Source organism: Patella vulgata, chromosome 7 (assembly GCF_932274485.2).
Source record: "Patella vulgata chromosome 7, xgPatVulg1.2, whole genome shotgun sequence".
NCBI classification, from domain to species: domain Eukaryota; kingdom Metazoa; phylum Mollusca; class Gastropoda; family Patellidae; genus Patella; species Patella vulgata.
Window position 1 is genome coordinate 33,936,575 of NC_065885.2, and position 60,948 is coordinate 33,997,522.

The 60,948-nt window shown below is 34.4% G+C and overlaps 1 protein-coding gene and 1 long non-coding RNA gene across 3 annotated transcripts in view; both read right to left on the reverse strand.

Annotated features, from left to right (window-relative positions):
- LOC126826730 (uncharacterized) overlaps positions 1–10,220 on the reverse strand; it is a 16,440-nt gene extending 6,220 nt beyond the window's left edge. Inside the window, exon 1 of the long non-coding RNA XR_007682370.2 lies at positions 10,028–10,220. This is a non-coding gene — a long non-coding RNA (uncharacterized LOC126826730). The remainder of the gene's footprint in view (positions 1–10,027) is intronic.
- A 7,653-nt stretch (positions 10,221–17,873) lies between these two features.
- On the reverse strand, positions 17,874–56,185 carry LOC126826729 (uncharacterized). 2 transcript variants are annotated; one of them, XM_056102159.1, is made up of 38 exons: positions 56,052–56,185; positions 55,341–55,698; positions 54,114–54,200; positions 51,873–51,982; positions 50,980–51,099; positions 50,629–50,705; positions 50,073–50,210; positions 49,423–49,502; positions 48,807–48,972; positions 47,851–48,057; positions 47,329–47,505; positions 46,491–46,595; positions 45,864–46,035; positions 45,256–45,330; positions 44,459–44,611; positions 43,481–43,571; positions 42,777–42,894; positions 41,533–41,687; positions 41,223–41,273; positions 40,706–40,788; positions 39,314–39,394; positions 38,567–38,735; positions 38,280–38,369; positions 35,925–36,130; positions 35,110–35,194; positions 33,910–34,097; positions 32,438–32,569; positions 31,550–31,981; positions 30,589–30,622; positions 29,275–29,463; positions 26,423–26,605; positions 26,062–26,126; positions 23,786–23,838; positions 23,114–23,194; positions 22,854–22,987; positions 21,113–21,722; positions 20,437–20,577; positions 17,874–19,484 (listed from the first exon to the last, which is right to left on the reverse strand). In XM_056102159.1, exons 2-38 carry the CDS (start codon positions 55,657–55,659, stop codon positions 19,286–19,288), a joined length of 5,556 nt encoding a protein of 1,851 aa, XP_055958134.1. In that variant the 5' UTR covers positions 55,660–55,698; positions 56,052–56,185; the 3' UTR covers positions 17,874–19,285. The 2 variants fall into 2 exon arrangements, with proteins under 2 accessions (XP_055958134.1, XP_050411718.1); XM_050555761.2 differs by lacking the exons at positions 29,275–29,463; positions 30,589–30,622; positions 31,550–31,981; ... (25 more) ...; positions 55,341–55,698; positions 56,052–56,185 and adding exons at positions 25,707–25,742; positions 29,014–29,054.
- Positions 56,186–60,948: the final 4,763 nt, after the last annotated feature.

A 60,948-nucleotide genomic window follows, 5' to 3' on the forward strand; every position in this document is an offset into this window, starting at 1 on the left:
GCAACTGACAAAATTAAATGATAATCGCGTCTATCAGCTGCAAAGTGAAACCCTTTGTTTTCTTCGGCGAAACGATGTTTCTGGTATTTGAATCCATATTAATTTTATGTGACAGTGTTCAGTTACTACGGTGGCTGATTTAAGACATATCAGAAAAGAATTGTTCTCGAGAGCGAGATATAGCAAGTCGTGCACGCGAGATACTCGCAACGTCAGTCAGTCGAGCGCTCGAGATATTAAAGTCGTGCGTGCAAGATAATTAAGACAAGGCAATGGCGTTTCCAAGAGATCTTTTAGGTGCAAGCTTCTATGCATGCGATTTGTTTCACCTAAATTTCGTTTCGTCATATATGGCCGAGTTACGTAAATTTGTGCGTTACCCTATATTTAGATGTCAATGACCGTTGCCAAGCCGTTTAACAAAAGGGAGCGTATTTTTAACAGCATGTTATGTTGCACATACTGACTTTAGCGAGGTAAGCAAGGTCGTTTTTTCTCACTAAAACGTTCCTTTACATTGTTCAGGCTTTCACAGAGACAGATACAAGACCATTTAGCAGTAAAACGTTTCCCAGTAAAATTGACTGGGCCGATTCTTTTTCGACAAGGATTCAATAGGAAGGTTCCTGAACGTACTGGGCGAGTGTAATGAGACCTACGTTCAGAGCTGAACTATGGGACAGGGACCCCTAGGCGACAGAGAAGTCACGCGATGTAGTGAAACAACTTCCGGTCTAACTGGAAATTGATGTTTTGGGTCAAATTTGCCATATTTCGACCATTTTTTAACAAAATTTCAAAACGATCCTAACATTTTAATATTGGTCAGGTATGATGGGTCAAGTGGTCGACTTAATAAAATCCTGCAGTCGTTTGGTAATGAATGAATCGTGTGGAATGTTCTTAAAGTGGTCATTTTACATAATATGTTGAAAACTGTGTCTCCCAAAAACGTATGTAGCTACCTTTTGGCGGTTCTGACCTAGAATTGCTTAGTGTGGTTAGGAAGGGCATTCGTTCAAGTATATGCCAGAAGAAAAACATGACCGGCACTAAACCCTTTAGTGTGCTAGGAATATTCTGAATATGTGTAAAAAGCAATATTTTCCATGCGATTCTTCTTTTACTGATGATCAACGATTGTCTTCAAAAGTTCAAATGACCATCGATTATCAACATTAGTACTATATTTTGTTATTTGAGCGTCCCTCGTGCGAAATATGTTATTTTCGTTAAAGATCATAAAGTTTTTCTGACAAAATCCGACGATCTCGATCATCGTAGGGAAGGGACGTAACTGGCCTATAATTTTTCAGAATCGGGTGGCATGGCAAGCCTTTATATCAGCACAATCTAACCAAAGAAGCGGCTTTTTTCGTCAATGACCAACGATTATTTTCAAATGACCAGAGATCATCACCATTACTATTGTATGTTTCGTTATTAATTTGAACATGTCTGTCAAATAGGGTATTTTGGTCAAAAATCATAACATTTTCGTGACAAAATCGGACTTTCACGCTCACTGGATAGCCGAAGGGAAGGTAATAATTTTGCCGTTGTTAAGATCGGTATTTAGGAGCAGATCATCGTATAGATTTATGGGCTGCAATTACTATCATATATCTATTATCCACATTCTCGTGTAAGAAGAACCACAAGTAAAAATATTTATAAGTGTTCATGGAGAGGCATTTAATGAAATGAAATGAAATAGGGTTTAACGTCCTACTGTTCTGCTCCTAACCTGGGCTAATGAAGACGGGCATACGCCATACAGTGTGCTATGAGGGAAATTTTGCCCGGGCAGCGGCGATACGGCCTACTCTTATATCGAATTCCAACTGCCAAGAGATCTTTTACGTGCACGCGAATTTGTACACGGGATCTCGGTTTTTCGTCCCATCCGAACGACTAGACAGCTGTTCTTGTCAGGCCCTCCATCCTGCATCACTGACAAGGGAGAATCACGCCGAAAATCTGGATGAACTTTCTCGGCCAATGCAGGGATCGAACACCCGACTTCCAGGCTAGCGAGCCAGCGTCTAACCCACTTAGCCACCTGATCCCCGAGAGGCATTTAATATCTGACGGTGTCCTTGTTTAGCAGACCGTCATGCTTTCCATATTGAAATCCTGAAGGGGAAGATGGCATAGCTCACAAAAGGATGTATGGCACTCTAGACAATCCAGGATAATTCTGACTGCACATGCCAACCTCCTGCATATAGCTATGTTCGAGCAGAAGTGTTCACTTACTTAGATTCTGACCTGCATTCCTATGTTCTTAGTTTGGGGAGTCCATTTTTGTAATGCTGTTTTTGGACTATATATATATGTCATCTTCTCCTTCAGGAGATTTCAATATGGAATGCATGTTGTCTCCTGATTTTTAATAACTGTCCATTAAAACTTCCAAATGTTTCTATACACTGATCGGCTTCTAAATATTGATGGGAATAAGTGCGGTCTGATTCCTAAAATACTGGAGATGCGGCTGGTCATAAAAGTATCCGTGTATCAGAAATGACCAGTACGCTTTCCAGGAAGAGTACTGTTCATTTCCGACAAACGAACACTTTTATACAAGCATTGAAAATAAGCACGATGAAAACAAACGCCTAGAAAGTCATAAATTTTATTACAAATAAATTTAAACGGACCAACCATTCGCCGATGCACACTTCAACAGGATTGACCCACGTTTTGCAGTGTCCTTTACATTACGTTTAATATAATTGCAGTCCTCTACGCCAGGACAAGTGGTTTCGACGACGTGGTTGGCTCTATATTCACGTCATCTATCTGTGGAGTGCAGTCTAAAAAAGTGACTGTTTTACGCTCAGGGTAACGCAGCAAGACGCACGTGTAAATGCAATACTACTCAGGTCGTTTCTCCACTGCGAAATCATTCTACCATGAAATGTAAGTAGTAGTTATTAGCACACATTCCGAGGTGTATCGGTGAATATCAGGACAGTTTTGGTCGAGGGGCCCAGCCGAGGCGGAGCCGAGGCGGCTCCCGACCAAAACTGTCCTGATATTCACCGATACACCGAGGAAAGGTGCTAATAAGTTACTTACATCACATTTCTATCGAGTATTGTGAAGCAAAATGTGAAAAATAGTATTCATTATCGAGTCGTTTCAACCGAAAAGTGACAAATACTTTCTGTTCTTTCATTATTTATCCCTTTCTGAGCCTCACGTTACATTTCATGGTAGAATGATTTCGCAGTGGAGAGACGACCTGAGTAGTATTTACACGTGCGTCTTGCCATGATACTCTGAGCGTAAAACAATCACGTGTTTGTTTAGACCACATCGTCAAAACAATGTCTATGGCGTAGAGGACTGCGATATTATTAAATGTAGTGTAAAGGAAATGCGAAACGTGGGTCATTCCTGGTGAAAGTATGCATCGGCGAATGGTTCTTCCGTTGAAATTTATTTGTAATAAAGTTTATGACTTTCTAGGCGTTTTTTTTTCATCCTGCTTATTTTCAATGCCTGTGAAGTGTCCAGCAAGAGAACTGCGCCTTCTATCATCACAATTAATTAAAATAATTATTCAATATTCTAATTTATATATTTTGCATATTAATATAAATCAAACCAAATTATGAAATAGATGCCAATTGGTATGTATAATAATTGATTTTTTTAATATGTTGTTATGTTAATTTAATGTCATTGTATATGTTTTTGAACTGCCATGTAGTTCCCCCCATTTTGTTTTGTTACTATGATTTTGACTAGTTGTTTCATGTACATTGGTTAGAGCCTCGTTATCAATTGCGATCTGGGTCGGACTAAACGTCCGCTACTTATTGCTTGATAGATATCTAAAACGGTATAAAAGTATCCGTGTATCAGAAATGATCAGTACTCTTTCTGTACATTTCTGATACATGAACACTTTTAAGCTTGTATTGCAATTAAACAGGACAGTTTTATGAAAGGTTGCCAGTGGCAACGAGTAGAAGTGGGATGTAACGTGAGGCACAGAAAGGGATACAGAGCAGAAAGTATTTGTCACATTTCGCTTTACACGACTGGTTAATAAATGCTATTTTTAACATTTCGCTTCACAATACTCGATAGAAATGTGATGTAAGTGACTTACTAGCACGAGGGCTCACACTGGCTTTCATTTTTTTTTCCGCCAAAATGGATCACAATTTTTATATAAAAAATTGATGTTATTTTTATTCCGCCAACTTGAATATTTTATCCGCCAAAAATTTATGATAAAAAACAAATATTGTCAAAGTGTAAAACAATTTTATTTTGCATATATTAAAATATCATACACAATTTACAAAATGTTATTTCGGATCTATTATTTAATTTTCATACACAATTTACAAAATCCTCGTTTGCTTTACATTAGCCCAATTGATAAATGACTTTTGAAGATCTGGTTGATTTTTAGTTAGAGTGATGGACATTGAACTTGATAAAGTTCCTACTGGCCGTTTTAATTAAATTTTGTTTACTGAACCCCCTTTCACAATCAACAGTTGCAACTAGTAACAATAATCTACTTGCAATTTTATATACATCAACAAAATTTGTTGGTTTTTTTTTCTTTTAGAGTAAGTTTCAATACATAATCAATGCAGTCTATCCCATAATCAACATGTTTTAAATAATTCCTGAATGACACAATATCTGAAACAGTCATTAATGTTAAGATCAATTGTTTGAAAATAATTACCCAATGACTTAATATAAGACAAAATCTACCTCACAATTTACATCAAATAATTACACAATTTCTTTAGTACAACACTATCCCCCTTTTCCTCAAATCTGCATTCCCCAAATTATTTACAACATTTCTAACAAATGTCATCCCTATCACTCTAGCATCACCCTTTGTTTTTTTCCCATCCCTAATCTTTTGTTCTTTGTACCAGAAATGTGCCTTTCTTAATGAGTCGACATTAACTACTGTAGGGGCTGACTCTAATACATTTAAAACATTAATACCATAATTTCCTGCTTCAATGTCTTGTAGCTGAGAAATAGTTGTAGCCAATAATGGATTTCCTCGGTATATCGGTGAAGATCAGGAAACATTTGGTCGACCAAAACTGTCCTGATCTTCACCGATACACTCGGAAAGTGTGGTAATAACTATTACTTAAAGACTACGTAAGATGAAAAATCTAAATTTCATGTACGTATACCCAATGGTTACTATATCCACTTTACGGCAAGTTCACACCAATCTGATTAAAATTGAGTTGTTTTTGTTGTTTATTACAGATTTAACGTCCAATACAATGAATATGATATTATGGACAGGTTGATTTAATTAAATTATTTACACTTGAAATTTGTTCAAAAAACACAAAATAAAAAGATTCCAAAAGTTTCTTAAAGCACACTTATAAATTCGCTGTCGTGAGAAGAAAGGGCGGGTTATCTTCTCCCTTTGTTATAATAAAGTTAAAACAGGAGGTCCAGCTGATTGATGTTTGGCGTCATCAGGGCGTATAGAAAAAAAACCCGTGGGGAAAAGAATCCGCTGGCTTTATGTGGAAAAGCGAAGTGCCCGCAGTAAAAACCACATAGACTCGGGGCAGACCTAATGTAGCCGCCAACCCCGAACAGACAAACAGACAAACGACAGTCACAAATATTAGTATAGATTTTTTCGTATTTCAATTTTACGGTCTATTTCAGAGTAATGAAGTCAAATCCGCATGCAGAAAGAAAGGCGCCATACGATGATAACGGGTCGTCATTTACAAATCGAGTTTCAATCATGTTTGACTTTTATGATACACTTTGCATGACCACATCTTTTTATTCATGTACTCCTTTACTCAGGTAAATTAGAACCCTCAACGAAACGTCTCTTTAATTAAAATAGTAATTGTGTTCCATATTATGTTTTTATATCACAATACTCTTCTGACGAAAATGTACCTCGAATCGTTTGGACTGCACACGATGGTAGAGTGTATTAAAATCGCTGTCGTGAGAAAAGAGTTCTATTTTTACGACTTTGAGTGAAGATAGCTGAATTAATTTCAATCAGATTGGTGTGAACTTGCCGTAAAGTGGATATAATAACCATTGGCTACACGTATCGAAAAGTTTTCACGTCCATTCTATGTGCACTTCGACTTTGTCTCAATTAATAATGACGTGTATTACACGCTGTATAAAACCTCAGAAAAACTCTTAACGGATTATTTGTTGTTTATTATTGTTTACATTTTAAATTGTATAGATTTGGGAAAAAAGTCCCGATTTCCCGTGATTTGAGTATACGTTTACACCGAAGATGTTCAAATTGGATTGTAGGCGAAATTTGGGATAAATCTGTCGAACGGTCGCTGGGACATAAATGTTGTAACTGCTAATTGACGGACCTGGTCACGTGTGGTGAACTAGATTTATTTTATTTTCATTATTCCATAGCAACGATAATTTATTAAGTAATCGTATACGCGTACATATATAATTAGACCTAATAATTATCGTGTTATATTATTCATTTCAATTAATAACATTTTGTTAATGTTGGTGTACTACATGTCACGTATATCTCATTGCCATTATTTATAAGATCTATAAAGTGTAACACATGACACAATTATAGTAGCTTGTATTCCATATAATTGTGTCATGTGTTATTCTCATCCAGTTACTAAATGCCACTTAAACAATCTATAAAGTGTATTGTTATTCATCGTACGTTAATCAGATTGTAAGTATTTTCATTTAAGAGCGTGGTCGGGCAGACTTTTAAGTTTCACCAATGTAACTGATGACCATATTATTAGCCCCGTGAGGAGATATTGGGCATGGTCTGACTTGGGGAAAGCCCCGGAAATTTTGGTTAGATTTGTGAAATATTTACTTTGCTTCTAGAAAGTTTCAACCATGTAACTTACGGCCTAATTTTTGGCCCCATGAGGGGTACTTTAAGGTGCTGCTGTGGATATATGCCTCAGCAGGGCCCGACCAAATGATTTCTACTCATATGGACACCCACTTGCGGGGGGGGGGGGGGGTGTAGGTCAAGCCTTTTTTAACTGATGACCATATAATTTTGTCATTAGCTCCTGGACTAATAGTTGTTGTGGTCTAATTATAAACAGCAGTTTTATATTGTCTTCTGCACTGTCAATAGTCAATATGACAATGTAAAAGTGGTATGTATATGAAATCATACATTGTACCGATTTCATTCAAATCCATTCTGGACTAAGTCCATTCTAGTTACGTTCTCGTAGCTAAAAACGTTGAGATATACTGATGTGCTTGTTTTTAGCTACGATTGGGTGCCTTTATTTTTAGCTCCAAGTGGCAACCACAGTTTCTTTATTAATGCATGTAACATCTTAAAATAAGACAATTTATATTATTTTGACTAATTAACCTTACAGAGGCTAATGTAGTGGCTCAACTATCGCCTAACTCCAGATATTTGCGTTTAAATTAATGAAGCGTTGTTTTTTTCCGACATACACCGTCATACATCTCCCGTTTAAAAATGCCGTCCCTAGTAACGGCTTAACGCCTCGATTTTAAATACGTTGATTTATATCCGTTTCGGGTAGAATTATATGCTTAATTGTAGTTGGATGGGGCAGAAATATTATAAATAACAATAATCAATCGCCATTTTGATGAAAAATATTGTCAATTTTGCTTACTGAGGCCCGATGTGATTTGCGTTGGGCTTTGCTTCGTGGAACTATTTAGCACCATCTGTTATCTCGAAACACGGAGGGTTGAGAGATGAGGTTAGTTATCTAAATCCATTCATGCATAAGAATCTTATTACAAAATGTACGCTCTTACTGAATTCACCTAGCGTTGGATATCAGACCTGATGCAACTATAAAAGAGATTATGTATAGCCCTTTTGAATAGCAAAGACGAAAGAGATACAGCTTTGCAAAAACGCTCGCTTGATGTCAAATCATTATAATTGTGTAAACCTATATCATCGTGTATGTATTGAACTACTACTTAAATACACGGTCTATGTCTAACAATGTAGGGTGTAACTTGATGTGATCATGACGTCTTACTATTGCTCAATCTCTCATCCCAACGTAGTTTGCCAAGCAACGCAATATACGTACATTGGAATTATCGTGGGCCTATAATCACATTTTTTTCAAAAGTCCTTATTTGATTGTTTGTGCTAATAAAAAGACAATAAATATTAAATTTCGAATTATTAATTACGGTTAAACCAGGGTTAAGGTCGTAAAGAGAGAGAGAGGGGGGGGGGGAGAATGGGGTTTAACGTCCACAAACCGGATGACCCGGAGAAAACCCACGAGATTGGACAGGCGACCCTACTCCTTGTGCACATATTACCTGGGAATCGAAACCACGCCAGTTGACCCAATGACAGATCTTTTGATGCAGCGCGCACACGCTAACCATTCGGCCATCGGCGCCCCCCCCCCCCCACAACCATTTAATGTAATATGAGTGCATATAAAGTGATTCATAACCAATTTTAAAATTGTTTATTGTAATTTCTAATCAATTATGTTCGGTTTAAAGGGACAATAACACTCTTGCTGGCTTGACAGCTCCAGAAAATAAAAAATAGCCTTATTCTAAGTACTAGATGTGTTAGTGTCCTACCTGTTGTGTAAATTATCCATTAAATCCTATTTAACTTGCCCAGAGGGTTCAAAAATATTTTTAAAACCAAGTCACATTTGAAAAGCTTTACGTCAGGCTTTTCAAATCATTTAGTTGAATTTTTCCAATTTTTTAAATTAGGTGTGTTAAGATGAAATTTGTATCATCAATTAATTGGAATATTGTAAAATAGTACAATTTGTTGACAAGAATAAAGATTGGGACATATTATTCAGTTTCAACAAAAGTGGTATTGGGCCTTTAAATACACAGACAGTCCAGATTGAACAGCGGTCATTTGCGCCTGCTTAATCGATTCTATACACGTTATATTTTTTGTTGTTTGTGAATCAGCCATTTTAATTACTTCCGCATTGTCTTCTGTGATATGTTTTTCTTTGGTCATTACAAATTATGTCCATGGGATACACGAGTCGTGTAGTAATTTAAATATGTTCACCGTGTCTTAGTTATTGGATATTAGAATCATATATTTTCACGGTATGGTAATAACATCAATATCGATTGAAATTGACCAATACTGAATTCTAATTCGTGTTTTTAATTTCCAAAGTTATGGATAATACTGAGTTAGAGATTTAGCTTCCTGCATTAACCAATCAATAAGATAAAATAAAAATCACCTTATAGTATTGAAAACCCAAGCATCTTATAAATTGTATTTGTGGCGGATTGGCATACCCGTCCCAAATTCTATAATTATCGTAAATATACAACAAATCTAATTATAGTGATTTGAAGCGAATATCTGAACCCGAATATAATATTCAATTTCGACAGGTATATCCCCCCCTCCCCCAACCCTCCAAAAATAATAGAAATAAAATAAAATAAGAAAAAAGAAACAGAATAATTTTTATACTGTGATTTAGGGGGAGTCCCACCCGGAGCAGCCATTATAAACACATATAATAAATAATAAAGTGAAATTGTCATACTGTTATATGGGGGATGGATGGGGAGTGGCATATAAAAAGGTCATTTGGCCCAACCTGTGACAGTGCTACTAACCATGACGAGTTTCGACCCTACTTTCTTGTTAAAACCACAATCTCTAACGCGCATAACTACCTCTTCTCCGTAATTAACAAAGAGCACAGACGTGCCATGACGTCCATCCGATTGAGTACACACCCATTAGAAATTGAAGAAGGAGGGTACAGCGGCGTGGTTTCCCCTTATCAATGGTGCAGGAGGGACCATTCTTTCCAAATATCAACTTCAAATAATTATATCTGAAGAAGTGTGCGGTTTTATACACCTAGCATTTACAAGAAAAATAACCTGTCACTAGATCACTAGATATTCCCAACTGGGGGTGTGATTATTAATATATTGCCATTAAGTAATGAATACAAATTGAAATAGAACATACTTTTAGCCACAAGGCCAGTTAAGACTGCTAATATTTCCCAGATCATCTTGAGTTTGAATGCGATGTTGTAGTTAAATTCTTTGCGCTGTAAACTTCCTTATTTAAAATGTAAATGTAAATGTAAATAATACGTAACTTATCGATACATATATGCAAATACGCAAAGAACGAATATACAAGTCACAACAATAATTTAATCGTCACGCTTCAAACATTTAGCTTCACAACATAAACACCAATGAAATGCCTTTGAACACAAAGGGCTATGTATAGGCAAGCCATGACTAAAAAAATAGTCTATACCCCAGTTATTATGCTTTATTGAAATTTAGGCATTTTGCCAACTTTAAAAATTTCGCAATAGTTGTCAAATTGCAGGCTCGCATAATCTCGTAATTGGTGACGTGACTACGGTAGAGAATTTCCACTTAATATCTTGAAATTCCCACTCAGTTTCTTGAAATATTTTACAACCCAGTCGTATATTTGGTGGCAGCTGGTGACCGTAACTATATACGGAAGCTAAATAGGGCCATTTTATCTATTTATATTTTACCTAAAACGTCAACTTGAATATCTTGAAATGTGAACTAGAATAACTTGAAAGTTCAACTTGTATCTTAAAATTTAAAAGTAGTATCTTGTATGATCCAACTTAGTATCTTGAAATTTAAAGTTGCAATTTTAGGGGAAAAAATAATAGCATTTATTATTGCATAGTCGACATCATAGTAAAGGATACAAAATAGTGCCATTTTATTTATTTATTTTTTACTTAAAATATCAACTTTGGAATTATATCTTGAAATTTTAACTTGTATCTTAAAATTTAAAAGTAATATCTTGAATTATTTTCAACCTAATATCTTGAAATTTAAAGTTAAAACTTTTAGGTAAAAAAAAAATAACATTGCCTAAAACCAACATGCACATATACCTAGTTCAGCTCTAAACGTAGGTCTCATTACAATCGACCTCTACGTTCAGGGACCCTTCTATTGAATCCTTGTCGACAAGATTTGATTTCCCAGTCAATTTTACTGGGCAACTTTTTACTGCTAAACGGTCGCGTGTCAGTCCCTGTGAACGCCTGAACAATATAAATGAACATCTTAGTGAGAAAATAAGACCTTGCTTACCTCGCTAGAGTCAGTATGAGCGACACAACACGCTGTTATAAAATACGTCTCCGTCTTCTAACCGACTTGGCGGACATCATTGAAAGGGTAACGCACAGATTTAAGAACTCGTGAAAATAAGACCTTGCTCACCTCGCTAGAGTCAGTATGAGCGACACAACACGCTGTTAAAAATACGTCTCCGTCTTCTAACAGACTTGGCGGACATCATTGAAAGGGTAACGCACAAATTTAAGAACTCGGCCATATATACTATTCAAAAAAAGTAGGGGATATTTGATTTTGGGGGCATAATACTAAAATATGCAAATGACTACGAAAAAAGTCACTATAGAACCTAACAGAAGAAACATTTCCAGTTACATGTGACGCCTAAACGCACCAATAGCTACCGCATGGAATGCAGGTGATGCTTGGGATCATCATGGGGGTCCAACCCAAGATTTGCACGACTCTGACTTTGAATGTTACAGTCATTGTGGCATTGAATTCCAGGGTGGAAACATCAGTTTAATTGTTTTAGTGACCAGAAAACAAATTTTGATATGCGTCGGCTTACCCAAAATGAAAGGTTACGTGCCCTTGGCATGCTACAGATCGGCACAACACAGGCGGTTGTGGCGCGGACGATGAATGTTTCTCAGTCTGTTATAAGCAGGCTATGGTCCAGATACCGTGATACACAATCTGTACAGGACAGACCACGCTCAGGTCGACCAAGGGCGACAACTCAAGTCCAGGATCGATTTATCCGTACCTTGGCCTTGAGAAATCGTGTCATCACAGCAAATCAGATCAGCGCTCGTCTTCAAACAGACACTGGTGTGAGAGTGAGTGGCCAGACGATTCGGAATCGACTGCATAGGGGTCACCTTCGCGCCCGACGTCCTCGCGTGATCCCTTGTTTGAGAGATCATCACATTCAGGCAAGACGTCGTTGGTGTAGGGATCGTCAACACTGGGATAATCGACGCTGGAGCAATGTGATGTTTTCAGATGAGTCAAGGTTCACTGTTGATTTTTTGGACAGACGTAGGAGGGTGTGGCGTCGTCGAAACGAGCGCTTCCAAGACGTTAACGTCATCAGACATGATCGATTTGGGGGTGGTTCTGTTATGGTGTGGGGAGGCATCACTGTTGCTGGAAGAACGGCTTTACATGTTGTTGCAGGGCGTGTTACAGGCCAGTACTACCGGGACAACATCTTGGCAGTCCATGTTGTGCCGTTCGCACGACGTCATGGCCGCCGTTTCATCTTCCAGGATGACAACGCAAGATGTCACAGGGCCAGGATCGTTACAGGTTACCTCCAACAACAGAACATCACCACATTACCTTGGCCAGCACTGAGTCCCGACCTCTCCCCCATCGAGCATGTCTGGGACATGCTTGGCCAGAGGTTACGTCAACGTCAACAACGTCCTGCCAATGTCCAAGAACTTGCTGCTGCGTTGCAACAGGAATGGGACAATCTGGACCAAAATGACCTTAGACGTCTCATTAGGAGTATGCCACGTCGGATCAATGCTTGTTTGGCAAACAGAGGAGGATTTACCCGTTACTGACTTGGTTGTGATGCTGTGGTAACTTTGCTGTTTGACCCCGGGTATCATTTTACCCTTATAATGGTCAGTCTGTGCCTTACTTAGTCTAACGATCATTTGGAATAAATCGATGAATGTGAACTTCATTTCATTTTGTCATTTGTTTCTTCGTCAGTTTCATTAGGTGACTTTAATAACACTTAAAAATCAAATATCCCCTACTTTTTTTGAATAGTATAAGATGAAACGAGCGAGATTAGCAAGGTCTTATTTTCTCACTAAGATGTTCATTTATATTGTTCAGGCGTTCACAGGGATTGACACGCGGCCGTTTAGCAGTAAAAAGTTGTCCAGTAAAATTGACTGGGAAACCAAATCTGGTCGACAAGGATTCAATAAAAGAGTCCCTGAACGTAGAGGTCGAGTGTAATGAGACCTACGTTCAGAGCTGAACAAACATATACCAATCTGTTGATCGGAAGGGCTATTAGTCCATTTAGTTAACTGTATTTTGTGCTGAGTGGTGTCCAGAAAGCCTTTCGGACAATGCATTATGATATGTGTATAAAGGCCTTATATCATAGGGTCGTGCAGATGCACACATGATCTACAACCAGGGCTGGATCAAAGACGGGGAATGGGGGTGCGTGCGACTGGGCTGAAGCCAGGGGTTCCCCAAATTAGCCCTTAAAAAAGAATTTGAATCATATAAAATATTTATGTTGTATCAGATGTTTGTGCAAAATAGTCTATCTACCATTATACAAATGCATTTGTGTGAGTGTGACGGACATAGGCAATGCCCCTTTTCACTGCTAATGCAAGGGTCCAGGTGACTTTTTTAGCCATTGACCGCATGCAAGCCTAATTCAGCCCTGATCTCCACACGTAAGATAGAGACAATAAGAATAGAGCTTTGTCATTTAATGTGGACGTATATCTGCTTCCCATTCGTCAGTCAGTCTGTCCAAAATTTCTTGTGACCGCTCAAATTTTAATGGGTGATATATGCCTTAATACGTAAGTTAGTAATTTGCTTAATAGCGTCACACACTGCATACAAGAATATATATATATATATACACATATATATATATATATATATATACATTACGTAAAATATACATAAAATAACAGCAGTGTCCAGCCCATATCGACTTACGATCCATTAAAGTTAATGCTCAAGGCGCATTTATCTCTCCACTTATCACAAGATAAAACACGACTAATGTTAACAACTAATAAGCAGTCGAAAAAAGATGAGTGTTTAATTGCTTCTTAAAACAGCTAAGCGATTGTGAATTCTTTACGGTCAAGGGTAATGAATTCCATAGGTTTGGTACAGTGTATGAGAAGCATCTATGACAGAATGTCTTAAGTCTATAGTTGGGTACCACCAGACGTAGTTCATGTTGGGACCGAATTTTTCTTTGGGAGACGTAATTAATTAGCATTGAGGACAAGTAGTCTGGTGATTCACCTTTCTAGCATTTGTATGCTATGCACAGAAGTTTGAACTTAATTCTGCTTTTCACCGGAAGCCAATGTAAACCCTTTACACAATTTTAGTCGCAGTATTTTGTACAAGCTGTAATTTGTGTAAGGCTGTTGTTTATGCCAAACAGAAAACTATTGCAGTAGTCGAGTCTGGATAAAATTAAATATCGAACCAGCGCCTGCGCTGCATCTTTTGTGATCAAATTGCGGATTCGACGTATGGACTTCATATGAAAGAAGCACCTCATTGAGATCAGGTCATGACACAAGTGAAATAATCCTCAACTTTTAGATCTTTTTCAAACAACCTATACGTTCTCAATTTATTTCCATTAGTACAGTTTCTATCATCCCACAGTTTTGAAAACCACCTAGATTCTTCAGTTTTAAATATTATTTTACACAAAGATTTAAAATCAGATTTACTACCGCCCCATAAGTTAAGCTCATGCTTTACACTTTACACTTACAAGTTCTGCTAACTTTAATACCTCCCTTTCCAACGATTTTGGACGTCTTTGGGGCCATTTATGGACCTTATATTATAATTATAACTATTTCTATCACAGTTTTCGAGCTTGGTGAATAACCTGAATACTCCAATTATTTTCTTTATCCGAGAACTGACCCAACCCATAACACCATAAGAAGCTATATTTGATGCTCTCTTAGGAACGTCTAGAAACAATTTACAAGCACGTGTTCTTGCATTATCTTTCTCACTGTGTTCAACTGTACCCCATATAGATGCACCATAGAGTAATATATTGCCTCGACTAGAGATTCGTAGAGTTTATTATATACAGAGTACGTCATTCCACCCTTAGCATAATATTTTAAAGTTAAAAACCCTAAAGCGCGGGCAGCTGCATCCTCGGTATCCCCAGTGGTTTCATTCCGTTCTACTCCACTAACCCCTTGGTTATCCGCCCTTGATGATTATTTTTATCGACCAATCCCATAAATCGTTAAATGAAAAGGCAGTTGGCAAAGGGAAGTAACCCTCATCGGACAAGGTTAGGAGTTAGCCTAAATGAGAGAAGTCCAAATTATTCTAAATGCGTATTTATTAACAACAAATTGTATAATATTATAATCGTTTTCGCTACCAAAAAAACTTTGTATAGGTGAAGATCATCTCACATGTTTCTTTAAAATTATTTTATATGCAAGCACTGTCGCTTCGTGTGAACATGCACTGTTTCTTGACAAGCAAAATATTAAATTACAATGTGACTTTAGATTTCAACAAAATAACCATAAAACTTTTTTAAGCAATTATCCTCTACGTCAATTTTAGTGTACAATATCCATGCTCTAGCTTTTATATGTAATGATAAGCAAAAGATCGTCAAGGGTGTAATTTTTGTATTATGTCCATTCCTTGTAGACGTAGTAGATCTACCCAAGAATTACAATAATAATTACTGAAAGCTTGGGAGAATGTGTCAATAAGTTGGATACCATTTCTAAGTTGCATCCAATTAATCTCGCATTATTACAACATTTCTTTAGCGATCCAGATTTAATGGCTATTGCAGGCAGTACCACATATCCGAAGCTATTTAATATACCACAATTTAAGTTATAATTCCATGCAATGTATAATGTGATAGCTAATGATAAATCAAGCCATTTAAGTTTGGAATGCATGGTCAAAAGCGCCAAAAAATGAAGAAGTAATATGTAAGTCTTTGTCAGAAACTATACTCTTCAAAAAAAGTAGGGGATATTGAAATGCAAATACCTATATTATGCAAGTTGTGATATGATAGGTAGTCATGGACACTTGACATGCTTTGAGAGTATGTTCACAGATGAAGAACTTATCGGCCCAACAGAACCACTTAGCTGCACATTCGACACGCAATAGCGCCATACACGTTGGAGGGGTTCATTGTCAAATTTGACACTTCACGGAAGGGTTGATGAAAACTGCCGCGTGCTGGTTTATCCTATCCATGTTTGCTTTCCTGTCGGTTCTTGCATAAGATTTACTGTTTAGCGTATCTTTGCTTTAGTTTGTTACGTTTAATTGGACCGGGAGACGTCTTCGTCGACGTCAACGTCAACCGACAACACTGCAAGTAATTGGCCGTGGCACCGCGAGAGGAGTGGGTCAGATTGCCCAAAATCGTGATTGTACGGTTTAGTTGATTAGGAGCATGCCACGACGAATTGCTGAATGTCTGAGGATCGGTGGAGCAATTACTCATTATTAAGACAAAAATCAAAAACGTCCGTTTTCACTTTTGACGGTGTATCTCTTTGCGAGTGAAATGGGGCCGTCAGATAAGCCGCCAATATGAACTGTTTATGTTCATGTGTAGGCAATTGGCCTGTTATTAATATACACTGGTTACCTCTAATAAAAACAACAGTGCATTTTCGCAGTTTTGTATTGTTTCTGAATATCCCCTACTTTTTTTGAAGAGTATATTTTCATATTTACGCCACCCATAATTGATTATATTTGTTTATTTACACCACCCACAACTGTTTATATATTCGCACTTTTATTTTATATATTTTGATATTGACTTGAATAAATTATACTTTTAACTACATTCAAAGGGTGCGGAAACGCACGTTTATAATACCATTTTTATTTTTTTATTTTAAGGTTGAATCACAATCTAATTAAAACTTGAGATTAGTTTGCTATTTAATTTTAAGGTTGAATTATAGTCTATAATTAAAACTTGATATCATTTCTATTTTTTATTTTAAGGTGGAATTGTAATCTAATTAAAACTTGACATTATTGTTTATCTTAAGGTTGAATTATAACTATAATTTGAATTTGATATTAATCTCAAGGTTAAATTTCAATATATTTAAAACTTTGATGGTATTTTTTAAGTTAATTTATAATGTAACTTGATGTATTTTTTAACAGTTTAATGAATTATAATTTTATTAAAGCTTGATATTATATTAGGGTTAAATTACATTGTAATAAAAACCGAATGGTAATTATTTAAACTGGATATTATTTTTAAGGTTAAATTATAAACTAATTATTTTTATGGATCAATTACATTGTAATTTAAAATAGATATTAATTTATTATAAAGTATAAAAATAAACTAATTAAAATGTGATGTTTCTTTTCATTTTTTATTGGGTGGACATACCCAATATTGACTTCAGCTGATCCCTGCTTTGTTTCATGGTTCTCCGACGTTTGGATTTTGTGCATTTGTAGTGAATTCTTTCATGAAATTATCCACAGATGCTTGTTATCTCAATTTTGTCAAATGTTATGTACATTTGTTAAAAGTTGTTGCAGTAAATAAACTTTGAATTTGGCATTGCGTTTTTAATGGCTTTGAGTGTATATCTTTGGACTAAAAAAAATAAAACCGAATTAATTAGATTGGGTTAAATTAAAGATTGATGAAAAAGCTCTTATATAATGTAATTATGGGTCGAATTGTGAACCCTGGAGGGAGGGTGGTGACCAATGGTCTAAGGGGTGCACTATAGATTATAATAACTGTTACTTATCCAAGCACATTATTGAAATAAAAATATACCCTATGGTAGTCCTAAAATGACCTGGAGTCTCAAGTGGATTTTAAACCCAATTTCTCTCAGAACCTTCTTAGCAAGAGAATGAAATGGACAATACAGTTATGCTTGTATCCTTGTAAGTCTCAAGTAAATAATTCAATTTTTTATTTTCTAATAATCGTTATGTGTGGTTTTCACTCAGGACTAATTTTGAAGTATTTCATGTATAATACTAACAACAACTTAAATAATATACAAATAATTTTGTCTTGGGTAGTGAGACAGATGTTCCCATAATATCGATGTCAAATAATAATTCATACAGTATATATCTACAAAAGGAAGGATTCCTTACAATTTACATATCTTAAGGGGGAAAAACAGGTTACATTAAAAAGCACTATATTTTTTACAGGAAAAGAAATCAAAAATACATGTTAAAATTCTGAAATGATTTTCTGTACATTTTTGTTAATATAAATATGCATTGTAACAGAGCCAGTAGGCAAATACAGTTTGAACATAATTTATATAGATTTATAAACCAATATATTATTCGATTTCCAGTAGTTACTAAAAAAACAAGAAATGCAATAATGGGGTTTAACCTCCTACTGTTCTGTAACTAAAAACAGGTAACAAAAAAAAAAACCCAACAAAGAACAAATTTTATATCACAGTAAATGTCAATAAAAAGAATTATATTATATTTCATAAAATAGATATTGATTTAACAGTTAAAGATGCATTATGTAAGATTTAGATAAAGAGCTGTCCGTTTTTGCTATAATAATTATAGATAATGAAAAACGAATATCCATATAAATTACTGATTGAAGTTATGAGTGTTGGAAGATGTCGCATAGATTGTTTATTAGTGCATCAAAGGTACTGGGCAAATGAGACTAAGTCTCGATTATCCACTTTATCGTTTAATTTTTAAATCTTGCAGGCATTCTAATCAATTTAAAGCTCTGCCATCCGATGATCTAGATTGTTAATTATGGGCTTGTCATGTTAATAAATAAATATGTTAATAATAGTTTATATAACATTTGAAGCCAAAATAAAAACCTTCAATAGGCTCATTTAGCATTTACATAATGCATCTTTAATGTACAGTTTAAAAAGTGTTTCTATACATTTATATTAAACATTTTTAGGTCACATGTACATCTATATTTTACATGCACGTGTGACCTGAAAATTGTTAAAAGTACTTTTATGTCCAAAAAATGCTGTTAAAAGTTGGTTTGATATTTAATCAAATGGCAAACATTTGTTCAATGATGTAGATTAGCAGGAAAATTTAAAATCATAATTCCTATTTGTGTGTGTATCTAATAGATTAAATTTTTCTTTCATAGTTATAATATTCAATATCTTTTATCACGTTTGCCTTTGGCTGAGTTTCTTCCACATCTACAATAATTGTATTCAATTAAACAATTTTTTTACTTAATCCTTCATTTGTAAAATAATCGTCATCAGTCATGGCATTCGGTGTTAAAACATTTCGTGGCCGTTATGATTGTGTGGTGGGTATTTAAATGCAAATTTTTTTATCCATACAGTTCCCTAGCGAAAGGGCTATAATCTATGTTATATGTTGGTTTTCGGTGTCGTATAATCAATCCATCATAATGTTCATACACTCTGTTACCTAACATCGGAAATCTTTCCGCTAATAAGTGTTCTTCTAGAGGTGTTGGTAATGGGTATAATAACTTCTCTTTAGGTTTTGACAACAGGATGTAACGACTAAAAAAATAAAATATATACAGATTCATCTATGATGGTAAAACAAGCCAACAGTGAGGCTTATGTCCCCTGCCAGATTGAAAAAGTAATAAGATGACACACATTATTTAAATTGCATATTTATCTTTTCATAAAGCTTGATGTAATGAAACTGTACCCCAAGTTTCATCACTCTCACTTAATTAGAAACAAAGTTTTCGTGTTCCAAAGCTTCGACCAATCAAATTGCTTATCTCTGCTTAGCCTAAGCAGAAAATGCTTATCTCTGCTTAGCCTAAGCAGAAAATGCTCATCTCTGCTTAGCCTAAGCAGAAAATGCTCATCGTCGAACTCAGTCAAGGAATTCACCTACTAAACACCTATGTCCAAGTTTGAAAATTGGTGCTTGTGTCCTAACTAGTGTGACGGATGGACGCATTATAATAGGCTAGTCTTTCTACACATTTTCACATTGGGAAGGTTTAATAGCTTGGTTTCAGTTACAGGGATGAATACAGGAATTTTTTAAAGGAGTGGATTTTTCTGAGAAAAAAGGCCATGGCAATGTCAACTAAAAAGTGCAATTTGCTACATTAAAATAATTTGTAAGATATTTCTGTTTCATATTTTCAGTGCAATATTTCAAACAAAGAGATGTAGGAAAAGAAGGACTCTTTCACACTTTATAAAAACATAGTACGAAAATTGCATACTTTGTGTGTTATAACAGGTCAAGCAAAGCTAGTATATAAAAGACAATTAAACTTGTTTGAAACTTAATCGATAGTTATATGTATAAATGACCAGCCAAACAGAGTGTGGTTAAAAAGTTTTCTTAGAGTAATAGTTACATTTTAATCTTCAAAATAATTGGCTCAACCCATGTTCTTTTTAATTTTAAGCCATATTCACATTCTGTGTCTGTTTAAGTGTTTCTTCTTCTCAGTTTGTTTTTAAAAGAAATAAAACTAACCTGCATTTACTAGGAATAGATTTACTGGATTTTGGTCGAACTGCTTGAGGATTTCGGGGATCAATCTGTTTGGTATCAAAACCAACACGACTTCTACTTGACATATTTTTGTGTACTTGGGAAGTCTTACCAAAATTAAACCTATTAATAAATAAATGTAGTGTATTTCCTCAGTAATAATGTTGTTAACCTAAAAAATATAACTAATTTGCAGCAGTCCAACATTTTGCTTCACATCTAGTTGGCTTCTCAGATATGTGTATGTTTAGTTACAAGACAATTTGATCAACAACAACAAAGTTCTCCATAAAATTGTGTTCTGTAATATGATGGTCATCTACTATATCATGATTCAAAAATAAAACAAGCGGTTACCATGCAAGATACGCCTACATTTTGCAAGAGATGGATAGAGAACAAGCTAAAGAAAATAAAATGTGATTTTTCGTACAATCAGTACAATAGTCTACAAAATTATGGTCTGATATGTCGGCAGGTGCTGTCAAAGGCTTAGCATAGTTAAAGAGTTAATGAGATTGAAACCAACTAATTATAGCTGCATTATGAAACATTAGATAAACAGCTGACAGTTTTCACTATAATAGTTAAAAGAAATAGATAATGTAAAGGGAATCCATAACTCTTGCATAACGCCTGTATAAATAATACCTTATACCTGTAGGGTGTGGTCGTGCAATCGTCAGGTAAATTATCATCACCGACTCCACTCTCTGGAGAATTATCATATCTAGATAAAGCCTGTAGAATCTTCTCTGTTCTTTCATCTAATCTAATTGCAGCTCTTTGTGAAGATGGCTGTTTATCTTGACTGTGAACTACTGTATGTGGACGTGTTTTATCTCCTGACTCAGAAACTATGTGTTGGAATGATGAGCAGGATCTTGATTTCATTTCTGAATTATGTTGAGGTAAGCGATTGTGGGGTGTTGGTCTTTGTTGATTCTGTGCTTCATTTATGATTTGTGATCCATAGTGGCTGGCGGTTTCATAACCACTTCGGCTTGAAGTGTCCCCCCTCTTTTCGCGGTATAGTTTGGCAGTTTTCGGTCTTTGCCTATCAGCTTTAAAGTGACTGTGTTCATGCTTTGAGGAGTAAGGAGGAATAGCTTGATTCTGGTTCACTGGTAAAGCTGTATCTGGTCGACTGTTAGCTGGTGTAGATTGAGGAGGATTGGGTGTTTCTCTTATACTACTGGCTGTTTTGTGATGACGTCGAGGTGGATGTGGGAGGTATTTCACTGATGGCGGTGCATGCTCTTGGTATTCTGTAAAAGAGTTTAAGGAATACTATATATTTTATGAACCAATGATTTTAAGACTGAATAATTAACAAAGTCTTCTTTAACAGTCAATGTTTCTGATCGTCTTGCACCCTGAAATATACTCAAATTGATTATCTAAAATACAATTAAGAAAACAAAACCAAGATATCAATGGTAAATCATCATCTTGAATTAAATTGGATTGAAAAAAAAAAGGAATCATTAAAAGCTTTTACCCAACACTAACAAGTGGCACCAACTTATTTATATGGGCTGCAGAAGATTCTGAATGTTCATTTCATAATATCTTGTTTAATACTGAACAGAATTGAAGCATTTTTGGACTGAAATTTCTTTCAGAGATTCCACTTTCTCAATATTGTAGTTTACAAGGGATTCAAAATATGATGATCAGGGAAATAAAGTCAAACAGTGTACAGTGGGATCTCACAAGATCATATCTTGCTATTGTTCCAGTGGTCACTTACTGATTTACATTTTCATGATCAGACCAGGCTCCAAAAGATTAGCAATTAGCTAAACTATACTTAATCCCTAGGATATCAGTTAGCAATGATATACTAGTAGATATACTTCAGTCATTCAGTGTTACGGTCTAACTCAATACCTGCTTTGGCTGAAATGTTAGGCATACAAAATATACAATGTAGTACTCAAAAAACCTGATTATGTAGACCTAATAATATAAGAATAATATATAAATAAGAAATATATATAAATAAATACTACACCAAATCAAACATTTATAAAGAAACAGCTCTCAAAAGACCCGAATAAGTAGACATAATAATATAAGAAAATTTATAATAAGAAATTCAAATACTACACCAAGTCAAAGATATATAAAGAAACAGCTCTTTTGCAGAATTTTTTCATACGAAAACAGGGAAACAAAAAGATAGGTAATTGATGTTCCATGCCAAAGAAAGCAAGCCAAATTAGGTACCTAGTCAAACCGTAACACAGATATCAGTATGGCTTCAAAGATTTTTGAAGCTCATCTGCCTGCTATAACATAAGAGAACCTTAAAATCAGCATTTAATGAAATCCCAAGATCAGCATTTAATGAAGTCCAAAGATTAGCATTTAATGGGTATTCTTCTTTTTCTTACCTAAACAATCTTCATCATAATCTAATAAACCAAGTATATATTTATTTTTATTTCTTTGTTCTTCTTCCATCTGTTTACGTTTCATGGCAGCATGGTGAGCTCGTAGTTCTTTTTGCATTCGTAATAACATGTGCCTGTCACAAAGTAAAGAATTTATACAGATAATTCTTGGAAGAAGGGAAGTGTGTGAGCCTGAGAACCTATGCTTTGAATTCTGAGATAAAAAGATAATTTAAATGTTTACATGCACTAAATTTTACCTTTCTATGACCCTTTCATGCCAATTATCATCAAAACTTTTATCATCATTCTTGTGTAGATTGTATGGTGTAACAGGTTTACTGAAATTAAAATTCATGTGATAATAATCCAAGTGCAGAGAATTATATGTAGTATAAACATGATTTGATGAACAGTAACTGTACCAGGTAGCTACACATTCACAGAACCCCAACTCCATTCACAGAACCCCAACTCTGCCAACATATAACATATGTTATTGTATCGACTTATATCCCACATCTGCTATCATGGGTTCATTGCACAGACTTGCTGAATTCCACCACTTCCACCATGTTACACATCATAGTAATTGAATAGATTTACAGAATCCACCCACTGTCACCATGTTGCATGTGGTTATTGCATAGATTCACACATAGATTAACCACAAAATCACACCTCTGGCTCTGCCACCAAGTAACATTTGGTCATTGCATAAATTCATAAAACCACACCTCTGCATGGAGCATGTGTTCCTTGCATAAGGCTTGCTGAATCCCACTCCACCCCTGCCATGGTCCTTGCATAAACTTGCAGAATGCACCTCTACCATCACATACAACATGCGCACATTGTACCTTACCATTTATTTGCACATAAGGGTCAAGGGTTATGAGATATTAAATTAAATATTACTGGTATTACATTACCTGCTTAAACGCTGATATCGATGATAAGCTTCATTAAAAGCCACATGCAGATCCTGTTAAATATATAAGTATAAATTTACTTATATATAGGTATACAAAGAAATTCAACAAAAATATATTTCTCAATACACTGAGTAGTTAGATTATTTCAATGTGAGCCCATAACTGTGCCTCGAAAATGTGGACTTTCATTTTGGATATGATGGCACCAGATCGAAAACACCTCATTGATGAGTCCGTCTAGATTGACAGACCAAACAAAAAAAGATCATGTAGAAATATTCTGTCCAAAAAGTATTATGTAATTCTGTAATTGTCAGAATGAAACCAAAGTTTTTGACAAGGTACAAAGTTTATGTTTGTGCTTACTAATTTCTCTTTTATTTTTATCGTTTGATTAATTGTATTATATGACATCATACACAACTAAAGTAAAGACAATATCATTACCTATTTAATAATTTTCATCAATAATTTATTCATACATGATGTTCACAAATGGTAGAATGTTATTATTGTTAGGGATTAAAGTATATGACATCACAACAAAAGCATGCTGTTAACTCCATTGCAAAAAATTGCAAATCTTTAATAATTTATTTTAAAATGTTGCAACAGCATCTATAAGTAAAATGCCCACCATGATAATTTGCCAATTTGCAAATAAAAATTACTTTGGAGATATCTTATGGTAGACATTTATTATTAGTACAATGCTTTTGTCATTATCTCACACAATGCAAGTTAATGGGAAAGGGTAGGTATCCATGAATCACATTTTAAATTTATAATGGAGGTAATTAATCTCTAGGACCAGGCCAAGAAGGAATGGTAGAAAAGGGGATTTATCATCCATTAAACACAACAAAGATTCTGTTTCACAAAGCAGATGTAAGACTTTTTGTACTATGTAAATCAATGTAGGTGTGCATAAGCTTTGTGAAACGGGTCCCTGAATGTGACTGATTTAAGCTGAGATAAAACTGGACAAAACTCAAAAGGTGGAAAATGGTGATACTACTAGTACTTGTCACATGTCATGATATCATGAGGTAGAAACTGCAACCAATATGGCATATACCAGAAGCAATGGTATCACGCTCATTAACCATAGCAAATATGTGGGGATTTTAGTTTTTCAGTGATTTTATATGGTCAGTAACAGACTAAACCTGTGATTGTTAGACAGCACTATGATGGTCATAAAATAAGCTCTTCAGATACCCATAGCTAACTTCAGTACATTTAACTTTACAATGAATTCACTATAATATTATTGTGGAGGTCAACCTATATAGTGAGACCCGGCTTCACCCGGGGCCAAAATTTGCCCTGGCTCTAATTTGCCCGGGGTCCATATTCGATGGCCTACAACATTCACCATTCACGGGGTCATGCTGGTTGATTTGATACCACATGTGGGGCTGGAGCGTGGTGAAGAAACATGATGGGCAAACATACATAAACACTTTGATTTTATTTATATAGATTAGACAGAAGTTTGGACAGCCTTTTTGACCCCCACCTCACAGTGAAATCCACCTGCGAAAAATTACCTACAGTTTATTTTATTGGTCAATTAATAATGCACCATCAAAAATGAAACAGAACAAAACTTGATTTCCGATTATAATCAGATAGAGAGCAGTTCAGGCAATTCAGTTTACTGGTAGTTATGTTACCCTTTTAGATTTTATCAGTTTTTACCTATTAAATATAACCTTTTTATGGAAGACCATTGATTATGCACAGAATGCCAGTTATCTTAAAATGCTGTTGTACCCTATCCATATCATACTTTTAGTCATATATAATTTATAAGCTTTTAGGTTATTAATATCAACCATAGAAAATTAGAAATGGATTAATTAATTCAAATCAAACAATGAGTTCAGGTCACTTGAATATATTTGAAACTTACTCTTCTAGTTCGTGGTAATCTACTTATCAGATCAAGCTATATATATAGAGAGCAAAACATCAAATATCAGACAATTTAACTGGTACATATAATCCTCTTAAGTCTTAATCTGATCAACAACAAAAAATGTTACAAAAGCCGCTCTGATCATGTTCAAGGTGTTTGCTTTTGAAGTAATTGCTGCTTTCAAATATTCTATAAATATTCAATGATTGAACTAAAAAATTATCGCTAATATATTTTCTATTGTTGCAAATCTAGCTATCTTAAAAAAAACAGTAAAGATATTACTGTACATATAATCAGCTAGAAGCTCTAGTTGATTGAATTAAAAAATAAAGAATATTTCTTCTACCTCTTTCTCTCTATGTTGTCTTATTTCTGAAGCTGATACAGGTCTGGTTTTATGTTTAAAACGAGCTGAAAAATTTGAAAAACAAAATGGGATTAACATCCTTTTCTGCACTAACAGGAATAATTGAAGTCTAAATATCATGCCAACATATACATACACAGGACAAGACTGACAAGCAGACCATCCATACTACACCACTGAAAAGGAGAAGCCAGACTAGAATCTCTTGCCAATAACGAGATCAAACCCGAGACCTCCTAATTTGTGAACCGGTGCAGTTCTTATATGGAGCCATCATGAATGACATACTTTGTGTTTTAAAATATTCTAAAATGCAACAACAATAATTCATAAACTCTACCATTATGTATTCTTGTTTCCACAAATGATGACAGAGGCCGTCTTTTCTTCCATATTCCCTCATCCTTATCATCAATATCTACATTCAATCCTTCTTGATCATCTTCATCTCCACGTTTGTGTATGGCAGCAGAAGCAGAGGTGTACTCACTTTCAACCCATCCAGAGTCAGGACTTCCAGTAACTGTTTTAATATTTTAAAAGAAATGTATATGTTTTAATAGAAAATGCAGTAAAACTGTGCAACAAAACAAAGACAAAATAACACGACACAGACAACACCAAATCTCAATTTTAAAGTACAATGTATATCCAAAATAGATACATAAAGTTACAACAATTAATACAATTCAACTAATGAAAGAATATAACCATGACTTAAAATACATGAACATAAAACACTTTCTCTTCATTCTTGTAAGCACCTATACGTTCTGTACAAATGCAATTAAGTTTTACGGTGCTAAACCTCTTTGATTAAGGACAAGATAGAGTACTGAATTGGGTTGGCCATACATGAAGCTTCTGAGAAATGGACACGTTACCCATTCATCCTACTGGAGCTTCTGAGGAACGGAAACAAGTGTCCATCCATTCTATTGGAGCTTGAGGAATGGATACAATACACATCCGTCCAACTTGAAGCTTCTGAGAAATGGACGCATTACCCATCCATCCTATTGGAGCTTCTGAAAAATGGAAACATTGCCTATCCATCTTACTGGGGCTTCTGAGAAATGGATACATTGACAGTCCATCCTATTGGAGTTTCTGAAAAATGGACACATTACCTATCCACCCTATTGGAGCTTTTGAGAAATGGACACATAGCCCACCCATCCATCATACTGGAGCTTCTGAGAAATGGATACATTGCCCACTTTTTCAACTTAGAAGCTTTCAAGAATTGGAAACATTACCCATCCATCCTATTGGGGCTTCTGAGAAATGGAAACACTGCCAATCCATTATACTTGAGCTTCTAAGAAATGAATACATTACCCATCCATCCAACTTGAAGCTTCTGAGATATGGACACACTGCCAATCCATCCATCCAACTTGAAGCTTTTGAGAAATGGATACATTGCAGATCCATACAACTTGAAGCTTCTGAGAAATGGACATATTGCCCATCCATCCTACTTGAGCTTCTGAGAAATGGATACCTTGCCCATCCATCCTACATGAAGCTTTTGAGAAATGGACACACTGATCTAGCACAGCTTTTGAGAAATGGATACATTGCCCATCCATCCTACTTAAGCTTCTGAGAAATGGATACATTACCCATCCATGCATCGAAAATAAAGTATTAAAATGTGCTGATAAACTGGGTTATTCCAATTAGTGATAACACTAACTCTATACAATTAAATTTTTCATTTCTGTAGAGAAAGTATTGAATTGTGTTAATCAGATACGTCATTTCAACTAGTAATGAACTGGTTAGTTAAAATTTTATTTTACTTGTTGGCTTATGGTATCATACCACAGTTTTATCTACTGACTTCAAATTTTCAATGAGGACAGATTATCATCCCAGATTAAACATACAGTACCCAAATAAATTGACAATTTTGTTACCAAAATTAAAGAGGTCATGTCATTTTAAACACAAATTATATATCTATGGTGTTTGTTTTTAATAATTAGTAAAACACAAAAATCAATTGTATTATTAATTTTATCTTCACCAAAAGTGATTATAATGTTATTAATGCACAGAAATTTGAAATTAAGATAAATCAACTCAAAGAACCAAAATACAGATACAAACCACCCTTTGTCAATTCCCACTACCATGATGAGTGAAAGCGAAATAAGTGCATGTAAGAAACCTGAACTGTACTGGTAAAAAAATGTGCAAGTAATGAGGTATTGTTATAGAATTTGCAATTGTTTGGATTTAATGAGAAGTATAATAATGGATGTCATGTTCATAAAGATGGATATGTTATATGATTATAATAATGTATGTTGATAATGATGGATTTTATGTTAATTATGATGTATATCATGGTGATAATGATGGATGTTATGTTAATTATGATGATGTCATATTTATAATGATGGATCTCATGTTGATAATGATGGATGACATGTTGATAGATGCCATGGTGATACTGATGGATGTCATGGTGATACTGATGGATGTCATGGTGATAATGGTGGACATCATGGTGATAATGACGGATGCCATGTTGATGAAGATGGGTGTCATGTTGGTAAAGATGGGTGTCATGTTGATAAAGATGAAATGTTGATAAATATGGATAAAGACAGAAGACATAGAGATGGTTGTCGTGTTTATAAATAGACGTCATGTTGATAAATAAGAATAAACACGTGGAAAACTATCTACAGAAAAAAATCATGTCCATATCAAAAAAAATGGTAACCATCTTGCTAATAATGTTGGCCAAGTTGATGTTGAAAATGATGATTGTCATGTATTTAATAATGGTGGTTGTCTTCATGTTAATTCAGGTGCTTGGGTGCATAACAAAATATCTGTGGCTGTTAGCATATAAGATAAAGCTACCCAGTTATTATATTAATGAAAGCAAATATGCCATGAAAAATAGATTACATATTACTACTATTAAAAGTATTAGACCAATCACCAATGCCTTTAGAAGATCTGAAATGATTAAAGCTATATAAAGGTAGAAGTCTACAGAATTGTAACTTTAAAATGCATATGCTACATGTAAGATCAAATAAAGTTGATGTAAGCAATGATAGACCTACAATTCAAGTAAAAATTGAAAGCAAAGCTCTATAAAGGAATATTTTATGAAGCAGAAACCACATCTAACAAAAGCTCTGGGATTTGATGGCAAAACATTACATGCAGAATGTGTGTCTTCTAAATCTGTCTGCTCAAAATCATCTTCAGAATCATGAGAATCAAATTCTGACTGAAACGGTGAACTTGCCATGATTGAGTGTAGTCTAGAATTAGATTCTGGATCATCATATTCATATACTCCACTTGTCGATGATGTTACTGGCCTGGGATACTTGACCATGTCATATTCTATTTTGAATGGGTTTATAATTTAATTGTATAAAATAAAATAAATGAAAACATCTATCTAACATACAATATGTATACTTAAAGTCTATATTTTTAAAGGAACCGTCCCAGACAGGTAATCTGGCTATCACTCAATATACATTTTTTGTATAAATAAACACAGTGGTATTAAGTATTGTCATTAGATATGATATCTGGGACTGCCCCTTTAAAATACTACACAAACATGAAGCCAAGCATATATATGAATCCTGTATATGGTAATTTCAGGACATACTAATGTCACAGACACAAGCCACAATGCTCCAGAAGACCAGAGACCATTTTCCCTTATCAATATTCAAAAATAGATTGCCAGGCAATGAAACATACGCCCGCAGCAGCCAAGTCATCTGAGCAGTTCAGAAAGATTATTGAATCCTTGTAGGTGATGGCAGCATTCACAAGACACTAATAAGTAATAACCCATGAAATAATTATCAGAAATAGTTAAACTGGATTGGCTTCTAGTTCTTCCTATTGCCAAGTTTATTATATAATAAATCAGATGATAACTTTAGTTGTTACGAATTATCAATCGGCTTCGTCATTTCATGAACATAAGTTTCAAATTTGGGCATTAACAAAAATAATGGGAGAAAAGAGTCTTTTAGATATTAATTCAGATGATTAAAAAAAAAAAATCTAGATTCTCAAGCTTGATGTTCATGGAAAGAAATAATTCATTCTTCAGTCAGTCTGAGGCAATAAAAATGGCTATGTAAATTTTAGACGGCCATAATTTACCTTTATCGTGAGTGATTTGACGATCTATTTTTGCCTTTTACTTTGGAATATTGTGTCTTTAACTAACCCTATATGCCAAGCCTAATTTCAGTTTTAATTAAATAAAAGCATAAATTTAATCTAACCATGCTTGTTGCAATCTATTAGTATTACCTATATATTTACAGGTATATATTTTGGGATTTGTCAAATAATTTAAATATAACCCCCAAAATATTGCTAATGCAATGGCTACAAATGAAAAACATTTTGATATATCTAAATAAATAGCATCTGTAAGCTTACTATATTCCATTTGTGTAAATATACTAGTATCTGAGAAATTAATGACTTTCTTACCGTTTATCTGAATTAAATCGCCTGGTCTAAACTCCTGAAAAAAACCCAAGTGATCAGATTTAGAAATTAATATTTTAATCTGATTTAATCCAAGCCAGGATATTTTCTGAGAAATGCATATCATGCAGTTACTTGAAGCCCACTCATTTGATCCATAAACCAGGAGTATTGCTACATTCAATGAAATTGTCATTAAATCTTTAAACAATATATATAATGTTGATCGAATGAGATACTGTTGGATCAAATCCTGGTAATCACACTTTAAAAATGGAGGGGTTGAATGGCTGAATGGTTAGCGTGCGCTCGCTGTATCATAAAGTCTGTCATCGAGTTGACTGGCATGGTTTCGAATACCCGGTTGTACATGACAAGGAGTAGGGTCACCTGTCCAACCTTGTTGGTTTTCTCCGGGTCCTCCGGTTTCCTCCCACTGCTAAAGACCCCTACGCGCAAGCGAATTCTTGAAATAAAATTAAACCATATGTTAGTCCCGAAATGACCTAGTTTGTGTCGAATGGACGTTAAACCTCATTTCTCTCTCTCTCTCTTAAAAAAAGTGAAAAATAACTGGTTAGTTGGAAGACACAAGTACAATAAAATTCAGCAGTTCTGTGAATGCCTTAATGACAAGTGACATCAGGTGCTCTAGAAAGTGTTAAATATCTTGTCTAGTGTCTGTCAATATTTTGGACTAAAGTATTTTTTGATTGAGGTAAAGTTATTACATTTTTATATTGAAGTATGGTGTCATCACCAACAATTTAGGACAGAATTTTGTAAATATACATAAGTATTCTCATATTTATATAAGCACGTATACTGAAGTATGATGTCATCCCCAAAAATATACGATTCAAAAAATACTGAATTTTGACAGAATACTTTCAATGTTGGACACAGTTGCTGACATCTTGTGTATATAATGGCTGTATAAAAACAAAATGAACAATTAATTTACCTGTTCATCCCCCTCACTGAAAGGACCTGGTGATGCCATCATTATAGGTGGTATAAAATCATCCCCTTCACTATATTCACTATATATACTCCTGGTACCATCGCTTGTAACGCTTACTTTCTTCTTACTTAAATCATTGTTCTCATCCTGTTGATCAATTTCCGTAGTTGGGGAAACGCCTATTCCTGGTTTTTGGAGGTCATAGAATTCAATCATTGTTTTTTTATTTGGATTGGATATCTTCCTGGCAAGTGGTTCCTTTTCTGGCAATTCTGGAACTTGTGGTAAATCTGGAATAGAAATTGGGTCAACATGGGGATATGTCAGTGGTGGTTTTGTATCGGGATATGTGTCGTCATCATCGTCTATAATATCCTGTTCGGTTGTAACCTGTGTTTTTACTTCTGTAGTTTCTTCCTCTGGCTCGGGACTCTACAACAAAAAACAAGTAAAATGATTAAGTGAAGATCAACGACTCCAATGCAGTTCAAATTTTTTGTTAAAGTTACAAAAGTGTGTTACTCTGGCATTAACAGGAAAAATAAAAAAAATTGTAGATTTCGTTTTTCCTATACAATTATCTGAAACACAGTGATATTCTCCTGAGGAAATTCAAAATTTCAGTTTCCATAAACTGTCTGGATAATCCTGTCTACTATATATACTTTCAAATGTTACAGGAGTAATTCATCATGATGATTATCACGCTACTTATAAAATTAAATAAAGAAATTCCTTAAATGAGTTACATGACCCTGTTAAGTAAAAATGTTACAGGAGTAATTCATCATGATGATTATCACGCTACTTATAAAATTAAATAAAGAAATTCCTTAAACGAGTTACATGACCCTGTTAAGTAAAAATGACAAATAGAGTTAAACTTACATGTTCTCTAATATCTTGTATTTGTACAGGTGTCTGTGGAATGGGTTTATTTGGTAACTTTTGGCCTTGTTTTGGTCTACGTCTTTTATAAACTTTCTTCTTCTGTATATCTCTATGCTTCCTTACAACACTCTACCATAGACATAAAATATCAAATAAACTGTAGCCATGTTTATTTTTCAAGGAATACAGATGAAATGAACTTTTTGTTAATCCCTTGTTAATTATTCAATTTTACTAATTACATCTATTAATAAATTATATGGTAATAAAACAATAAGTAGTTTATATGTAGTGGTTATAAATAGGTGATCAATGGGGTTTAACTGTATTAGATTTACAGATCAGTACAGATTATATTACTTGAGACTAGCTCAAGATCTCTGTGCTGTCTTCTAACTCATGGCTCCTTTCAACTACATGCTGAGGGAAGACAGAGATATAAAAAGGTTTTTTCCTTCCTTTGTTGTCTACTGTCAACACATTTGACCAGTTCTCCTTCAAGACCTAACAAGCACCATTCATGACTAAAATGAATGCCATTTATACATCCCTTCATAACTAAATGAATACTCATTCATAATTACCAAATGAAATTCCTTCATGGCCACAGAAAGAGAAAGAGAGATGGTGTTTAACGTCCACATCACACTAAAATGAGGTCATTATGGAACTAACATTATAAGGTACATCTTTATTTCAATAATTCGCTTGCTGTTAGGTATCTTCAAAAGTTAAGGAAACCAGAGTACCCACAGGAAACCTTAAGGTAGGTGAGGTTACTCCTTATGATATACATACATAACCGGATACCCATGCACAAGATGTCTCAGAAGTCCTCAAAAAATAAATCCTTTTTGCGACCTATTGTCAAACAAAATTTAAACAAGCAGTTGCCATGCAAAATACGTCCGCATTCTGCATAAGATGGTCAGAGAACAAGCTAAATAAGCGAGTTTTCGTACAACAGGGGAAATCATCGATGAAGTTACGGTCTGATAGATGCCAATATCAAAAGGGGCCAAAATCTTTGTGATATAAACGGATAAAAACTGTGTACTCAAAGTCCACAACTTTGGTATTACATACTTTTACACCAATTGCGCAAAGGGGAGTGGCCATTTTGACAGGAAGTTTCAGTCTGATTTTCACGAAATTCGATTTCAATTGTAATTATTGTATAACAGTTACATATGTGAACGTTTTTTAAAATCAAATGAAAATTGTGACCTTTTGAGGGTCCATAAGCTAAAATCAGAGGCTATAATCCAGAAATTTACAGTCCAATATGCGCCAATATCAAAAGGAACCAAGATCTTTGGGATTTAAATCTATACTTCAAGTTTTGTCAAAATCCGATAAAAATTGTGACTTGCAGAGTGTTCACGAACAAAATGTGAATGGACAGACAGGGGTGACGACAATATACATGTACGTCTACATAAAAATACCAAGAGAAAAGTCATCTTTACCGATACATGTTCATCTATTTCTCCTCGTATGTGAGAATGGTCTGCTTCTTTCTTCTGCGCTTCGGCTGCTTTCTTCATCAGTGTTTTAACATCCAAGCGTACATCACCAATACCACTGCTCTCCCCCTCAACATAATGCCCTTTGTAACGAGCCTTAGGTTTTTTCACATCAACTGCACTTGTAGCAACTATAAACAGATACAAACAAATTAGAAATATTCATTTAGGGCTGGTGTTCCTTTTCATTTTTCTTCAAATTTCATTGTTCAGGGATATTTGTTCTTTGGTTTTTCGGAAAAAATAAAGGATACCGTTCTTGGAAACCCACTACGTCACATCAACCTGAGTGGCAGAGAGCAAAAACATTTGTTCACTCCGACTTTTGTGAATAAAAAAGAAAATACAAGACCAGAGAGCAAAAACATTTGTTTTACTACCGACGCTTGTGAATGAAAAAAACAAAATACAATACTGTCACTCATAATTATCAAAATGGAAAAACTTGTGTAATTCTGGAGTATTTCTCCCCCAAAATAACTGGAATTTGAGACTGTATGAAAGAATACAAACAATGATGGAACTGACTACTGATTCTCTTACATGCAATTACATCACATATTACACATGTATACAATACCTTTTTTAATAGTTGCCGTCCAGACATATTTCTGAGAGGTTTCCGTTTTAGCAGCTTGTATCAAATATATAAATTCATTAAGGTCAAACTACCTAATGACATTATATGTTTATAATCAAATAGAACACATAAACATATACTTTCTCAAATGTCAAGAGCTTAACTGGAAAATATATTTAAACTACCAAGAAAAAGTATATTTTGTTGCTAAAATTATGATATCTTGAAAGCTATGAATGAGAAATTCTATTCAATAACTTTCCCAAGTCACATTACATGACCTAATTAAACTTGAAGGTACATATTTTTTAAGGAAACGCAGATGAGTTATCTAAAGTAGATAAAGTTACCAATAGCATGAAAGTAAATTTACACCCATTGTGACAACATCAAATGCATGTTGCAGTTTTCAATGTATGTCACTGATCATACTATAACAAGTGTGGTAATAGGAATGACTTGAAAAGTATTACACTGTATCACTGTAGATTTCAAGATGTTGCTTTCATGTCATTGAATTGAATGTGTCTGGAATAAACACAACGGCCTATACAGATACTTACTATCTATTTTTTCTATGGGTTTAAAACCTTTCTTTTTAGATTTTTTCTTCATTCTTTTCTTTCCATCAGTACCAATGACTTCTTCCTAAAAATAAGAGTATCAATGCATTGAAAATTCTGGAAATATTCTATAAAATCCACCTTTATAAGGAACACTGAGACCTAAATTACATATATAAGACATGTATATACCCAAAGACATTAATGACAAAGAATTCATTTCATTCAATCAAAATCTCACCTTGGTCAACTAATATTTTTTGATACAAATTTTGAAACTTAACTGTGATGACAGAAATAAATCTGAAACATATATCTATTTTCAAATAAATTTGAAAACCTAATCCCAAATTAACAAAAACAATACTCCAATGAGAAAAACATCTTTTAGATCTCTAAGCATATTTTCTTGCTCACACTCCCCTTCTTAAAGTCCAGATGTGCCATTTTAGCACTATAGAATTACTTGCACACTACAACATTGTGAAAGACGGATCACTAAAAGGAATATGAGTCTAAAAATGGTTCCATTCTGTTCACTTTTTACAAAGATATGTGGAATTAAAATTTCATCAATCTATGCTGCTGACTATGTCATTTTGTTGTCACTGAAAAATTTGTGAAAATTTTAAATTCAAGACGGGGACATTATCTAGTGCTGGTACTTTGATTTTGTTTTCTTAATTAAATGTTAAATAATCAATCTGAGTATATTAGCATGAATTAAACATACCGTGAGAAATTATTAATTTTTTTAGCGAAAAATGCCATTGACACATCAGGACTTTAAGTAACATGAAATGTAAAAGACTTACATATGACACATCTGAGTCATCATCACTCGCTCCAGATAGGGCTGTCGAAAGAATGGACAGTGTTGGTGAGGGGCCTGGCGATTGGCCAAATTTAGGAAAATTAAATCTCCATCGAGATAATTCCTCGTCGCCATCGGTATCAACATCACTTGATATCGTACCATCTTCTCTCTTCTTTTTCTTACGCTTTACATTTCTCACTAAGGCTGAAAATGGAGAAAATTGTTTCAGTGATTTCCCAAATTCACGTCTTAAAGGTTGACAAAAGGGATAAAAGGAGATCTTATGCAAAATGTCTGCATCCTTAAAAGATCCCTGTCGCTTCAAATATTTGCTAGCCAGTCAAAATTAAAAAGAAAATGACAATTTTTTGCACTATCCTTATTTATAAATAAAAAAACCACATTAAATTATTACAGCATTTTTCATTGTTTTTTACGGTTAAATGGTTTGAAATAACTAATTTTATGGCATTAGGTGAATTCTCCAGCCTGTCAAGAATGGTAAATGATTGAAGTGAAACATTACTAGCCCTGAACACATGACCATAATAATGGACACATGACCATAATAATGAACACATGACCATAATAATGGACACATGACTACAATAATGGACACAATGACCATAATAATATATAATGTTAAAGGAGCTAAATCGCTAATATTTGGGACCTAGAAATTGACACAAATGAGTCGCAACGCATATAATAATGTAATATGAATGTATATAGACTGATTTACTTTCAATTGTTTCTGTTTTTACTGTAATTTCTAATCAGTTATGTTCGGTGAAATACTCCAGAAGTCTCAATCGAATGGCAATCTCTCGCGTCTGGTTATTCTAGTCTACACATATAGTATTTATTGCGCATGCTCTCCAGACAAGAATATGGTGTCACCGTTTGACATGATTTGTGGAATATGTCTAGCCTCGTTCTTTGAGTCCTGTGTTAGAAATGGTGCAGAAACGTATTGGATATCAGAAGTCCATCTTTTCCCGGTAAGATCATAGCATCACCGATGATTTAAATTGACAAATAATTTGTGTTTCCAATGTCAAAGACTTTGGATTATATTGAGTTAGAGACTTAGCTACTTTAATTATAACACATCTATAAATAAATTAATTAGATATCCTAGAAATATTACATAAAATTTAAAAGTTTCTACATTAAATGTGCATGTACATAAAAATTTCATTAAGTTTCAATATTTAAAAAGGCTGTGAACAAGATCAGTAGGTTCAAAATATAATCAAAATTGACAGTGGCAATGCCAGAATTTTCTAATCAGGGCGGGGGCCTCCCCATGAAAATTTTCAGAATTCTCAGCAGAATTCCTGGATAAGGAACAGAATCAACAGAAATAATTGCATTGATCAGAATTGACAGAATGTGGAAACATTGTCCCACAAAGTTTAGCTGTGACTAGCTTTGAAGGGAAAAAGTACATACATTAAATTTGGGGGGTGGGAGGGGGGAGGCACGCCATCTGCAACGACACTGAGACTTTAAAATCAGGTCTGGGCACCAAAGAAGTCTTTTTCTTAGAAAGCTGAGCTTTTACTCAAATATAATCAGTATTCAAGACCTTGACCAATTCAAAAAGTTACCAAAAAGTTATGCCGTAAAACTGTTCAATATATCTAAGTAAAAACTGAACTTAGTAAGAAACAATGAAACAGAAATTACTCACTAAATAAGAAAATAATAATAATAATGTACTAAAATTTAAACATACATTATGCAAGGGCTAAATCTGCCTATTGCAGGTCTTTCTTTAGGCCTGAAATGTTTTCTCAATTATTAATTAGACATTAATTAACTGATCCAGGCCATAATCAACTCGCGATGGCATCAGATTTCTCCGATATTAAATAGATTAGAACGGTTCAGCCATATTTTAATTTAATCTAAAAATGGAGGAGTGATACTTAGCTTCGAACAACAAGTATGGTGGTTGCAATTATTGCACACGTCTTGTCAAACCTTCAAAGGCTAATATCTTTGCTCGTAATAGAGTAATTGGAATGAAATTATTCATGAATGGCTAGTTTTTTATCTAAATCTTACATAATGTATCTTTAAAGTTTGTGCATCTTAGAACTTTTAAATAAATATGAACAGATAACATTATAACTTCCATCATAAAATGCCAAAAATTTAAATCATGAAAGGTTACAAAAAAGTGAGACGATCAAAAATCATGCACCACAAGAAGAAACATTTTTTTGCAAATTTCATCGTTTCTTTTCAAGTTTAACAAATAAAATAATAAACAGTAATATAAAATATAATATTGTGCAATGCGTGCAAGTTGAGTTCGCAAAAGCTGTAATTATCATTAAAATACCCAGTCTAAAACGAATCAATTTTAATAAATGTTGCTGTTGTTCGAGTTTAACATCCTTCCCTTTCATGTCAACTTTCTTTATCTGATAAGCTGAAAAATATTTCATATTATTGATGCTATACTACAATGAATAAATAGATGTAGTACCAGACAATGATACATTTACACCCACAAGAAGAAATGGCAAAAACTTTTGAAGGTTTCTCATTCAAATTGATCACTTTATAGTGAAATCTAATATTCATGTTGTCTTTATTTAAATAAAATGGTTCTGTTTGCTACTTTACCTCTATGTAATAAATGTTCCATAGTTGACCTCATCTGCTTCTTTAGATCATTCCTTGTCACCTCTGACCTCATGATAAGGTCAATGTCTTGTAGTTCTCCAGGAGTTCCAGGTGGAGAGAAGTAGATTTCAGTTGGTGCCATTGAGTATAGTGACTCCAGATCTGAATCCTGTGAATAAAAAGGTACAGGCAGAGTAAAAATATAAAATGAATAATTTACATAATAAAATGTGTCTTTATAAGGACATAGTAAATGGCTGCTCTCTGTTGGTAGCCATGATAATCTCAACATCTCTCAAAACTTTATTGTCACATCTCTGTAGCCAGAGAGAAAAAAAGAGTAGGCCGTAGTGCCCCTGTCCGGGCAAAATTTCCCTCATAGCACTATGTATGGCGTATGCCCGTCTTCATTAGCCTAGTTCGGAGCAGAACAGTAGGACGTTAAACCCCATTTCATTTCATTTCATTTACAGCTTTAATAGTCAATAGATGGGTTATATAGTCTCTTTGACTATACTGCTGAGTATTCTCACACTGTGTTCCTTGCCAGAAATCAGATCGGGACTGAAGCGTGCACATTCGCTATGGCGTGTACAACTTTCAATAGAGAAATTTTGGCTGAGTGGGGAACCCTAAAAATATACATATTTTTGGGAAAAATAATCTCGGGAAAGAAACCCTTTTACCTTGAGTCTCCCCTTTCCCCACCTAGCATACAAAAACAAAATCTAAATGACAGTAACATACCTCATTCTCTTCTTCTGAACTTGAATCCCAGAGTGGTTTACCCTCTAGAAAATCTTTAGAAAATTCAATCTCATACGGTATCTACAAACACAAAAGAGAATGCAAGGTAACATTAATCACGATACGCCCACATTTTGCAAGAGATGGATAGAGAACAAGCTAAAAACAAACACGATTTGTTGTACAATCAGGGGCAATAATCCAGAAAGTTATGGTCTGAAATGCACAAATATCAAAAGGGACTGAGAGATTTGGGATATAAAGATATGTTTTAAGTTTAATCAAAATCGGATAAAAATTGTGACCTCTAGAGGATCCACAACCTTCGTATTACATACTTTTACACAATTTGCGTACAAAGAGCAGCCATTTTCATTAAATTTTTTCTGAAATTCAAATTCAACCTTCATTATGATGGAATGGCGATATTTTTAAACAGATTTTAAAATCTGAAAAAAAATTGTGACCTCCAGAGAATCCGCAAGCTAAAAATGTGATTTTTCGAACAATCAGGGGCCATAATCCAGGAAGTTATATTCGGCTATGCGCGATTATCAAAAGGAACCAAGATCTTTGTGTGTAACGGTGATATATTCACACGTTTTTTTTTAAATCGGATAATAATTGTGACCTCTAGAGGGACCACAAGTTAAAAAAGTGATTTTTCGAACAATCGGGGGCCATAATTAAGGAAGTTACGATCTGATTTGTACGAATATCGAAAGGAACCAAGATCTTTGGGATATAAACATTCATTTCAAGTTTCATCAAAATCGGATCAAAATTGTGACCTCTAGACGGTCCACAACATTGTTATACCAGATGTTTACACTATTTGCGTACAAGGAGTGGCCATTTTGTCAGGCAGTTTTGGTCTGATTTTCACGAAATTTGAACTCAACCAACATTATGGTGTAACGTTGATATGTTCAAACGTTTTTTTAAATTGGATAATAATTGTGACCTCTAGAGGGACCACAAGCTAAAAACGTGATTTTTCAGACAATAAGGGGTCATAATTCAGGAAGTTACGATCCGATATGCGTGAATATGGAAAGATCTTTGGGTTATAAACATGCATTTCAAGTTTCATCAAAATCGGATCGAAATTGTGACCTCTAGCATGTCCACAAGCTAAAAAAGTGATTTTTCGTACAATCAGAGGCCATAACCCATAAAGTTATGGTCCGATACATGACAATATCGAAAGGAACCAAGATCTTTGGGAGATATACCTTTATTTAAAGTTTCGTCAAAATCGGATAAAAACTGTGACCTGTAGAGTGTCCACAAACAAATTGTGGACGGACAGGGGCGACGATAATATAAGTCCAAATGAAAATGTGGGCGTATAAAAATTACACGGTTTTAAGAAAATGTACTAATATTTACCAAATAATGTTCTAAATCTACAGGATCAGGATTAGCAACAATTCCTTCATATGATACAGCTGGATCTTCATATATCACAGATTCTGAAAAAATATTAATTTTATAAAATATTAAGAAAACAAAAGTGATTAATTTATTTTCTCATGCAAATATTATAAAAACTTTCTTTTAGTACAGTACATCCATATTCAAGATACCTTACATTCTATAATATGATCATTCAATATTCCTCCGGTGTTCAGCTGATACACAGACCAACATAAAATAGATATACAATAAAATTTGTGACAGTGATAAAAGCATCTAACTATGTATGAGCTTGTGACATAGATTTAATTTTTCATATTTTTACCTTAGAACATTTATAAACAATTATGAAATATCTTATATTTTTAGTGTTCAAGTAATTCATATTTAAATAAAACCCTTTCAATTACAAACTAATAATACGTAAAGTTAATTATTAGCTCCCAATGCTACGCCATCAAAAACTGGATATTTAAAAATCCATACTCACCTTTATCAAATTCATCCTCTTCATCACCAGATGGCTTCAGATGTGGACAAACTGAAGCAGACATTTTAAAATCAAAATTATAAGAGGAATAACAGATACTTTTAATGTCACCCAGTATGCAACTTTGTTATGCATGTGTATATCATATGACCCAAAACCAACATAAACCTACTCTTTTTCGCCTTTCTTAACAATGTAAAAAAAGATTACAAATAAATGGGCTTAAAACTTAACCTCAGGGGCTCCCTTGTAAATAATTAAAATTAAGGGTAAGAAGAAGAATTTGAATAATGTACAGTACAGCGCATACCTTTAGTGTGATCTATGTAAAAGATGTGATTCTTAAAACCCATTATTAGATCAGCTTTATTATTTAAAAAACAAACAGAACTGAGTGAGCCATCCATCATTATCTCTGTTAATAGTAATCTCTGTTCATCCCATATCTTTATAGCACCATCAACACTGAAACATATGTAATATAACCAAAAAATGTATAATTCAATTAGGCTTCATAATACTGATAATAGCAACAAATAAAAGATTTAAATATAATATATTTCAATAAATCAATCAATAATTTTTGAGAGTTTACAAAAGGCTGATATCCCATACACATGTCTTGATTCTAGATCTTAAATTATCTTATTGGTCATTACAAAATTTAATTTTACAAATAAAGGATACTGTACGGATTTGTAAGGCTATATACTATAACATATATTTTTTTTATAATTTTTTTGGAGGGGGTCATGTTCCCACCATTAGTCCAGTTGATATGGAATGACCCTTATTTTTTGTTGTTGCTCTTAGTGTTTAATGTCCGCTTCCACCGAAGGTGATATCGCAGACAATTTGTCTTTTTTAAATTTCCAGTAAGAGGAAAACGGAGTACCCAGAGTAAACCCTCGAGGTTGAGAAGACCCCCTATCTCAAAGTCACATAAGGGATCGAAATCCTTGCTTTTGCTAATAAAAAATTAAAATCTAACATTTTTGATTTGCAGTAATATGCCTGTCATTTTGGATATTCACACAAAGATTTATCCACATTTTGAAGACTAGAAGGCTTTCTCAACACTTTCAACGTGTATAAAATGTCCCAAAAAAATTTATAAACAAAACTGAATTCTCTGTGTGACATTTTCTTCTCAAAATACCCAGACACAATTCATTATACTATATAATAAAGGGACATAACTCTATGAATAGAGACTATTAAACCAGAAATAGAGAATCAAGTAGCACCAATCATGTTGCGAGACATATCAATTTCAAGTAATTATATCAGTATTCAATTTGAAAAAAATAAATCCAGTGTATGCTCCACGTATTGTAAATAAAATATAAAAAAAGAAATATATGTAAACATATTGTAAAATGAGAAATCAAAGTAAGAATTCCCCTAAAATATTATTGTTTATATCGTGTGTGTCTATGAAACTGAAATTTGGCAAAATTGAACTTTTTGATTAGCAGTGCCCTAGCAGTGGTGCTAATCAACCGTGAAAAACTACCTGCTTGTAAGTGTGCATTTGAAATACCGGTGTCATACCTGCTTGAACAAAAAATCTTCATAGCTTGACAAGAATCTAAACACATGATTGGTTCTAAATGTTCTGGTCTTTTATAGACATCAACAACATCTTCTAACTCTGGAATCGCTGTTAATGCTTAAACAACATTGAATAACATAAAGCTATTATAAGTTAAATCATACCATTTTGATGAATTTTTTAAATTAATTAATTAATTAATTTTAAATTAATAATACAGAGAACTATTTACTTATCTTGGGGGGCGGGGGGTGATGTGGTCTAAGGAACACTAGTTTGAGACGGTTTGATGTGGTCTAAGGTACAGTAGGTTCGGGTGGTTTGAGGTGTCTAAGGAACTGTAGTTTCAGGCAGTTTGATGTGGTCTAAGGAAGAGTAGTTTTGGGTGGTTTGATATAAGAAACAGTAGTTTTGGGCAGTTTAATTGATGTGGTCTAAAGAACAGTACAATGTAGTTTCAGCATGGTTTCGGGATGTCCAGGGATATATTGGTACAGACCATTTCATTTTTTCTAACTTTCTTTAAGGAACTGGGGTAGTACCAAGTACTAAATGGTTAAGGCTGGTATGATTTAGACAAAAATTCAAAACATCAATTTACTATGTCCATCTTCTTTCTAAATGGAGAAATGAGGGAGTCAAAGCATGTGTATCCACTACCATTTACAAAGCTAGAAATGATTAGAAAATATATATATCTTACATCTTGTTTTGATATAACCCTGATCAACAACAGGTTCTAATATATGTAAATTTACACATCCATTTTCATGACCAGTTAGAAATGATTCATTCTGAAATATATTACTTACACAATAGGTTGCCAGGCAACGAAACATACGCCCACAGCTGCTAAATTGTCCAGGCAGTCAACAAGAGTTGTTGCATATTTTTTAATATTGTCGGTAATGAAGCATTATAATACACTAAATCTGATTAAGGGTAACAACTCGTTAAATAATTATCAGAAAATCATTAGAATTTGTTTGGTCAATGCTAACATTATACAAAACATTTAATATCATGGATTTAGCTGTTCAAGTTATCAAAAATCATTGAAAATCAATATACATGTACTTGTTCGTCTCAAGACCTTAAACTCTGTGTATCAATCTAAATTCAATCGAAACGATTATATATAGGCGTAAACACAGTGTATAAATATAAAATCAATCAGATATTAACCCTAGTCTCTAGAGCGTCCAAACGATTTTTCAAAGTGATTAAGGGCCATACATCTGGCAATAATCATCGGTGAAAAACAATAGGCTTTAGCCTCTAGAGCATCCACAAGATTTTTCAAACTGTGATCAAGGGCCATAACTCTGGCAGTAATTATCGGAAATTCGTGAAAATCAATAGGCTTCCTTTATCTCATGACATTAAACACTATGTATAAATTTAAAGACAATCGGATATTAACTTTAGCCTCTAAATTGTGGACGCTGGACAGATGGACCGACAGGGGCGACGACAATATACAACCACATTTCAATGCGGGCGAATAAAAATGAAATTTTATTCAAAACATTTCAAAAACTTAAGTGTTAATTTTTACAGAAAAGTATACTGAAATTGATAGTTGTTTTTAAAAGACACAGGCTCTTATATACATGCCTTGAAATGAAATGTAATATCTTTATAATCAAGTCTAAATATATGTTTATGCAAACTGACTTACTATTCTAGTATATTGTACTATATCTAGGGCACAATATACTTCATGTTGTAAAAATAAAGTTGGTAGTGTCCACATCTGTATTTGTGTCAGATATTTCAAGTTACTGACAGTAACCAACGAATTATGTGTGCTGTCGTGTGACATGGCAATAATCTATTTTTAAAAAAGCATAGAGACCAAATATTAACAATACAGATTATGACAAAACACTTAACAATCTCTATAAATCAATGATGAAATTAAGGAAGCTGATTGTCATTTGTATCCTTGGTATCCCCCGTTTTCTCATTCCGTTCCACCCAAGTATTCAAATTATCTGCCCTTGCTGATTGTGCTATTTTCATCGACCAATCAAAGAAATAATTTTATTAAATACATAAAAACTGACATAAAACATCTTTCCAACCAAAATGATGTTTTCTCATAACCAAGCGAACAAGCCGCCATAGTGTTGTGAACGTACACAATGAGGCTAAGACTGGTTTGTAAACGTTTTTTTTGGATTGGTTCGTAGAATTAAGCTATGATCAAGGGCAGATAATATGAATATGTGAATACCCCATGGATAAATCCAGGGTATGGTAGAGTAGAACGGAATGAGGCCACTGGGGATACTAAGGATGTGTCATTTGAGGCATTTTGAATCCCTAGCAAACTATGATATTTTCAAAGTTGAATCTCTAAATGGAATACCAGTCCAAAAATGGAATATCAATTGTAAAATGGTTCAATTCCATCCAGAATTTAAAAAGATCTTTGCAACACGCCGCATCACACAAAAAGCTGGTATTACTTACTGCATCTTTAGAAGCCTTAAATTCCATGTATTTTAATCCTTTTACTACTGGATCCATGAAGAACACTCGTCCATCCTGTAACAACAAAACCTAAAACACTTGATACCAGTTATCATTTATATGATCATAAAGAACATTGAACATTGTTTCTTCAATATCTGATTTTATGACTGTGTATAAAAATCAAATACATGTACATTTCATAACCTGCATGTCAATTTAAGTTGCAGCCTGTCTGAAGAATATGATCAAAACAAAAACATTACTCCCAACCAAAGAAGCTTCTCCATCAATATAACAAAACAAGAAACAAATGTCCACCTCAAGCATTTTGAAAGATGGTTTTCAAGGACAATAGCTATGCATAAAATTGATTGACAAGTTAGATTTCATTAGTGATTAGATCATCAAGCTTGAAAATAAATCTTTTAAAAATTTGACCTGTACAGCATTTTCAAGGTTTTCAGGGACAGAAGCAGTCTATAAATTTCAAAAACTTTGACTTGCAGATCTAAATTGTTGACACGAATTGTGAACTGATTGACATACAGGGGTGATGACAAAATATTCCCACAAGAAATATGGGCATATAAAACTAAACAACACACCTCCATTCCAAGAAGTAGATAAGTTTGTCTGATTGGACTAGCTTCACCTTCATCAGTCATCATTAAAACCGTTGAATTTAAAATACAAACACAGCAACACACAGTTAAACTTTCTGTTCCTGTTCCATTCTCTGTAGCCCTATAAACAGGTCCTTCTTTAATATTAAATCCACTAAAATAAAACAATTAATATTAGTGGTTAACTGTATCCAAAATATTTCACATTTATCTACATCAACAAAAGGAGATTACCTAATTGATCAATCTGATTAAAACACAGATACTAGGATCTGGAAGAGTTGTTAAATAACATGTGTTCTGGATGATATGAGGGATTAGCCAATGCATCAGACTGTTACGGCGAGTTCTTGGCGTGAGGTGCACGGAACTGTAGATAACCCACTAGAAACATCAATGCTGATTGGTTAATCAAATGTCTGATGTCATGACCCCTGACACGACCGTCCTCTACAATATGTCAGATCTTCATGTAGTGTAGGATGGGATTATTTTTTTTTAATTGTCTTCTTTTCACACATCAAAATGCAAATCTACAATTGTCGTCACAAATATGCAAATGTTTTTATTTCTTGAATATAAAAATTGGTAAATTTAATTTATTTGTACCTAGGCGCTGGGATACCCTCTGTATCAGTTTTATGTCGTCTCATTAAATATGGTATTTGTATCTCCCTCACGTCCCATACTGCCATTCTACATGATGGATCAGTCCTAAAAAACATCATACATATAGATTTAATTTTAATATAAACTTTTTATCTGTTCAAAAATTGTTTCATGCTATCCTATGACATACTAAAGATGTTATAAGACTGGGAGCTGGCAATGTATTCTGAATTATTTAGCCTTTCATTGTATTCTTTATCAACTCACTCATTAAGTGAAACTCTTGCTTAAAAACTCATTACAGGAGCATGAGGCGATGCCACTACAATGCCAGGCAGATTCAAAACATGTCTCCACAGCTTTAAGTATATTATGATTTGAAGTAATATCATTTACCTAACGTCCATATATGCTTTAAGTAATCTAAAAGATGTATCGAAATTGGATCCCTGGCAGACGTTTGTTAGCTACTAGATAATTGTGTATTCTAACTATTTGAATGGCCTTTGTTTGTTTACTTTTTAACACAACTTGCTTCATCTTCAGATAGCACTGCCTCCAATGTAATCAACTGACAACTCAAATTTTCAGAGATTGTTATTTAAAAGCTAAGCATTGAACTACACAAAACTGGACAAATCAAAATGGCATTCTGATATTACCATGAGTTCCTCTGAGAATATTTTTTTCTGAAAATACCTTGTTTTAAAGCCAAAACATTCTAGTCAATTCAATTAATTACCCACCATGAAACCTTTTTTGTAAAAACAGTTTGATCGCAATTGGCAAATTGAAATGGGTTTCACTGTCATAAGCAAAGCTAAATAAAGCAATTTACCTGGTTGTATAAACCCAGATTTCATTAGTCTTTTGTTCGTCTCTAGCAATCAGTAGAAAAGCTACATTAAATTCACGACTATAGCACATACTAGAAATTTGTTCTAAGGGAGATAAGTCTGGTGGAGGTAGCACTGTTGAAAGGTTTTTCTGAGATTTTCTAGCAAAGAAGCGAACACTGAAAAAAATGATGGTTACTTTAAGTACTTCTATAATGATAACAAAATCACACTCAAATCTGTCTTTGTGTGATAAATATAAGTTGTCATATTAGTCTGATTGCAAAGTGATAATTGTGCCAGGCAAATACTGAGTAACATTCCAATAAATTCAAAGCATACAGTATAATTGTCAGCGATATCACTTCAGTGGAAGCAGACGTAAAATAATAATATTCCACACACACATAAATCTAGAAAACAAAATGAAAGACCCACTGCCTAATGCCTGTACACAATTTTTTTCACCCAACTACTGCGCCTGATTAACTTTCGTGTTATCTAGATATGTGTAGGCTACATACCTGTTGTCTTCTGCTATTGTTACTATACGTGTTGTCTTTTTAGGACAACCTACTAGCGACATAGCTGTGACTTTACTTCTAGCCATACTCCAGAACTCGTAGAAATAGTTGAGTGACCAGAGTGTAAGATGTTTACATGTACATATATATAACAAGTTATCATCTGTTAAACTCATCCACATGATACCTTCTGATGATGCTACCAAACTATAATAAATATTGAAAATACAAAAAATAAATCATCTATTTTAAATTCTAGTAGAAAGTAACAACTGCTTGCAGCAGGGAGAAAGAGAGAGAGAGAGAGAGAGAGAGGAGGATGGGGTTTAAAATCCACTCGACATAAACAAGGTCATTTCGGGGCTAACATATGGTTCAGTTTTATTTCAAAAATCTGCATGCACGTAGGGGTCTTTAGCAGTGGGAGGACCCGGAAAAAACTTAAGAGGTCGGGTAGGCAACCCATGCTACTTGACTCAATGACAGACCTTATGATCCAATGCACACATATTAACCATTCAGCCACCTAACCCCCTGCAGCAGAAGAGTATTATAACTATTTATTACACAGTTCGTAAAATTAAGCTTAGAAACTAAGGAGCATTTAAAGCGAACAAGGCAGAATTTTTATATGGTCATGCGCATGCCGTATTTCATACGTTAAAAGTGTACCTCAAATATACAGGAATAATGTCTGTACCAGCTCCCCTTCCTGGCTTTCTTATTTGATAGATGTAGACAAATATTATGTATATGGCTATTTTCTTAGGTGAATATTAGCTGACAAATGCATGTGTTTCTTGGCTGTTATAAGATCACATAAGAAATAGTTCATTGAAGTAGAACATTCGCTGAAGTTCATTATCTGTATAGCTCATATCTGGTTGTGTTGGAGTAGCCTCTCAATGTTAAGATTATCATTCTATAGAACTATTGTACCCATATTGTAAATTTACCTGTAAAGTTGTTCCATGGTTTCTAAAGACCACATTCTGATGGTTCCATCCAGAGATGATGTTATAACAATAGAAGAGTTATCAGGATGTAAAATTAGATTAGATACAGCTCTAGAATGACCACGAAATGTATGTACTAAACCTCCAGTCATGCTCCATACTTTTACTGAAATTTATCAAACATTATACAGATAATGAGAAATTTAAATTCTGGGCCAAGAACCAGACATTGGTGCGCGAGTTAGAGCAGACCATTAAACGGAATGGGATTTAACGTTTTGTCAACACAATACTTTTTCATCATTTAAATTTCTATGCTTATGGGATTTTGCACAGGGAGAATTTTGACCAGAGAGTAGTGTTTCCACCTTTCATTCATATAATTCCATGTACATTACTAATTTCCACACTTTTCTTGTCATCTCACATCTGCCAGCACCTGACAAGTGAGAACCAGTCTTGAAAAATCAAAGGTTATTCTCGATCTACATCTTGATTTGAACCAGGGACTGCTTCAAATTGAGCATCACTGAGATACAGTTCTAGTCGAAGTTATCATAATATTTCATAACAAAAAAAATAAACTAAATATTAAGTCTAATGATAAAGTACTTACCGTCACAGTCAACAGAAGAAGTAACAAGAACTTTAGCTGTCATTGAATATCGGCACCCAGTAATTGTCATCTTGTGGGCTCTTAAATGTAAAAAATATATTCTAGTTCTTACATAGCACTTTGTCACTTAAAAAGGGCCACCATGACACATTTTTATTTCAAAACATAACAAAAATAATAACATTCTCATAAATTAATACATATTATTTCATATTTTCTGCAGTGAAGTGAAGTACATGTCAGTCTATAATTAGATCATCCGCATAGGTATTAAATAAATTATTACCAGTGCTATCTACTGATCAGGTTAATCGTTGAAATTTTAAGATGCACTTTGCTTACATATTGCATTCATCCATTCAACATCTCCCATCTATCAGAGTTACATACAGGTTCATCCAGACACAAGGTGATTGCTAGACTACTTGATAAGTGGACTTTTTCTATTTCTCAAAAAATGTTTCATAGCACTTCAGATAGTTATTTGTGACTGGAATAAAAGTGTTCCAAGAGCCTTCCACACAGAATTAACAGGTTTTATTTCCTGACATATATCTGGTATTTCTCCTTTTATATCACAACTATCAATGAAATTTAACAGCAGAAGACCTTGAGAAACATGGTAGGCCGAATTAGGTAGGTGTACTTACTTTTTAAATTTGAAGAGCATTTTACCCTGTAGATTATAAACATTAAGATCAGTATCTGAACAACAATAAAGATGTTCTAGATGATGATCTAATTCAACTCTCTTTACCCAACTACCACCAACATCAGGTAACTCATACCTATAATTAAAAGATCATTCAAAAATAAATACAGTTCAGTGTCCTCCACACCCCTGTATGTATCATATTAGGCAATGGGTAAATCATTATAAGGAATATACCAGGCACTTCTCAAGCGTCACATTTAGTAATTGAAGAGTAACACACTATTTAAAGTTTATCTATGAAATAACAATTACTGGTTTATAAATTGAAAATCACTAGTTTAAATAATATTAGTTTTTCATCTAAATACATAGGAATTCACTTATCTAGCTAGATTTATATAAATATACACAACACATCTTACAATTGTATGTTTCTAAACCAGTAATTGTTATTCCGCATATATATAAGTTTTATTAGGCTACATTCAGTTGGTAACACAACCAAAATCTGTTCTTATAAGTAATCTTTAAATTTTACTAAAAGTACTTACTTTAGAGTTAATCTGTAATTTGCCATTGGTTTCAAATCTTTAAATATATTCTCAGCTACTTGATGAAATGTCCAGAACTTATAATGTGAAAAAAATATGCGAAATAGAATTTGAAAATTAATATTTTTGCAAATAATGACACTATATTCTTTTAATAAAGAAACAACAAAAATCTCAACAACCCACACAGAACCGAGGAAGAAAATAACTGTCAATACAATTTCCATTTAGTTTAATTCAGATTACTTAAATGAAATAATTGAATTAAGTGGCAGTTATCAAGACATTACGTCATGATGCACATAGTGAACAACAGTCCAGTACAGTATTTCAGTATAAATTATATCATACCTTTGTTCCTCCCACTCCTCCAGTAATCAGTTCATCTTTCAGTGGATTAAATAACATAAATAAAATAGAACGTAAATCAGCACTAACAGAACAAGTTTCTTCAAAATCACGATTTAATACCTAAATATAAAAATAAATAGTATAATATTTTGATGGTGAATATGTAAGTAGAATTCAATTATGAATCAAATCACTTTTCAAGATAATTATAAATAATGATTTCAAATTTTTTAACATGTTCACTGACACAAACTAGGTCATATCAGGTCATATCCGGACTAATTGTTCAATTTTATTTCAACAATTCGCTTGTGCGTAGGGGTCTTTAGCAGTGGGCGGAACTGCAGAGGACCCGGAGAAAACCAATGAGGTTGGACAGACAACCCTACTCCTTGTCACATACAATCAGGGTATCAAAACCACGCCAGTTGACTCAATGGCAGACCTTATGATACAGCGAGCACGCGCTAACCATGTGGCCATCCAAACCCCCTAAATTAAACTTAAGATTTACATCAAACTTCAATTTTAAAAGATAATTTTAAATCATGCTTATATAAAATGTCCTCGTTTTCATTAGCCCAGAGGGGAGCAAAAAAGTATGTTAAATTCTCATTTCAATTCTTTTAAGAGTTGAATATAAGAAAGAAATGATACAAATATATATATACCCAACAGCAGTATTTTGAAAGATGTTATAGCATGTTGTGCATTATAAATATTCCCCTTAATAAGTGTCAACAATAACTGATGCTTTCTTTATAGTTGCCGAACAAAAACTCTGTGTAAAATTGACATTAACTCTGAATTTCGACAGGCTTCTTCAATTCTCGTTTGTATGGTTAAATAAGATGTGATTAAATTTGATTAATTCAAAACAGAAAATATCCTACCTTTAAAGAAAATTCTTTGGTAAGAACAAAATAACAATTAAACTTTCTAACATATATAATATGAGTAAACATCCGATATTCATATTTGGCAAACACATAGGCCCTAGAAACTGTAAGAGAAAAAAACACAAGTTTAGATTACAAGAGCAACGCTACCGCTGTAATACACATCCACATTTCTGCTTTGATTTGATATGTTATTTTTTAAAAAGAACGAATGAAATATGAAATAGCTGCAACGACTGTAATATGACAAGAGGCAAAGAAGGCTAGGTGTTGGGTTTGTTTTGCCAAAATTTACAGATTAATTATTAACAAAAAAAGGGTGTGACACCACCCCAGAGGCTCAAGGCATGCACGAAACAGTGGCTGTCTTTACTGTGTAAGGAATAAATGTGCCAAGTTCCAAGATGATCCATTCAGAATTACAGCCTGTAGACAAAAAACACAAAAATTGGGTGTGGCTCTGCCCAGGGGGAGGGGGGGGGGGCCGGAGGGGGGTATGTGGACATGGACCAATATAAATAGCTACAACCCTATGATGAATCATGCGAACTGGATCCAAATCTGCTAATATAGGAACTTGTAGATTATTTACAGACAAAATATTAACAAAAAGCGGGTGTGGCACCACCCAAGGAGGGCATATCATGCACCAAAATCAATAGTTGCTGTCCAAGCATACCAAGTTCCAAGACAATCAAATCAGAATTCTGGCCTGTATTCAATAAACACAAAAATCGGGCGTGGCTCTGCCCCTGCAATGGGGTTGGGACATGCACCAAAATCAATAGTTGCTGTTCTTAGCCTATAACATATGCCAAATTCCAAGACGATGCATTAAGAATTGTGCCTGTAGGCAACATACAAAGAAAAAATGGGTGTGGCTCTGCTCCTGGGGATCGGGCATGGACCAAAAGCAACAGGTATCATCCTTACGGTATAAGGAATAGGTATGCAAAGTTTAAAAAGGATCGGTTAAGAATTGCAGTCTGTAGGCGACACACAGACACAAACAAAAACTGTGTGTGGCTCTGTCCCAGAGGGTCGGACATGCACCAAAAATAAAAGAGGTCATCCCTAGAGTACAAAGAATAAGTATGAAAAGTTTTCAAGAGGATCCATTAAAAATTGCGGCCTGCAGACGACACACAAACACATAAAGAGAAAATTTGCAGGGCTCTGCCCCTGGGGGTCGGGCCATGCACCAAAATCCTGTAGGCAGCACACAAGACACATAGAAAGAAAATGGGTGTGGCTCTGCCCTTGTGGGTCTGGCATTCGCCAAAAACAATAGGGATCATCCTTAGGGTATAAGATATAAGTACGCAAAGTTTCAAAAGGATCTGTTATGAATTGTGGCCTGTAGGCGATACACAGACACACGCAAAAATTTGGTGTCTCTGTCCCAGGGGGTCAGGCGTGCACCAAAATTAATAGAGATCATGCTTAATATTTAAAAAAGTTTTCAAGATGATCGATTAAGAATTGCGGCCTGTAGACCACACACAGAAACACAAAAAGAAAATGGCCGTGGCTCTGCCCCTGGGTGTTGGGAATGTGCCATAAACAATAGTGACGATCCTTAGGCTATAAGGAATAAGTATGCAAAGTTTCAAGTGGATCCGTTAAGAAATGCAGTCTGTAGATGACATAGAATCAAATACAAAGAATGGGCATGGCATGCACCAAAAACACAAGGGAACATCCTTAGGCAACTTTTAAAGCAAAAATTCAATAAAAATAGAGCTTGCCGATAAATACATCAGCTTAATAACCCAATTCAGTACTTTATTTTGACCTAGATCAAACCAGATTAACTTAAGGCTTTCACTTTTGACTTATTTCATTTATCTCAGGTAAGCACCACAAGATATCAACAGGAAATTAGATAATTCTCAATAAGGTCTACGGTCTGTGGTGGGTTTTCCAACCACAAGAGTTCCACCACATAATTTTCTTTTCAAACATCAAGCCAATCAATGTCTGTCTCTCTTTGTGGTGCTACAACAATCAATTCAGTTTTGTTTTTTCATCTTGTGCTCAGTATTTCAATTTTTTAACAAACTCACTTTTACCTAATTAATATCTGACTAGTTTCATTAATAAGTTGTGTTATTACTTGTGTAGATGTTTCAATAATTCTCTTCCCCTGATGTGGGAGGAAAACTGGTGTGCAAAGAAAAAAACTCCACAAGATTATGCAAGAAATTATGTATATATTTATATCTACTTCAATACCTCTGTGTTCAACAGCATCTCTCTTCCATGTTGTTATTCCTTTGGCATCCAGTAAAACAAACTGTCTCATTCTTCCATTGTATGCAACTAACATAAATAAGGAATTATAATTAAGACACATGTAAAGTAAAATTCTATTTCCATTAAATTTTCGAAAGAATGGTTCATTACTGACTAGGAATTAAGGGAGTTGAATCTCTGATCATCATTTGAGGGATTCTGTATCCATTGCAAACTACAATATACTGAATGATATAAGTCTCTAAAAACTAACAGGAATATCAGTCCAAAAGATCAATCCAGTTTATAGTTACAATGATGAATTGAACATTTTTCAACATTATACATCCTCTGTAGACAATATAAATGGGATATGATCAGAACAAGTCAGCGCCACTTAAAATCTTTTGATAGACCTTTTTTACTGTTGATATTTTGATTTAGCTAGTCTTCTTAATGAAATGTTAAATAATCAAAAAGAGTACATTTTAGCATTGATTAAGCTGCAAAAAATTAGATATTGTCCAAAAATTTCAAATAAAATTTAGTGGCTTTAATATCTCAAAATACTTTGATTATTTAGAAACTAAGTTATAGCTGTTTATTCTTCTATGGTTATGCACAAGTACAATGCTAGACAGGAAATTTTGCCTAGACACAAGCATTCTTTCCTATTCTGCATTCAATTCCTCATGCAATATCAACATGTAAATGCTTTTCATATAACAACTAGACCACAGGCATAACCTCTGACAAATGGGAACCAGGTTTGAAAAATCTGTAATACTCTCTGCCAGGCGAGGCATGAACTGGTGAGATGATGTGTTACACTGTAATGCTGACATTGTTCACTTTTGAACTGAAGAGTTTTACTGATGAAAATTTATCTCATTTACTAATATAAGTTAACTTTACTTTAATTATGTATTATACATACAGTAGTCATTAATTAGCAGGTGTGTAATTAATTGTAAAACACCACTAGTACTAGTGGTGTATATCACAGTCACCTTATATTAGTGACATATGTAGCACCTACTCTGTTGACTACTGCCACTGGCTGATTACTAACCATTTTAATGGGCAAGTTAACATTATACCCGTAAAATGATGACTTGGATATATATTTGTGGTAGATATATTCATCAGTTAAAGACAGTTGTTCGTAAGTATATGGTATCAATTTTACTGTGTAAATAAAGCTTTTGAGAAAAAATAACCACAGACCTCCCATAATATCTGTGTTTTTTCTACCATGATCATATGTTGCCCTGGGTTGAATGTCAAATGGTACACTGGTATAGTGATCCGATATTTGAACTGTTTCCTCATCACTTGTTGTAGAACTTATCAAAGAAAAAGTAGAGTTTCGCTTCTCTAAATTATTCTCTATGGTGGTTTGAATTCTATCAAAGACATGGTCGGTGCCATCAGGAATATCAAGATTCTGTACTATATGTTCCTGTGAGGTATTGCTGCTGTTGTCGTCAATATCATCAAAAGTTTCTCGGTCATAGTCTTGTCTTGTTATTCTTACTTGTGCCATATTATACAACAGTTTTTTGTGTTACATTGTCGATTTATTCTAAAATAAAACAAGCACAGCTAATAGGTACACTTGTATAAATACAGGTTACCATGTATTATTATTTGTTTGTAAGATATTATGATTGCAAATTAATACAAATATATAACAGGTGAAATTTAGCATTAACAAAGAGTATAAACCTACCTGTTTTAAGTTTTAATGATTCATGGGTAATACAAGCTATAAAAGTCAACCGTACATTATTACACAATTACACACAACTTAGGTTATTTTTTTTTATTAAAATCCAGCCTCATTATGACTATATCTAGTGTTAGGTATTGCCATCAAGTCATTTACTATAGCTTATATAGATATTTGGTACCATCGTCAATTTTGAAATCACTTACCAGTAGTACTATACTAGTTGTGTTCATAAATGTTTGTCCCACATTTGATAACAAGTATACATCATAATGTCTTCTGCTGCTTCATTTTAAAATGAATGTAGTGAAATCCATCTCTCACTATACTCTGCCTTTCCTGGAATAATTAATAAACAATCCTTCTATGTGTGACTAGAATAATCAGCATAAATAGAAATGAACAATGGATTCTATGACATAACCACAGCTCATTTCAAGTAAGGTTAACACTCTAATACAATAATATGACCTATGCTGTAGCCTAATATCCTCCTTAATCCCCAACCCAGATAATCTATATTGTTGAGCATGTAGTAGCATTGACTAGGTCTATTATACAGATCATCCACATTACATACATAGCAGTATATTAGAATGTGATTATTAATTTCAGCACATATTATGCATACAATTACAAGTGTTTGACAGAAGACTTATATTTCAAAATGAGTTATGTTATAAAAAAATTCCTTCTTAATTCTAAAGAGTAAGGTTATGGTTGACAAATCAAATCTATTTTCATTAAAAAAAAAAATATAATTTGTCCGTGATGCAATTCAAAAACATGTTTGAATTGATCAGCGTTCTCGCAGACCAGAGGTCGCAGTTTCATGGCCAAATCTCAAAATTCTACTTGAAAATAGTGTTGAATTGTTATAAATTTGTCAGATGTGGCGAGAAATGATTCCTTTTGGTGAATAAAGACGAATTACGCTGAAGAAAAGACAGTAAGGATTCCAAAATAGCCATTGAAGAGAGTAGGGGGTAATGCAGTATTTTCATATTGCTGCTTAATTGGGATGAATAGAAAAGGTGAGAGGACATCGCCCAATCAGACACCATGATCGTTCTTAAAGGAACTAGGTTTTGATCTAGGGTTACCATACTTCCCGGTTTTGGGGGTCCTTTTTGCCATCCCATCCCGTTGCCTCTCACATGATTGCTTGATAACGGTGAAAGTGCCCTCATTGAAATATTGCAGTTAATAGACCTAGTGAATGTTATCCATAAAGCTGTCTGTCATTAGGTTTGCAAGTATTAATGACGAGATTGACATTTCTTTTGCATTTGAAACTTTTAATTTATGTAGTGGTCTGGGGGTCACAGTGGCTAAGTGGGTAAGATGTTGGATCGCTAGCCTGGAAATCAGGTGTTCGATCCCTGCATTGGTCGAGAAAGTATCCAGATTTCCGGCATGGTTCCCCCTTGTCAGTGATTCAGGACTGAGGGCCTGACAAAGGACAGCTGACTAGTCATTTGGATAGAACAAAAAACAAGGTACCGCGTAGGCCCACACATTGGCGTGCACATAAAAGATCCCTTGGCACTACAATTGAAATTCAATATAAGAGTTATAAGCAGTAGTGCCGGTGTCCGGGCACACTGTATGGCATGGCATTTGCCCGTCTTCATAAGCCCAGTTCAGAGTAGAACAGTAGGACGTTAAACCCCATTTCATTTCATTTCTGTAATTTATGTAGGCTTAGATATAGATATAGATACTCATATAGATATATTATTATTTATTAATATTATAGTATTTTACGAAACAGTCAACAAACACACTGAACAATCAATCATTTCCATTTTAAAAGCCATAATTGTGTGTTTCGAAGCAAGATATTAATATCATTTATCCAACAGGGTCTTCTGTCTCATGAGGCCATTTACAAATAAGTGTGTATACTATTCAAAATGTGAAATGGCTGGCTATTTGAAGAAAACATTAATTGACAATGCAAAATTCCATCAAGCCTACCCGCCATATTGTTTACAGCTGGCAACCAAAAAGCGACACCTAGCGGTCAGTGCGTGATATTCTTCTTGTTTATCCAGTGACATTAATGAACGCGGAATGCAAGAATTGGATGGGCCTGATAAATTTACTAGTTATTTTATAAAATTTCATGCAAGAAGCTACAACCGTCATTAACGAAAACATGTTGTTCATGGGTAAATAAAAGGCCTACAAGCATAGCTATCAATGATTATCTTATTACACTCGAAACTGAAATCAATTAGGTTTTTCAATTTTCCAAGCCGATAACAGAATCTATTTTGAAATAAGATTTAGATAGACGATGTACCCGACAAAATATCATGCTTATATGATTATATAAAAACAATCGTCGAACAAATTGCTAGCGATCGCCTTTATAAACAGTATTCTTCAATATGGCTAAGATCAATTAAGGGCGGATCTAGTTCAGCTCTGAACGTAGGTCTCATTACACTCGACTGTAACGAAACCTACGTTCAGAGCTGAACTAGGGCGGATCCAGAGACCATGGATGGGGGAAAGCATGTTCGCCCCGGGAAATGTCGAATCTTGGAATGGCTTGAAGCCCAGAAATGCCATTTCCAGTGATCTGAGAGACAAGAATCCGGCTTTACAGTGCGCCCCCACCCCTCCCCCTGAATTGATCCAGATTGGAGGAAGAGGGGACGGGGTGTGCAACGGGTGGCCCCAGTAGATCCGCTCTTAAAGATCACGCCAGATATATATATTTGTTGAAAAAAATAGAACAATGTGTGCCATTTCCGACTATTTCGGGCCCCGGACACAATTAAACCTAAGCACGGGAAGTCCGGACCCCATGGGCCCACCCCTCTCGCCCCGCGCTTGCATAGGTCAGCTCGTGTCGAACAAAACACGAACTGATATACGTAAACATTTTATGACAGCTGAGTCCAAGGGTGGGATTGTTTTCTACCGTCGGGTTCCTCCTAGATTTTGGCCTTCGACCCCTCAATTTTTCAAAAGAGAAAAAAACACCGCTACTGTCATGACTGATTCTCTTCACCCGTCTGTACTTTCTATGGGCATCTAATGCGAGATTTCAAAATAGGTCCTACATGTAACCAGTTCATCAACGAAACAGCCGTCTCCATAAATATCCATCGGGTGAATAAAACATATTGGGTAATTTTCAAACCAATTTTTTAAACTTAAAACAATTTACACCATGGTTCTAGACGGTCAACTATTCGATTAGCGAAAACTAGGTTTAATAACAACGGAGAGTCATGCTGACCGTTAAAACGCCCATAGGGCTCATGACGTTTTATAACGGTCGTTCGCGGCACGTGTTTCCTGCTGTGACGCATCTTTCCATAAAAATGTGCTATTCACTGGTCAAGTCAAGTGAGAAAATAGCATGTTCTTAACTTGACCTTTTGCAGGTAAACTTGGCTAATAGGAATTGTGAACCCGTACTCTCTCGAAACGCACTTCCTTACTTACCATACCTTGTTAACTCAGCCCGTCTGTCGACCGTCAAATTCATCATCCGAATTTCTAAAAATACATTTTATTTCCAGACGACCTTGAGACAGTATTTCAAGGACATAGAAAATGAAACCCTTTCAACCAATACGGCACTTGTCTGCAATATCATTCATAGTGGAAGCGGAGTTTACTGCCCAATTAATCAACCAGCCCTAACGGGAAAGAGATTATAAAATTGATCATATTCCTATATTGTTAGCACCATGCTTCTTAATCACTGTGCACATTTTTTTATAAATAAATCTAGTAGTCTTGTGTCGGTGTCGTATTTTGGCCCAGTTCAATGTTGGCCTACAAGGTGATGATGAAACCTTAGAACGAACATGCGAATTGATATTTATTTATTTAATTATTTATTATTTTTTGAAGACATATTTTATTCACTATAAATGAATGGGAAATTGGGGAACAAGCAACATGCCTGTCAGACCCCTATCACTATTTACAATAGAAATTAAATTGTATAATAATAATGTAAAGCAGTATATAGCAGTATATACAATAATATATACAACCCGTACTTAGCTGAATACACCTAAAGTATTATAGTATGCAATAATAATGATAATATTAATAATAATTTAAAATCGTTTAGTTAAATTGAAATATGATTGAACTGTTATAAAGAGAACGTTATTAATGTCGTTCTTGGAATATAGAGTTTTGCTGTTCTTATACTCATCCATCCTCGGTATCCTCAGTAGTTTCATTCCGTTCTACTCCACTAATCTATGGCGGAAACACGTTTTAAAGTTATCCGCCCTTGATGGTTGTGCTATTTTTATCGACCAATCCCATAAATCGTTAATTACAAAGGTAGTTGGCAAAGGGAAGTAACCCTCAACGGCTAGGAGTTAGCCTAACTGAGAGAAGTCCAAATTATTCTAATGCGTATTTATTAACAACAAATTATATAATATTATACCAATGAAGACACTGCGTTTATGTAGGTTCAAGAGTTTTATTGAGAATCCTTCGTTCGTTCGCGGAATTTTACGCCCTCCCGATATCGTAGACAAGTTTTTGTGAATCGAATTGCCAAGTATATATTCAATAATAATAAACATAACAGAATAAAACATTTCAGACAAAGAACGAATAGTAATAATAATAACAAAAGTCCAACATATAGATGTTATACATATTTGACATCAGCGAAACATACTACAGATTTTGTTAATACAATCAAATAAAAATGAATTAGAAATATATACATTACTTACACAAATCATTCAGTAAATGGACATGAATATGGTTATCTACCCTTATAAAAACGAAGGCGAAACGACAGGTTTGTAAACTGTTTTTTGATTGTTTCGTAGACTATAGCTACAATCAAGGCCAGAGCAGGTAATTTGAAATCGTGGAAACCCTATGGATTAACCCAGGGTATAGTGGAGTAGAACGGAACGAGTACATTGGGGATACCGAGGATGATATACTCATCGGGTAATGTAGAAATGGTTTCCGTTGAAAAGTATTGAAGTTTGGACAGTGTAAAAGATAGTGTTCGATATCCTCGAAAGGGTGACCACAATACAAGCTGGATTTTCAGAGATGTGTCTAAAAAACATGTGACCATTTAAGTCACTG

Bases quoted from the DNA above. Each gene is read 5' to 3' on its own strand.
- LOC126826729 (XM_056102159.1), bottom strand. From the start codon at position 55,659: ATGGCACAAGTAAGAATAACAAGACAAGACTATGACCGAGAAACTTTT. The intron at 51,983-54,113 runs GTATTGAAGTAG...TTTCTCTTACAG, and splicing joins AGATGCTGTTGAACACAGAG to TTTCTAGGGCCTATGTGTTT. The intron at 31,982-32,437 runs GTAAGTTTAACT...TTTTTGTTGTAG, and splicing joins TACAAGATATTAGAGAACAT to AGTCCCGAGCCAGAGGAAGA.